This window comes from Dromiciops gliroides, chromosome 4, assembly GCF_019393635.1.
Source record: "Dromiciops gliroides isolate mDroGli1 chromosome 4, mDroGli1.pri, whole genome shotgun sequence".
NCBI lineage: Eukaryota > Metazoa > Chordata > Mammalia > Microbiotheria > Microbiotheriidae > Dromiciops > Dromiciops gliroides.
In genome coordinates, this window is record NC_057864.1 from 165,615,235 (window position 1) to 165,687,028 (window position 71,794).

A 71,794-nucleotide genomic window follows, 5' to 3' on the forward strand; every position below is an offset into this window, starting at 1 on the left:
TCAGAGGCAATTTAGACTATCTAAACAACTCCAAAATAACCGGAGAAAAAGGAGAAGTCCTTGGATCTGGACTGAAATCGGGAACTGGCAAAATCCTTTTCAAAACTCAGGTAGAAAGGAGGCACAGGGTCTGAGGGTGGTATTGAAAGTAAAGAGTCTTTCTCAGACAGGGAAGGAAAGGGGAGAAGGAAGCCTCCTCCTTTCTTAACCCCAACTCATTCCAGAAAATCAGGGAGCTCTTGTCCTTAGCACCTTCTCTTCCTGCCTTCAGTTCCTCCAATGCTGCTCCCCCTGCCAGATGTGGTGTGACCATGAAGGGCCCTACATAAACACACATTATTAAGTGAGTAGTCTCCTTGGCACAATGGAGCCAGAATTAGGACTTTGTCGGCAGAAATGACTGCCTAAGGCAGAAGTCTGGGCCCTCAAGGGGGAATCACTGAGGTGCCAAGCATAGCTGGACCTTCAGTTTTATTCAAATGGTTCAGATAATTGCTCTTCCCACGGGAAGGGACGGAGTCAGACTACCTTTTATTTAGGGATTGCAGAGCCCCAGAAGCCTCATAGATTCAGGGTACTTGCCTGAAATTTAAATAGGAAGCCTAGGCTTGGCTACTCTTCCTGATGATGCTGTCTGTGGCTCTCTACTCAGGACAGACTTCGGTGGATGTGTGTTTGTGTGTATGCATGTATATGTGCATGTGAGAGAGAGAGCCAGAGCCAGAGAGAGCACCTAAGTGTGTGGGTCAGCATAAATACATGTGTGAACCAGAAAATAAATAAACAGGTATGGCTTTAAATGTGTGTATGTGAACCGGTGCAAGTATAAATCTGTGTGGTTTGGGGGGTGTGAGTGTGGTTTGTGTTGTGTTCTTTAGTAAATGTGTATATCTGTGAGTGTGTCTTCATGCCAATTCCTTGGCTTCTCTAGGTGACTATCCCTGTGTTTAGATGTCTGTGGGTTTGAGGAGGTAAGAAGGCCTCTTTGCCCTGTGGCTGCCCAGGTTCAGGCTTGGCTAAGTCCCTACACGGTTCTCGTGCATCTTTCTGTCTGACAGTCAGTGCGTCCTGGCCGGTTTTTCCCTTCCCGCCTCCCTAATCTAAACCATGCGGATTCCTCAGTCCCTTGCTAACCCAGAGGGGCCGAGGGCCGGCCCAGCCCCAAGTGCTAGAGCGGGAGGCTGCTGGCCTCACTCAGCTTGGGGTATCGGGGTATCCGGGGAGTAGATAGGAGTGGGGTGCAAGGGGAACTTGTCCCCCACCCCCACCCCAGCAGGATGGCGGGAGCAGTTCTGATTGACAGTAGCAACGTCAGCGCCTGAGGGGGGGGCCGGGCCGGGCCTCCGCCGGGCTGGGGGTGGGAGGGAGTGAAGGAGGGAGGGAGGGAGTGAAGGAAGGAGGGAGGGAGAGAGGGAGGGGAGGCCCAGCCCCAAACCTCAGCTTGCAAAGGAGATCAAGGGCCGGGCTCCAGAACTGGGATGTGTCGGGCCCTGAGGGTGAGGCGGGAGGCTGGACACTGACCCAGTCGGCTCTGAGCCCCCAACCTCTGTAGCCTCCACCCCTAGAACCCGTGAGTCTTCTACTTCCCGGACCCCGGACCCCTAGGTCCCCCGGGCCGCAGGAGCCTCCGGATGCGGCAGCCCGGCTAGCCCGAGCCCAGCCAGGGTAAGTGTCTGAGGCCCAAGGGATGGGGGAGCACTAGAGGGATCCGATGACTGGGGCCCATAGAGGAAAGGGTCCCGGCTCCTCCGAACCAGTGCCGGCTCTGCGTGAGCGGGGAGGAAACGTAGACTGAGAGTGAAATTAAATCAGGGAACTGGGGATAGAAACCCGTGTCGATGACAGTAGCAGGAGGGGGAAGGCATACAAGGTGGGGAAATTGTGAATAACGGAACGGCTTAAGAAAAGATCGAAGCAGAACCGCAGTCCATGGAGGTGGAATAACGGATATGAAACGTGCCCCTGAACCTTCAGGGAAAACAGTAACGAAAAGACTAGCGTTCAAATAGTGAGCAAAAGTAACAATGTTAATTCTCCTCCAAATAGAGAGGGAAAAAATTCTGTAACAAGGGATCGGAAAGAATCAAAACGGTTAAAAAGGTAATACCATAGGAATGCGATTAGCCACCATTGCCCAAGCTATAGTGGCTATTTAAACGGGACTCCCCAGACCCAGGAACTTTTCAACGGGTTCCCAGACGGTCCAGAGCTCTGAGAGCCCGTGAGGTTCTAAACATCGGTACATTTTTGAAAGTGACTGGAAATCTGCAACTGACAAGGCGATAGTAGCCTAAATAAGCCAAGTCACTCCCCAACTGCTCTTTATACTAGTTTAATAACATTATAAATTATCCTAAAGTAACTAGAACTATCGAGGCAACGTGACTGATAGCAGCCCAGGTACTAAGAGCAACAGTAACATTATTCATGACTGAAGAAATAACTGGAACGTGGATTGTGGAGACATTGACAAAGACCAGCGAAGTAGTAGCGACAGAGTTGAAAATGGTAAAGTACCAGAAATTATCGACTTTGTGCTATACAATGATGATGAGAGGAGAAAGATACATTAAGGTCCCGGGAAGTATGTTTTAGATATCAAATTGCCCGAGATAACAAGACTAGCACAGCTCTAGTCATGACAAGCAAAGCATAAAAAAAAAAATTAAAACCCTATTCCGAATAACGGTACTCCATTGAAAAGGGGTAAGCCCAAGAGACAAATAGCACCTAAGAATTTTTTAAAAAGGGAAACAGCAAAATGTTAAGCGAATTCACCTTCTGAAATCAGGAAGGATAGTCACAGAGCGAACGGGCAGGGAAAAGGCGAATAATGCTATTGATTTGGGGTTGTGTGTATTGCAGTAATCGGAGCAACAAGAGAAATTTGCTAATTGCAGCAATCCAAACAATTATGGGTCTTCTAAATGACAGGAACAGCGAAGATCATTCTGTAACATGGCCCATGATCCAAAACTGACAATAACGGTATTAATAATATTTTAAGGAAGATGCCGGTTAAGGAGATTTTTAATTTAACCTATAAGGAAGGAGAGCAAAGGTCTCAATAATCAAATTAAGGAAGAGTCTGCAATGGTTATGACACCACAGAAGTAGATTTTTTAAAAAGAAAGAAGGAAAAAGAGAGAAAAGAAAACAAGAAAAGGGGGGAAAGAAAAGGAAAGAGAGAAGTAATAGCAGAAAAAGAGAGGTATGAGAAGAGAGCCCAAAGAGAGAACCAAGGGCCATATAACGGGAATACATTAATAACCGCAGAAACTGCAGGAATTGCTTGGGATTTTCCCATCCCAAACCAGGGCACTCATAACTGGATGGCTTCTGCGAGTTTTCCCGGGGCTGGGAGACCCTAGTCTAAGTTATCGCCTTGCAAAGGTGAGAGAAGTAACGGAAATGGAGGTTGGGATGCTGCGGAGGGAGGGTCACCTGCAATACCGGGCGGGAACAGCCGAATCTTTGACAGCAAGACCAGAAAAGGAAAACAGTCTTCAAGCCAGCCGAGAGAAGCCGAACACAAACCGGGAAGAGGAGAATCCTATGCTTCAAGGAACCGAGAAAGACTCGCGGACGTTAGTAACCCAAAGTTCGCCAGTGGCCACTGTGAGCGCAGTAACGGCAGGACGGGTGGGCTAGGATGGAGCTAGCTGTTGTGACTTGGGTCACATCAAGACTGGAACAGCGATGTTAACTGAAGGACATCTGGGATCGCCAGCCACGGGCTACAGGCAGCTCTTATAGCCGTAGTCCTTGGCAATTTGCACCCTTACTCCCCACTCCCTAAACACCCAGGACGGTGAGGTTTGGAAGGCTCAGCGGTCCCTGTCAGAGTACCTGGCTAAATCGAGCAGCCACACTACCCCTTAGGCAGGGTCCGCTTCCCAGGTGAAACGGACCGGCCACCTGCTTTACCCACCCCTCACCTCCAAGCCTCCTTGCCATAGACTGGAAGCCAGGCCTTTCTGGGCTCAGCCCTGAGCTGCCCTGGGCTACTTGGTCTCCAGTCTGGCTTCTGGAGCGGGAAAGGCAGCACTGAGGGCCAAAGTTGCTGCTTACTTAGGGGAGATAGAGAGAAAGGCGAGAAGCGGCTACCCCTAGGGGCCTAAAGACCCTGAAGAAGGCTTGAACCCGGCAGGCGCCCTGCGCTCTGAATGCGGGACGACTGCACTCCACACAGCTCCAGCGGAGTGGGCCTACTGGGGTTCCTCGGTTGTCAGGGAGCAGCCTGGCTTTGTACATCTCTGGGGGTATCTGGGGCTGTCTGGTATTGTGTTTTGGAGGAAGAGGTGTTTGGATTTTCGTCCCTGCATATATTTAGGGCCCCCGGGGAACGGAGGTTCCAACCTCTGCGGAGCGCAGCCTTTGGCCTTCCGTGGAGTTCTCTTTCAGTGCCCGGCGGAGGTCTCCCTGCTCCTTCTCTGCTGGCCAGAGCTAGGGCTAAGCTTATTCGGACCCACTGGGACTCTGGACCCCCCCCATTCCTGCCATTCTCAGGACTCCGAGACACGGAGAGGGGCAGCTGCTGGGAAGGGGCACCAGGGCCTCGCTCTCTGGCCTGGTCCTATAGCAGCGGGCCCTGCTGGAGAGAGGCCGGGGCAGCGGAGTAGGACGCGCTCTGGCCGGCCCAGGTTACTGGATGGAAAGGGGAAAATGATTCACTTTTAAAATTTGAAAAATTTAATTGTTATTTTAAATTTCAAGATTGAGATAAACCAAGGGGCAAGGGGGTCATGGAGTCCTCCGAAAGTCTAGGACATTCCTCTGTCTGTTTCCGCATCTCGGTCATCATTTCTCTATGGCCTGCGCCTGGGTGTCTGTCTGTGGGTCTGTCTGTCTGTCAGCGCTTATCTTTATGGGGTTTTCTCAGCCCCTGGCCTCGGCCCGCTTTTATCTCTTCGGTTGCACTTGGCTTGTTTATACTCTGAAGGCCCAGGGGCTGCGGGGTAGGGGGCGGGGAGCCGCCCGGAGCAAAGAGGACTCGAGACTAGAAGCGGTGTGGAGAAGAGATGCTAGCTAGGGGGGAGGGCAGGGAAGAAAGCAACAGAGGAGGACGGAGGGAAGAAACAGGATAACAGAGAAGAAAGAGAAAGAGGGGCAAAGATTAAGGAACAGGGGATAAGAGGGAAGAGCTAAGAGTGGAATAAAAACAAATAACGGGGAAATGGAGATTAGTCTAGGGCTGATGAAGGAAAAATTTCTAGGTTTCTTCGGCCCGTCGGTATTGGAGGGGTGAGGGTGGGGGATGAGGGCAGGTGGGGAAGTTGGGATGGACCTCAGGCCCCCAGGTCAATTAGCCCATGGGTGTCCGGATGGCAGTAGCACTGATGCTTTAAGAGCAGAAAAGTGGGTTTCTGAGACCTATGACCCTTGGTTACCCTTCTTTGTGGATGCTTTCAGGACCTAGTTATTGCATTGAAGTGGAATACTTTGACCCCTTAGCTGAAAACATAGAGAGCCCTCAGACTTGGGGAGGGGGAGTGCCTCTCCCCCAAACCTTATGCAAAGGTGTCTGTGTAGTGGTAATGTGTGTGTAGGAATTTGGAGTGAGTGGACACAGAAGACTGGCTCAGATTAAACTAAAATTAGAACATACAAATTTGAATTAAGAGGGCTGTAAAGAGAGCTAGGGCAGCATGGAAGGAGATATCTCTAAAATATTAGGTTCTTCTCAGGTCACCCAGTTATTGGGGGGGGGGGGAAACCTCCATCTCTACAATCCTAGCAAAAAGCCAGGAGAGGTGTTTAACTAGGTAATTTAGGTCAGACCACTGAGTATTGTTTGGTTAGGCCCAAGGATATGAAATGCTTTTATCTGAGCCTGGGTTGTGGAGGCCCAATTGAGCCCTGTCTGCTAAAGCTGTCTGTCAGTGGCTGGTTGTGGTGTTTTACTGGAAAATGAAATATAGGTTTCCCCTTTCTGTCTGTTTGCAAAGTGAACCCTTCAGTTTCTAGAGACATCTCTCCCCAGCCTTGAGGACTTGTCTCTGGTTAGAGTTGCTTGTCTGCCCCACGCTCCCTCTCAGGGCAGGCCACAGTACTCTCAGGATTTGTAGCCAGAGAAATCAGGGGTGCTGGTGGTAGTGCCTCAGCTCAGGGCAGGATCGAAATTGAGAAGCAATAGAAGAGGATGGAGCTGGGTACCAGAGATGGGACTAGGGCTGGAGAAGGACACAGAAACACTGAGAAAGATAAAGACATATGGGGATGAATGGAGCTAAGAGCTGACCAAAGCTAGGGATAGAGCTGGGGATGGAGACATCCAGATGCTGAACAGGGCGCATGCACACATATCTGGGGTGAGGTGGAACAGGAGAGGAGGGGCTCTGGGTAGTTAGTATTGCCACATGAGCTAAAGGGCAGCTCTCTGCAGGTGCTGCTGGCTCCTATACCACCAGCTTTGTCACAGGACCCCCGCTGTGACTCTACAGTCACATTCTGCTCTGAGTTTCTGTATGTGTCCCACAGGAGATGCTTCAGGACAAGGGCCTTTCTGAGAGCGAAGAGGGCTTCCGAGCCCCAGCCCCTGCACATGGCGAGCAGGCCTCAGCTCCAGAGCCAGCTTTGGGTGGACAGGGCCTTACTGGTACTCCCCTCAGCAGCCCCCAGGGCCAAGATGCTGAGCAGGTAGGAACTGGGGCCTTAACTGGGATGGGCCGCAGGGGATTGATGGGATGGAAACTGGGCCAAGGTTCACCAGAGTTTCTTTGAAGAGGCCTCTGTATGTCTGTCTGGGAGAGTACCTGGGATGGGCCCTGGTGTTTGTCTCTCTGTAGATACGACCTTCTCATAACTCTATCAGAGGACAAACGTGCCCTTACACAGACACACACACACACACACACACATCCAGGGCTGATCTGAGTTGGGTGCCCCATCTACCTCCAAATCCGGGCTCCAAACAGAGCGGGGCCCTTCTCTCCCGAGATGCCCATAAAAGTGAAGAATTTACTGTCCCAGACCCAGATGGCCGGGCTTTTAAATGTTTCTTACCCCCCCCCCCAAAGTGTCCCTGGGCCCCTTGCCTGGCGGGGCACTAGCTCTATCGGCTGGGTCTGGTTTGCTTTGTAACTTGCTTTTATGGGCAGCCCAGGCCCGGGGGCTGTTTGCAATCCTTCCCCCCAGGGTTTTGTCAGGGAGGGGGAAGGAGTGGCCATTGGTAATGCCCACTCCCTTTCCCTTTTTGGTGGTATATAATTCGTTCCCTGAAGCGGGATCCCTGCTTCGGCACAACGACGAAGGTGCCTGAATAGTTCAGCAAAAGAACCGCTTAAACTCTGGCCAAATTGTGTCAGATGGGGTCCCGCCATATTGACCCAGATCTTCAGGACTTTTTAGACTTTCTCGGGTATCCAGGCCCAGAGGCTAGAGACCAGAGATGGGGCGGGAGTCTGTGTCCTCTCAGTTTTCCACCCACTCCACTTCCCTCATCCCCAGCACTGCCCACTTGGGTCTCAACACCAACTAACCGGAAAAAAGGGGTGAGGACCACGGGGCGAGGAAGTGGCATCTCAGCGAGGAGCACCAGTCACAGGTTGAGGCTCCTTGGGCTTGGAAGAGAGGAAAATGCCAGCCTCTTGGGGATGGGAGGATGAGAGGGGAGTTGGGGAGAAAAGCAAAAACTGTCTCGGTTTTCGGGCTGACTAGTCCGGTGGAGGAATAGCTCTTGGCTTGACTTTCGAATCCCACCGACATTCGAATTTCGAATGTGTTAGAGACAGTCGAATTTCAAACCCCATAGACATTCGAATTTCGAATTTTCAATTGTGTCGAATTTCGATCGAACGCTGTAAATCGTTCTGAGAGTTTGGGGGGTCAACCCCACAAGCGTTTTGTGTTCCCTTTCCCTCTTTTCGAATTTCCTGGGTAACCCAATGCTTTGGTAGTAGCTGGAGGGGGGTGGAATTTAGAATTTTAGAGCCCATAAATTTAACGATTTAATTTCGCCAGGATGCGAAAAAAATCTGCGCAATTGCCGCGTTAAAAAGGGCAGAAGTTCGGAGGGAACCCTTGACTCTGACTTTCCTTTTCCAAAGGTCGGAGTCACCTGTCCCACGCGTTCGAACTATCCCCAGGTAGAATAAGGCGACGGTCGGGGACCGCTTCTCCCTTTTATTTCCAGACCTTCTTGGGGCTCATACAGTTTCGTGGGGTTCAAAAATGGCTTTAAATATGTGTTTATTTGTGTGCACGTAGGTACATACTACACATATGCATACATGTGTGAAGAGGGAGAAATCTTAATTTTCTAAAGTGACTCGTCCATTTATTATTATTTTTTAATCTGAAAGCGGGGGAATAAATCAGGGGAATCTATTCTCGAGGGTCAGGTTACCTGCTCCGAAATTTTGTTATATGCAACCGGCTTGGCCCCAGTTCCGAATCTTCTTTGGTGCAGAGCCAGACCGAACAATCTGCTGTGAGCAGAGTTGTGTTTTGAGAGGGGCGATCAGGTATTGAGAGCTCCAGAGAGGGGGACAAGAAGCCCGAAGGATGATTTAGGGGTATCCTCCTCCTCTTTCCTAGTCCCAGCTTTTCTGGGGAGAGTCGTGTGTGTCCCCACTGCAGGAAAAAAAGGGGGCGAGTCACCATCCGTTCCTCCCACTCTTCCCATAACTTTACTTTGGTGACCTCGTCCTTGCCCCACCCCCACCCCATCTACCTTTGTCGGATTCTTGAGTTTCAATCCCCCTTCCAGCTGGGTGTGGGGTGCCTCTTGCCTTTAAGCCTCTAAGACGCCCCCCCTTCCCTATCCGGGAGGCCAGACTGAAAATAGGAGTTTTGATTAGCTCAGAAAAGTGGAGGCCCCCTCTATCAACAGCTTTCCTACAGGAGGGAGCCCAGAGCAGGGGTTCGGTGTGATTGCTTGTCCTCTCCCCACTTCCCCCAGACAATCGAGAATATCAAGGTGACTCTGCACGAGAAGGAACTCTGGAAGAAATTTCACGAAGCCGGGACCGAGATGATCATTACCAAAGCCGGCAGGTCAGTTTTGTGGGATTATTGTTTGGAGACGTTGAGGGTAAGGTTGGGAGAGTTAGTTTTACGCAGGGAGGGGTCAGGTCTGTGAGGCCGAAGTTCCCTCATCCCAAGCCCTGAGCTGGTTTGGCCCTGGGTTGAGCGCCCAAACCGGAACTATATACTCAAACCTTCACCACCCTATCCCTCAATCACCCGCTTAGCACCCCCCCCACACACCCGGAGACCCGCTAGGGATTAAGCTACTGTAGCAGCTCAGGACCCTATAGACGCCAACCGTCTAGATCCAGGTTTCAGCCCCAGCCCTTCTAGGAAAAACTTTGGGCCTTCCTGAGAACTGGAAATCTCGGCACCGTCGGAGGCAGACAAAGCTATGTAAACTCTTGGGCCTCCAGTTCTGGAGTTATTTAGTCTCTGAAGAAAGTGGACCTTTCAACCTTGAGATCTCCCTCCAGCTGCTGCGGACAACATGGGAAGGAAGAGAAGGGGACTTTGAATTTCTTCTGCCACCCGCCTCCCCAAACCCTTCTCAGGGGTAGCCTAGCGGCTCCAAGTTCTCTGGATTTAAACGAGATGCTTCCAGGCAGAAGGAAGGGAACCCGGAATACGCCTGAGTTGGTTCAGTGTAGGCGGGGCAGGAGGGGAGAGATTTGGGGACTTTTCTCCGCTCTGATTTGTAAGGTTTTTGTCCAGTAGGCAGGTGCCGGGGAACGGGAAAGAAAGTAAAGTCAACTCAGCAGGCAGGTTAAGCAAGAGCGCCATCCTCCTCTCAGTGAAGGAACCCCGCTCCCGACCTACTTATGAGAGGCTTGGGGGGGGGCTGCCCTAGGGTGTTCCTTTCATTTCCCTCTCCCTTGGGGCAAAGGCGCCGATGGGGTGTGGGTGTGTGGTAGGGGATGGGGGTGGGGGCCAAGTAGCTCTCGGGGTGGCTGCCAGAAGGGTGATTTATAAAGTGGAAACATCTTTAAAATGCGATGGTGTCTGTGGGAGAGAACAGGGATGAAGGGGGAGAGATGGAGGGTGAGACAGCCAGGGAGATAGGGGGAGAGACACTCAGACTGCGTGTGTGCAGGACCAAAATGAAGGGGTGAGGGGAGTCATAGATACAATGAATTAGATTTGCATGCGCAGTCAATCTGCAAACACTGGTTCAGACCTCCCATACTTCCCCCTCCCCAACAGCAGGGTTTGTAGGAAACGATTTCTTTGCCAGGCAATTCCAACTCCCCCACTCTAAATGGAGGCATGGGTAGTTATACCAACAGTGATCTCGGCCACTTTAGCAAAAAGCTAATTCCGTTTCTTCTTCCCTTTTGTAAAAAACAAACAAACAAAAAACCTTTCCCCTAGCTGTGCAACCAAGTCTCAGCAATAATTCGGGAAAACAATTCCAAATCTTCACATCTCAAATGACATTATGTGTGTGTAAATTACTTTGTAAGTGTACTTTATCACTAAGAGTTACAATCATCACCATCGTTTATTATTAGTTAGTGCTGAGGTGAGAGTGTGTTTCCTTCAAGGGGAGTCAGACACTTTCTCGCTCCTAACCTATCTCAGTATTAGCCATAATTTTCCTCTTTATTTTAGCCTGGAAAGTAATAATGGGCAGAAGTGGGTATACTTATGACTCCCAACCCCCAAGCCCCACGCTCTCTCCATAGTGAGGCAACTCTTCCCAAATGCTTAATCTGGTGATTCGTTCTTAGAGGGATTCTCTGCAGGGACACAACTGGTTGCCTTTCTGGGGGTGGGGAAAGAGGAGGTTTTACCTTTGTGCCATGGCCTTGCAGAGCCTCTCTCCATGTTGTGCTGTGTCCCATTTCAGGGACAGGGCTTTGAGAACAGTCAGTGAAGAGAGCAACAAGAGGTCCGAGTCTAGATTTTAGGGGAGTAGCCATAGATATTTTCATGGGAAGATTGCTTGAGAAAGGGTGGAACATTCTCTGCATGCCTGCAGCTCTGGGTGTCAGGTAAAGCTCCAGACACCTTAACTTCAAGGAAGAAAGACCCTTGTGGCCCTTACAGGTGTTTGTTCTGTCTGCCAGTAGCCCCAGGGCTCAGAGAGGGGAGATCTTCCAGCTTTAGGCAGATGTTGGTGAGTGAGCCTGGCAAAAGTTCAGGGATGAGCAGCTGAGAATAATAACAATAGTAAATAGTGGTTGTGATGATAAAATTTTTCCTTCTTGCTGATGGGTCAGAGAAGGGGGTAGGGGTGGGGGAAACCCTTCCTTTCCCAACAGAAAGTTATCTATGCTGTAAATCTTCTCATTAAAAAAAAAACGTCATTTAACTGGACTCACTTCCTCTTCATTGTGCTCCCCATTAGCTCCTGTTTCCCAGAGGAGAATCTCACTTCCCTCATCCTGGTTCCTCCTTACTTACTCCCTCTTCTCATCACCTCTCCAGGACCACCACTCCCCACCTCCACCTTGCAGCCTTCTCAAGATAATAACTCACATTTATATAGAGCTTTGCAAATGTTCTCTAAATGAGATTTATTTTTTTTTAAAAATTTTCATTCTTGCCTTTTTAAAAATACACCAGTCATTTTATCTTAAGTCCCACCCCTAACCTTTTCTCCTAAAAAAGAAAAACATTTAAGAAAAGCTGACACAGCAACCTTCTCTGATACAATATACCAAATTGCATATCCTCAGTCCCCACCTCAGTACTGAAAGGTAGATGAGGTTTCTTGTTGATTATCCAAGCCCTAAACTGTTCATTATAATTCATTGCTTAGACAGCTTTTTATAGTTCTTAGTGTTTAAACTGTTGTAGTCATGGCATACATAGCATTCTCTTGGTTTTGCTGTTTTCACTCTGCATCAGTTCAATCAAGTCTTCCCATGTTTCTCGGAATTCTTCATATTTGTGTTTCTCAGCAGTGTAGTAATATTCTATTACATTCATATTGAATAATTTGTTCAGCCATTCCTCAACTAGTAGGTGCCCATTTTATTTCCAGTTTTGTTTTTGTTTTATTACTGAGGGCGCATTTTAAATCTTTGCAAACCCTTACAAAAAATCCTTATCAAAATCATAGTCTTTTATCACAAACCTTTCCTATTTTCCAGCAAAGAAACATCAGGAGTCCCCAAACCTGATATTCGCAAAACCTTTTTGCACTATCCTTACCTCTCTAGGACAACCACTAGGCAGGAAAAGTAATGATTGTTCCTGTCTATAGTAAAAGCAGAGTAGAGAGCTGACACAAATACATTTTAAATGATTTTTAAAAGCACTTTTTTTAAAGGGATTTTTTGGGTATAAATTATTGGAGTGTGATGGCCTAATTCAGTAGATTGGATAGTAGGCTTTGACTATGCAGGCAATGGTACAATGGCACTGAAACATTCTGAAATAAAAGTCATAATTTTAATAGCTCCTATTTCCCTGAGGCAGGAGTTTTTTGACCTGGAACCTCTGGATTTGTTTGTTGTTTGTTTGGATATGTTGATAGCTTTCAATATAATTGGCTTTCTTTTTAATCTTATTATTGATTTTCTTTTATGCATTTAAAAACATGATTCTGAGAAGTCCACAGGCTTCATCAGACTGCCAGAGGGGTCCATAACCTCACTCCCAAAGGTTAAAAACCTCTGTTCTTGGGTCTTAAAGTTGACAAAGTGATCTCCTCACAGCACTCATTAGAAATAGATAGTGCATGTCTTATTCTTCCCATATCATAGATGAGTAAGTGAAGGTCCATTGTTGGTGAAATGATCTTCCCTTGGTCATACAGCTAGGAAGTGGGGCTGGGCTCAAGTCTAGGTTTCCAATAGTTTCTTCTCTAGAGCGGTGAGAATGAAAGAAGTTTCTGTCTTCCCTGGAGGAGGAGGAAAAGGTTGCAGTGGAGACAGATGTGTGGACAAGGTGAGCTTGAATTATCTTCTTCCTAGTCTGAATTCTTTTCAGGCCCCGTTTCCTGCTCCTCGTGGCGGGAGACTAGAGGGGACCTTTTCCTACTTCATTCCTTTGGAGATTTAATGACTACTTTTCTCACTGTGGCTGTTTGGACAAAAATCTCGCTGATAAAAGTTGCAGTCGCAGCGTGAGCGGTCCAGGGCCAGGTCCGAAAGCGGGAAGGAATCCATCCCAGGCAGGTGTAGAAGGGATAAACAAATCATCTCAGCAAGACAAAACAAACCAAGTCCAACCAGACCCTTTTCCTCCTTACCTGCTCCGGAGAGAAGCAGATGACTCAGATCTGGGAAGATGGGGGGCCTCTCCCGCCCCGCCCCTGCCCCCATTTCCGCCCCCTCTTGTTTTCCCTGATGCTGGCCCTTCTTTCTATCTAGTCTTTTCGCTCTCCTATCCTCCTCCCCCGTCCCTTTACCCGCCCCACCCCCGTTCCTTCCCTTCTCTCCCTCCACTCCCCCAGAAAAGCAGTGTGTGTGAGAAACAGCGTTTTCTCCCAAACTCAGATAAAAGTGAGCTTCACAAAAATTTAAATATAAACGTCCCCAAATGAAAATTTCCTAACTGCCTGACCTCCCTGTCCTGGGGTCCTGGCTCTGCCACCAGATAAATCTTCCTTCTCCCATCCCCATAGCCTGAGTTCAATGTTGCTTGCGTTAGTGACAGTGAATTTGTGGCTGAAAAATGAACTACCGATGAGAACTCCCGTTGAACCTGCATTGTTTGTTATTCCGAGGCCTGGCTCTGGCTCAGACTAATCCCCCACTTCAAAGCTTCCTGCCCTTTCTCTGTATACACAGCGTCAGGGCCCAGTGGCGTGGGTGATAAGAGAAATCAGGGCTTGGACAAACTGGGAAAGTGGGACCCGGAGAGACAGCGCTTTGATCTCCGGCAAAGTATTTTTTGAAAGCCTGAGTCTATCTGAAGGAAATACCATTCCAACCCAAAGGTGGGGGAGCTAAGAAAACCAGCTGACTCTCTCCCTCCATCCCACACGCCCTCTCGTTCGCCCCGCCAACGGGCATGGGGAGGGGGACATATTTCCTTAAAATGACTTCAGGGAATTTTTCTCAAGGGAAAAAATAATGGACCCAGAAGTTCGTGAGCATTGCAATTGTTCTTAGACACAGTAGTGCTCTTCTCCTGTTGCACCTCTGTCCGCTTCCCCGTTGCCGGTTCTTCTGCCCTTCTATCTCCAGTCCTGCCATCCCTAGTCCTTCGGATCTCACCTAGCAGAGTCTGCCTGCCTGCAGGCATCGCAGTCAGAAACACTACCCTAGGAAACAGATTCTTGTGAGGACCCACGGAGAAAAGAAAAGACGTGATTTTCTTTGAACTCTAGCCTCGTTCCTCTGGGTTCAAGTCACTTACTAGCTGTATGACCTTAGTGAAATCAGTTCACTTTTCTGTCTCAGTTTCCTCAAATGTAAAATGAGGGGGACAGCAATAACCATAGTGCTTGTACCTCATAGTGTTTCGAGGCTGAAATGAGATCATGTAAAATGCTTTGCAAACTCTAAAATGCTATATAAATGTTACCTATTATATTATATAATATGAAACACCCCCTTCACCGATACATAAGCTCACCTCCTCCAAACCCCAGCCAGTCTGGTTTCTTTCAGGCTCTGGCACCCGGAGCAGTGGTTGTTTTCACAGCTGAGTTATTTCTGAAAGAAAAGGTTTAAAATGAAAGTTTGGTGGTTATTGGGGTCTCCCTGGGCACTTATATGGAGATATTAGTTGGTAGAATGAGGAGAAAGAAGAATCTAGGAAGGTTATGAGAGATGATTCTGATTCTAGGAGCTGAAAGCGGAGGAAAATGGATTTGTCAATAATAGCCTTTAGTGCAAGGTCAGTGAAAAGTGTTTTAGAGCGGGTTTATCCTGGCGTCTATGATGGATCTCATAGATTTCCCTCTGGGGAGCAGGGGGTGGATAGGGAAATTATACCTTTATTTTGTTTAACCCCCTGAAATTTAGCATTTCCTTCCATTTTAAGTTTAAAAAATTATTCTGAGAAGGGATCTATAAGCTTCACCAAATTTTCAAAGGGGTCCCCAAAGCAAAAAGGTTAAAAGCTCCTGTTTTAGATAATTTCCTTTCTCTTCTTTCTCTCTTGCTTTTTCTTCCTTCCTTTTCTCTCTCTCTCTCTCTCTCTCTCTCTCTCTCTCTCTCTCTCTCTCTCTCTCTCTCTCTCTCTCTCTCTCTGCCTCTCAAGCTTTCTCTTTCCAAATAGGAGTTATATCACATAATCTCTAAAGTTCTAGGCTTCTGGGCTTTTCTAAATCTGTGGATGGTCATGTTGTCTTCATTTTCCCCAACTCTGGCCTACAGGATGCCAAGAGAATCCTACCCCTCTTGCCTTTTGGCAGCCTCAGCATACAAAGTGGCCTTTTCTATTTGCAGCTGTGAAATGTATTGCCCAAATGCCCACCAAACCTCCTCTCCCCCCTCAGTGCCTGCTGTGGAGGCCTCTAGGAAGCTTATTTTAGCAGGTCATTCTAAAACCGTTTGTGAACATGAAATAGATAAAGGCCCCTGTGCTCATCAGCACTCCTCACTCATCTTAGGAGCCTGTTTGGTGATCAGAGGGGAGAGCCCAGCTTTCATCTCCTCCCTGAGCCTGGATTCGCTTGTTTATGCTCCTGACTGGGCCGTTTCGGTGACGGTGCAGAGGGAAGTACTCCATCTGCCCAAAAGGAAGGGGGCTTGGGAAACAGGAGGAGCTTTTTTCTTGAGACTGGGTCCACTGGAGAGAAAATCCCACCCGTTTTCTTCCTGTTAGAACATCTGCTGAATGATTTAACCTCCTTGCTCCTTTTCCTCACCCCTGAAACAGCCAGCTTCCTGTTCATCCCCTCTTGGGCTGGGGAGTTTGGGTGCACCTCATAAGACACAAGTAATAGGAGTACTTTGGGGGAAGTACCTTCACACATGATCTTTGGACCTCATGGAAGTCCGGTGAAACAGGTAGCATGAATATTCTCATCCCCATCTGACAGTTTAGAAAACTGAGGCTCAGGGGCAGCTAGGTGGCACAGTGGATAGAGCACCGGCCCTGGAGTCAGGAGTACCTGGGTTCAAATCCGGCCTCAGACACTTAACACTTACTAGCTGTGTGACCCTGGGCAAGTCACTTAACCCCAATTGCCTCACTAAAACAAAAAACAAACCAAACAAAAACAAACAAAAAAAGAAAACTGAGACTCAGAGCAGGAAAGTTTCTTGCTTGAGTTTGGTGGGAGGATGGAGGAGAACCCAGGGCTTCTGCTTCCCAGCTCTTTCTTCTATCTCTAAATGCCTTCCTCAGTATAGTCAGACTGTCCAGAAAATAAATATACCAGTCAGTGACTAATTCTCTCTCACTTAATGACCAGAAAGGAATTGTAAATTATAGCTCCTAGTTGTTGTTTAGTCATTTTTCTGTTGTTTCTGACTCTTTGGAAGCCCCTTGGAGGGGGTTCTCTTGGCAAAGGTGCCGAGTGGCTTGCCATGTCATTCTCTAGCTCATTTTACAGATGAGGAAACTGAAACAGTTTGTGGCATTAGCATCGGGGGATCGGGAAGACCCTGGAATGGTCTGAACCTCACTTTTCTTGCCTTCTGGTTCCAACTAAAGTATCCTCTCCATACTGAGGCCTTTTCCATGCTGTGCTCCACCAAGGGGCCACTTGTAGCTTGTGGGCCAAAGCAATTACTTTAACCAGCTACTGGGACAGGGAATGGTGAGAAGGAAATGGGAATCAGAAGCCAAGATATTGGGATCAAATGGAAATAAAGTCTTTTGCACCCTGGTAATTAGCTCTCCCTCACTGGAAGGAGGCTAATAGATTGTTCTAGATTATGGCATTTTAACACTTAAAAAGACCATGGAGATCATCTAGCCTAAATGATTCATTTTAGATCTGGAAACTGAGGTTCAGAAAAGTGAAGTGATTTGTCCAAGATAAAGTAAGAGTTGGGAGATCATCTAGTATAAATCCTACCTGGAGGAAGAAAGATTGAAAGAGACAAACAGAGGAAAAGACAGAGACAGAGACAGACAAAGATGAAAGAAGAAAGGAAGGAAAAAAGGAAGGAAGGAAGGGAAGGGAAGGAGGAGGAGGAAAAACCAGAGAGAAAGAAAGAGAAAAGAAAAGAAATTATCTAAGACAAGGGTTCTTAACCTTTTTATGTTCGGGATCTCTTTGGAAGTCCAGTGAAACCTATAGATCCTATTTGTAGGCCCAGAAAAGTGAGGTGATTTGTCCAAGATCAAGTAAGAGTTGGGATTCAAACTGAGGTCTTATAATATCAAGTCCAGGAGACTTTAACAATCATTTTCTCACTGAAGGTACATCAGACATCCTTAAATCTTTGCGGCCTTATGGCTAGGAAGTTCCCTCCAACTATAATCCCCTTCCAAAATAAAGTTGGTCCCAGCAAGGAGACTTAGAGGTGAACATGCCCAGGAACTATACCACTTTCTTCTTTTTTTTTTTTTTTTAGTGAGGCAATTGGGGTTAAGTGACTTGCCCAGGGTCACACAGCTAGTAAGTGTTAAGTGTCTGAGGCCGGATTTGAACCCAGGTACTCCTGACTCCAGGGCCGGTTCTCTATCCACTGCACCACCTAGCTGCCCCGGACCTATACCACTTTCAACAGCACCATTTCTCCCTCTCAGTCAAAACAAGAATAGGAGGGTACCTGGGAGAAGATTTGTCTGCTTCAGTTACCAAATCTAGATTAATGCAGTGTGTGTAGGTGTCTAAAATCATTTCTCCCCACAGAGACCCCATCGCTGACAGCTATCTATTTATTAGGAGTCACATTCATTCCCCAACCAGGAAAAAAAAAATTGGCAGAGGTTGAAGGGGAGAATCATGACCCTGACTGTGGTGCTGGGAAGGAAACTTTCTCCCATACTTTGCCTTCTTCCTTTGCCTCACCACCACATACATGTGTGATGGCATATAGAGTTATTTCCTTGGTTGGATTCTGCTGGGAGAATAAGAAATCTGTTTTTACTAGGGAAGCACTGTGCCCTATTGACTGACAGCCCCCACCCCAGCTCCACCCCTTCACTCCCCACCCCCACGCTACATGAGTATGACTTTTTAGATCTCTCATCAACCTCACTTACTCCTCCTTCTCCCGGATGTTCTAGAAGGGGACACCGAGATGGCTCCCCCACTAAGTCCTGGATAGTGCTGATGTAGAAAGAGGGGAGTTGAGGTAGACGGGAGAGGCTGGGGAACGCCTTCATTCTCCTAGCCCCAGAGTCCAGCAACACCTCCCAGGGGCTGTTATCAGTCAAGAATTTCATGTGTATACGTTATCGTCCTGTGGCTCCATGTATTTATTGAAGGGGCTAGTCATAGGACACTCTGGAGGCAGACACATCCAGCCCTGGTACACTGGCTGGGCTGGAGCCCCAGCTCTTTAAATGCCTTTTAAAAAGCACTTAGTGAAGTCAGCCTGGATGCTTTAGCAGCTGAGATGAGGTGTAGCAAGAAGGGAGGGAGGGAGGGAGGGACCCTGACAGATGCTGCTTCGGGCCTTTTCCAAAGAGTACCTTTGGGTTGGCTCATTTCCTTCCTCCTAGTTCAACAAACCCATTCCACAGGCCTCCTTGAAGCAAATCTTTCCAGGTCATTCCAAAGGCCCCCTTAGCAAAGGAGAGAATTCAGGAAACCTTGCCATTTCCCCCCTACTTCCCTCCTTTCCCTGCTCTAAGTTCCAGAAGTAGGAGCAGGTCCTGGATTGACTGAGGAGGTGCCCATGTTTGTACAGGTGCCTATTGGGGAATTGGAAAACTAAAGAGGGAAGGGGTGACTTCCCTCCCCTAGCCCAACTCAGGGTCTGAATGTACAGCGACTCAGCAACCCTCCCCCCCATCCCCACATATACACATATACATTGCTGCCGCCAAGGCTAATTACGTGGGAAACATCTGGAATGTGTGCAGGGCATTGGCTCGGGGCGGGGGCCTGAGCACAGCTGGATCCGACCCCATTTTGTGTGTCTCTCCCCAAGTAGATACAAAATGGTGGCCCAAAAGGCAGCAAGATCCCTTTTGTTTCCTTTCAGAGAATGGGTGCAGCTGCCCCTCCCCATTCAGCCACCTTTGTCCCTTCCATACCCCCCCCAACCTCGTACAGCTTCAGCTCCACATACCCAAAGCCCCTTTTCCTAGACCACCAGAGGAGGAGCTCAGAGCAGAGGGCAACACCAGGTTGTGCATCTGAGGACACCCCGAGGCAAGGGTGTATCTGAGATTGAAGCAAGAGTAGATGATAGGGATGTCCCAATACACTTCCTCTCACTCTAGGCATTGGGATGAGTGGGACTGAGAGCTTATGAATGTTAAAATGCTTTTGATGGACATCTGAGACAAATTCTTAGATGGCATTTTCAAAGTTCCTAGGTTTGCAATTGGAACTTTGTCTTTCTTCTCTCTCCACATCCATCAAAACTTACTTACTCTGTCTGCACTGGCAATGACATTGGTTATAGGGCCAGCATGATTATTCTTCCCCTGTCCAGTTTTCCCTCTAGCCTTCCCTGTGGCCTCCCCAAAGGCCATGTTTGGGCCATCCTTGCTTTCTATCCACACCAAGCAGCCTGCTCAGCCCTCTGTTGGTTTTGGAAGTCCAGGCAGCTGGACATACCAAAGTCAACAGCCTTGGTTACTCAGGGAAACAGGTGGTTCTTTTTGTACATCGATAGTAGAGTGTGCATGTGTGGGGGAGTGGAGGATGGGGTGAGTTTCTCCTGTCTGTATAACTAGGCCTGTTTCACAGGCATGAAACAGCAGATGGAACAAAAGACAAAATGTCAAAGAAGGAAATGGGTCCTTTAGAGCTCAGATAACTGCTCGGGGCGTCAGCTACATGATAACAATGTCCTGATCCCCCGGATCCACACAGCTTCTGTCTACATTCACTTCCAAGTATGATTCCCCATTCACTCCAGGGAGCAGGGAGTGCAGATGGAGGAGTGGGGTAAGAGGTGGCCAGATTCATTCAATCCAGCCCATTGCCTGTGCTTCGTATATCATTTCTGACAAGCTTAAAGTCTTGGGCAGACGTTCTCCTAATGACCCCTTCCTTCAAACTCTGTGGTCAGTAAAGCTGCTTTCCTTGTCTTTCCATATAGTCTTGCTGAGGGAAGGTATAACCATTTTTGTGTTTGAACAAAATATAATTGGGAATGTTAATCTACATTAAACATATGCATATACATATAAAACATACATATCTCTAGCATCTATTTATCATTCATTCATTATCTCTCTAGAATCCATTTATCCACCATCTATCATCTATTAATCATCTCTCTATCCATCCAGCTTCATCTACCTATTTATCCATGGCAGCCTGATATGGTGGCTAGAGAGTTGGTCTCAGAGTCCAGCACATCAGTCTCATCACGTAATGCCTGTGTGAATCAGTCATGCTTGGGTACTTCATTAAGACTATAAGTCGTTGAGAATATCCTGACCTGTATTGATGGAGGGCATTTCCTCACCCAGGAATTCCCTATACCATCAAAATTACAAGTCCAATCTTTATTCTTCCAGGTGTTTATGAGTGTAATTTCATGAAAAGCAGCATGGCATAAGGGATAGTAAGGCAGCTTAGTGGCGAAATGGTTAGAGGGCTGGACCTAGAATCTGCAAGACATGAATTGGAATCCTGCCTCTGTCACATACAAGCTGTGCTACCATGGGCAAGCCACAGGACCTCTCCTTGCCCCTGGCAATTTTCTAAGACTATAACTTATAGATCAATCACTGATTTGAATGTTCAGAGGGAGTTGACATGGGCTCAGTGTATGGGCTCTGTGTATGTTTAATATATTCTGAAACTGAATAGAATTTTTTTTCTTTCTTTCTTTCTTTTTTTTTTTTTTTGTGGGGCAATTGGGTTTAAGTGACTTGCCCAGGGTCACACAGCTAGTAAGTGTTAAGTGTCTGAGGCCAGATTTGAACTCAGGTCCTCCTGACTCCAGAGCTGGTGCTCTATCCACTGCGCCACCTAGCTGCCCCCAACTGAATAGAATTTTTTAAATGATTGCACACTGGTGTGTTAACTTAGCTGCTCTTCCTTCCTTCCTTCCTTCCTTCCTTCCTTCCTTCCTTCCTTCCTTCCTTCCTTCCTTCCTTCCTTCCTTCCTTCCTTCCTTCCTTCCTTCCTTCCTTCCTCCTCCTCCCTCCCTCCCTCCCTCCCTCCCTCCCTCCCTCCCTTCCTTCCTTCCTTCCTTCCTTCCTTCCTTCCTTCCTTCCTTCCTTCCTTCCTTCCTTCCTTCCTTCCTTCCCTCCTTCCTTCAGCAATTGGGGTTAAGTGACTTGCCCAGGGTCACATGGTTAGTTAGCTGCTGTTTCTCACATTCCTGTAAATAATTGAGTATTGTCTATAGGCACAAAATTAGTGTGATCTAAGAGTTTTCAAAGTGACCCTGAGACCAAAGATGAGCCTTAAAACTTTCCTGAGGGCTGGCAGAGATGTTCAAGATCATCTGCCTCACTCCACCCCTCCAGAATTCAGATAAGCCTGAGACCCATAAACTTCCTTCCCTCCTGGCCCCTACTCTGTGTTTCCCAACACTTGGCTGTTCCCAGCCATTGGAAGCTGTGTCTTTGGAAGGTGGGCACACAAGGGATCTTGGGGGATCATGTAATCATGTCTCCTTCAAAAACCTCCTGGTCCTATTCTCCCCTTCCTGTTTCATTCTTCCTAGAGCTCTGCCCTCATCGTCATTCTCCATTCCCCACTCTCTACCTGCCTCCTCACATGTCTCCCTTTGGCTTTCTCCTAGGAGAATGTTCCCCAGCTACAAGGTGAAGGTCACAGGCATGAACCCCAAGACCAAGTACATTTTGCTGATTGACATCGTCCCAGCAGACGACCATCGATATAAATTCTGTGATAACAAATGGTAAGAGGCCGGGGACCCTCTCTGTATTACCCAGTCCTAACCCCAGTTGTGTTACCTCCTCCCCCACACTGATAGGGAGTATCATGAATTCTGGAGTAGTCTGTCTAAATTACTCAGAGTCCTTTGCGCCTTCTTCTCTTTTGCTGACTCTTGGCCTCTTTACTCCCAGTCGGTCCCTGCTCACCAGAGATGGAGAGGGAGAGGCAGAGTGAGATAAACTCTATCCTTTTGGCTACTCTGGGAAAAGGCCTGGGGTTAGAATGGGGGGTGGGGATGATATTTGAACTAGCAGTGGGTTTCAAGTTCTACGATCATATACAATCCAGGGCTAAGTGAAAGGCACTTGGAGGGTGGGAGAGGCTTGGGAGGGAAAGGAAACTCAAGGATAGGACAGGAGATGCTGACACTAGTTACCTAAGACTGTGGGAGAAGGATGGAAATGACTTTCATTGGGAAATATCATAATTTACAGTTGAAATATACTTATTTTTGTCCACTTGATCTTCATTTCTTTATGTCCTTTGTTATTTCCTAAAACATAGCAAAATCTACTTGGATGGGAAAGAACCATACTTTTAGACCCGCTCCTTTGTTCTGACTTAGTTTCCCCACCTGTAAGTCTAGGCATGTAGATATTTATAGTATGATAGATTTTGAGCCAGAAAGGATCTTCAAAATCATGGAGATCGAGGGTCATAAATCTAGAGCTATCAGAGTTGGAGGCCAGAGCTCATCTAGTACAATTCTGCATTTTATAACTGAACAAGTTGGGGACCAAAGAGTTTGTGGCTTTCCCAAGGTCAGACAAATAGTAAATTGTAAACCTGGGTTTCAGATTTAAGTCCCATGTCTCCAAATTCAGTGCTCTTTGCAACACCTTCATTTTCACCTTCAACACCTTCATAGTCAGAGGAAACTGAGGCTCAAAGAGAGGTAGGGACTTGTCCAAAGAGTCACAGCAAAAGTGAATACAGTTCTTCTGACTTCAGTTCTATCCATCTAGATCTGGAAGTGACATCAGAGACTAATTAGTCCAACCTCTCAATTTTATGGAGTAGTTAGGTGGTTCAGTGGGTAGCATACTGGGCTTGGAGTCAGGAAGACTCATCTTCCTGAGCTCATATCTGGCCCCAGACATTTACTACCTGTGTGACCTGGGGCAAGTCACTTAACCTTATCTGCCTCATTTTCCTCACCTATAAAATGGGTTGGAGAAAGAAATGTCAAACTACTCCAGTATCTTTGCCAAGAAAACCCAACATGGGGTCACAAAGAGTCTGACATAACTGAAAAACAATTGAGCAATTCCATTTTACAGAGGAGGAAAACTGAGATCAATTGAGGAATATCTTTAAATTGATAGCATCCCATTCAGCCAGGATGAGTGAGGGTAGCTAGTAAAGAATTTTTACTTCACTACTAAGACTCTTGGGTAGAGCAGGTTGGGAAGGAAGGCTGAATTTGTAGAGTGGTTTCTCATCAGGATGTATGACTTAATGCCTCCTACATCCCTCCAGGCTCAGGACAAGGTTAGCAGCCTCTTTTCTCCAGGTCATACATCATTTATTCCATTCATTTTCTTTACTGGTCCTGTAGCCAATGTTGTTTTCATCTAGCTCTACAGCCTGAGTTTGAGGGAATTCCCAGTAGGGTCTGCCAAGGCAATAAATTGAATTTTTGAAGTGTGTATGCCTGAATATGCTTGTCTATGCATGCATGTCAAGTCGAATCAACAAGTCAAATCAACAAGAATTTATTAAACAGCTACTATGTGCCATGCACTGTGCTAAGCATTGAGGATACAAAGAAAGACAAAAACATGGTCCCTGTCCTCAAGAAGCTCACAGTCTAATGAAGGACACAACATGCAAACAGCTATGTACAAATGTGAGTGTATGTGTGCATGTGTTTGTGTGTGAAAACGGGTGGGTGGGTGGGTGAGGGCAAAAGAGTGTCGGACTCTTCTGTAGTGGGAGAAGATAGGATTGGTGATGGTGGCAGAGGGGATTTCTCTTTCTATTCTCTATGAGCACATAACATAGTGGAAAAAGCAAGCACTTAGCTTAAACAAGGAAGACCTGGGACCACTTTCCTCCTATGTAACCTTGGGAAAGAAACTTAACTTCTCTGAGCCTCAGTTTCCCCTTCCATAAAATAAAGGGATTGGATGAATGGATCTCTAAGGCCCCTTCCAGCTCTGTGACCATCAAGTCAGCTGATTCTGAGTTAATTCTTGGAGATGGACTTTAGGTTCAAGTGCCAAGCACTGACAAGCTTGGAGGACAAATCTCTGGAAACTTCTCTTGCCCCCCCCTGCAAGCTTGTAATCTGAATTATCACTAGCTTTGGGCATCAGTAACAATCATGTTTGTCAGTGAAGTAACACAATCTCATAGGCTTCCTCTTCTTCCCTACTTGGGGAGGGGCTGTAGTAAGGTAATAGAAGGGCAAAACCCCTGTACATCACCCCCTCTGATAGGACAAGCTTCTAGGAATCAGGCCAAGAACCTGGTTTATTAGATTGTGAGCTCTTCAAGGGCAGAGAATGGCTTATGCCTTTCTTTGTTTCCCTAGCCCTTAGCATGGTGCCCAGCACATAGTGTGTGCTTAATAAATGCTTGTTGACTGACTGGTTCTGTTCAAGGTGAGTTAGGAGCAGGGTCCCCTCTGGGGTTCCCTGGCACCCAATAGTTAACTCGGGGCAGGGGATCCCTAATGTGGGGACTGCTGTGTTGGCAGGATGGTGGCAGGAAAGGCAGAGCCTGCGATGCCAGGAAGATTGTACGTGCATCCAGACTCTCCAGCTACGGGGGCACACTGGATGCGGCAGCTGGTCTCCTTCCAGAAGCTGAAACTGACCAACAACCACCTGGACCCTTTTGGGCATGTAAGAGACAGGGTCTCTCCCTGACCGGTGGCAAGTTAACTCTGGGTACTGGGAGGTAGGGGTGGGAGTTCACTGGGCTGGGCATCAGCATGCCATTTTCTAGTCTTTTATTCTCTAAGTTTCATTATTAAAGAAGATGGTACCTCATTTTTTAAAAATTCATTTTCTTGATAGGTAATATATCCGCCCAACAAACAAGCTTGAGGATTTGTTGGCGTATCATCCAGGGTTTGTCAGGGAAATAAAATAACATTTTGAAGGGAGAAGAGGAGGGAGAGAGAGAGAGAGAGAGAGAGAGAGAGAGAGAGAGAGAGAGAGAGAGAGAGAGAGAGAGAGAGAGAGGAGAGAGAGAGGAGAGAGGTGGGGGCGGGGAGAGTCCACTAGATGCCTTTTCAAAGTTAATTTTGTTGTGACATCCCTAGAAGTCATTGAACCATTCAGTGCCTCAGTTTCCCCATTTGCAAGATGGGGGAGAATATTTGCTTTCTCCATTTCACAGGGATTTAGAAAGCAAGAAAGCACTGTTCAAATGTAGTGCTTAATTATTGTCCAGATACATAGCCTTCTTTCTTAGATTTTATTTGAATCAATCTCTCTTGTTTTTTCTATTGACTTTACTTCCTGAAATATCCCTCCCCCCTCTCCTATCTAGTAAGCCATTCCTTAGACTAGAAGGGGTGGAGGGAGCAGTTTAGCAAAACCAACCAACCTATTATAGTCTATACAATATTCCACATTCACAGAACCTCCACCTCACCTGACCTATAGTCTGCAAAGCAGGGAGGAAGATTCCTTTTCTCAATTCTTCCCTTAGGGGAGCTTGGTCACTAAAATCACAGTGCTGTCTTATTGTTAGTTGTAGTCTTATCTATTGTTTTCTACCCTACAACTTCACTTTGTATCAGTCCATAGAAACCTTCCTATGCATCTCTCTCTTCTGTACAAGTCATTTTTTTTTTGTGAGGCAATTGGGGTTAAGTGACTTGCCCAGGGTCACACAGCCAGTAAGTGTTAAGTGTCTGAAGACTCAGGTCTTCCTGACTCCCGGGCCAGTGCTCTATCCACTGCACCATCTAGCTGCCCCCAGTCATCATTTTTTATGGTACACATACCACAATTCCTTTAGCCATTCCCCAATAAATGAGCATTTGCTTTACTTCTTGTTTGCTAGCACAAAAAGTGTCCCTATGGGTATTTTGGCGTATATGAGAACCTCTTTTCTGTCTCTGAGCTCCTTTGGGGTATACGTGGCTCATGCTTCATATGGATTCTTTGAGACAGATTTCATCATGAAAACAGTTCTTGCATTTTCCCTCCCCACCCCCAGCCAGGGATTTCAGACTAGCTAGGTCAGTTAGACATTGCCAAATATAACTGGGCAAGTCATTCTGTATTATTAGTGGGAAAAATCAGCTAATAGGTGCCCAAGCCAGGGGGAGTGATTTTTGGATTATCCACCATTTGGGATTTTCTGCCCTACTGCTCTCCTATCCTTCTGATGCATAATCAAGAGTAGACTATAGTCTGGAAATGGATGATGGGGCATGTGGAGAGGAGAAGGGAGGGGATGTCATGCCTCCAGTTGAGTGCCTGGTATTTCCAGGGCCCTGGGTTCTATGGGGTGGAGCTCTTTGGCCCCAGAGATGCTGCCTCTGGGCCCCCTTCAATCCAGGGATCCGCCCCTCACAGGTTGCATAAGCTCATTATTTTCCAATCTGGCTCTGGCAGGCCCATTAAAAAAAAGGGAGCATTTTATTTGGAAAATCTTAATTCATGTGTATTGCAGATGTAGGCCTGGGGAGTACGCAGTTATCTGCCACGGCACGGAGGGCCCCTACTCTGCCCTGACAGTTTTGTGGCTATTGAGGACAGAAGGTCTAATTGTATCTGCTGTGCACACACCATACAGAGAGGAACAAACCTAGTGTTGGTGCTGATGTGTGTGTGTTTGTGTGTGTATGAGAGAGAAAGGGGGGCAGGGAGAGAGAAGGGAGAGGCAATGCAGGTGTGCCTTGCTTTATGCAACAGATGTGTTCCTGGAACGTTGTGTATACGCCAAATTGTTATATATCTCAAATTTCCCCACAAGAGACATCGGAGAGGCTTTATCTTAATTTAGAATGAATCTTCAGTTGACTGGCTGTCACTGGCTCTTCCAAGTATTGCATTTCTCTGTGTGGGCTGCCGGCATGCTCTCCCCGGGGAGGTAATATTCTGTAAACATCCAGCAGGACTCGGGGAACCGGCATTTAAAGGAATGGGAGAGATCCTCCTGCAGTGGAACGATCAGATCCCGTATGCAGCCGGTTTTTTGTGTGAATTTAATCTCTTGGGCTTTGCTAGAGTGGGGCCCATGTGTACAAGGGCATATCTGACAAACGGGATCCAACTTGATCTTCCAGACATTTATCTGGCCTCTACTGTGTGTGTGTGTGGAGGGGGCGGGTTTACAAAGAGAAATAAAAGCAGGGTCCCTGTTCTCTAGGAAGGTGGCCTTTCCTGATCCCTGATCACACAGTTCCTAATGAAGGATAGGGTTTAGCCATGTGATTTCATTGGTGTAGGGAGGTGGAAGCAAAGAACTCAATCTACCTTCTCTGAGATGTGTACTTTTAGGGAGGTGCCTATGGCTTTAAGAGGTTAAGCTCCCAGGTTTTTCTGACTCGGGGGCCACATCATTCCTCTATTATTTCATGTCGTATCTATTTTGTATGAGAAACAGTAAGGCAATGAGGCTATAGAACATCTGTCGGGAAGTCCTGGGTTCAAATCCTGTCTATATGATCCCAGGGCAGGCCATTGAACCTCATAGCACCCCAGACAAATCTCTAAGACCAGAAGGTGCAAATATGCACTGGGTACAGAGTTTCCTCATCTTGAGTTCTTTATAACAACTGAGTTAAAGGGCCGTGCCCATCCCATTTGTTTTGTATATACTTATATATGAACTTGCTTTTCTAATATAAGCTTCCTGAGGGCAGGATCTTTGTATCCCCAGCACATAGGATACAGTGCCCAGCATATAGTAGATACTTAGAAATGTTTGTTGGTTGATTTAGAGTCAAGTGGGGAGATAGAATATGATGTTCTAAGTATACTCAAATGTATAAGCTTAATTACAGCTTGACACCATCTCTTCCCTTTGCTTCCATGATCTTGGTTCCTTTTCTGTCCAGTAACATTTTCTCATTCTCCGATGATTCATCTCCCTTCTCCTACTCCTGAAGGGTGGATGTCCCTGTAGATTCTGTCCTTGGTTATCTTCTGTTCTCTCTCCAGACTGGCTCTCTCCATTGGAGACTCAGTGCCCTTCCATAGCTTCAATGACATCTCTGGATGACCATGTCTCCAGCCCCAATCTTTTTTCTTGAGTTCTGGTCCTTGATACATATAGTGTCAAGCTACCTGCCAGACATTTCCACCTAGATGTCTTGTTGGCATTTTAAGCAAAACACATCCCAGAATGAGTTCGCACTTCCCCTTTTAACAACTTCCTTTTTTTTCTATTGATAGCACCAGAATTCTTCCTGATATTGAGTCAAAATCTCTGAATCATCTCTGACTCCTTCCTTCTCCCCACTCCCCCAAAATCATTGTGGCTAGTGATGTGGCTGAGTTCTGTTGATTCTTTTGGTTCATACCTCTCTTTATTCCCACTGCTATCACCCCAGGACCTCTACAATTGGCTTGGACTACTACATGTTCTTGTTCTCCAGTATTTTTTTCCAATTCATCTTTTGTATAAGATATGGATAGGGACTAGATCTGTGATTTCAGTGGGATAGGGAAGAGATAGAGAACTTTCTATTGATGCAGGGTGACATCTTCTCTGCAGCTGAAATCTGTACTCCTTCACACAGCTGCCAAAATAATCTTCCTAAGGCAAAGATGTGAACATGTCATTCCTCTGCTCAAAACCCCTTCAGTGGCCTCCTGACCCTTAGCCTGGCATTTGAAGCCATCTAGCCTGGTTCCAACCTACTTTACCAACATTACTTCACACTGTTCCTTTACTTAACTTGCATTTGAGCCAAACTGGCCTCCTAGCTATAGTCTCCATTTCACCCTGCCTTCTTTGTTGGCTTCAGGACATGGAAGCAGGCCTTTGCCCTAGCTGGGAACATCTTCTTCCTCGAAATTCTCCTTTCTTCATGGGCCATGTCTGTTGTCTGTCGATTGAAGGAGGAGAACTAGGTACTCTGTAAGGTCTCTTGCAGCTCAAAGGCCTTTGATCCTCCATGACAACCCAGATAGAATCCATTTCTCTTTCGGGGTGTATTTTGTCCTTCTAGCACACTGTCTTTGATCCTTTCCTTATCTGTATCCCCTTATGCTCTCTTTTGTTTTATTTTTTGTAAATATTTTGTTGTATATGGGCCCTTTCTTGTTTTGGGTTTTTTGTTTTTTTTTTTTTTAGAGTGAGGCAATTGGGGTTAAGTGACTTGCCCAGGGTCACACAGCTAGTAAGTGTTAAGTGTCTGAGGCCAGATTTGAACTCAGGTCCTCCTGAATCCAGGGCCAGTGCTCTATCCACTGTGCCACCTAGCTGCCCCACTCTTTTGTTTTATTTTTAAATTATATTACTTTTAGTGGAATGAGAGCTCCCCAAAGGCATGAGGTTGGATCATTTCTCATTCTACAGAATAGACAACATTAATAAATGCTCTTTGACTATGAATTTAACCATTATTGGGTGTGAGTCAGAATGGGAATAGGCTGTTGATGTACATGAAGATTTTCCTCATTAAGAGTTCTTATTCTTAATTTTTTGTGTGCCGTGATCCTCTTTGGTGGCCTGCACCAACCTACAGACCCCTCCTGATAATAATGTTCTTAGGGGGCTAGGTGGCACAGTGGATTAAGCACTGGCCCTGGATTCATGAGGACCTGAGTTCAAATCCTACATCAGACACTTGACACTAGCTGTGTGACCCTGGGCAAGTCGCTTAACCCCCATTGTCCCGCACAAAAAATAATAATAATGTTCTTAAACAGTTAGAGGAAATGTTAAATTTAATTTAGTGGTTAATGAATGTAAAGATGTAAGTTTTTCTCCGAGGTGAGAGACCGTCAGAAATCTTTCCATGGACGCATTGTGGGGTAGGGTCTGTAAACTCTAAGTTAAGAACCCTTGATCTCAGGGGCAGCTAGGTGGTGCAGTGGATAAAGCACTGGCCCTGAGTTCAGGAGGACCTGAGTTCAAATCTGCCTTCAGATACTTGACACTTACTATGTGACCAGTTGACCCTCATCCCCCCCTCCCAAAAAAAAGAACCCTTGATCTCATCAGACTTGGACTTTCTGCCAAATCCTGTTGACCTTCGGTTCCAAGGCTTTTTTATCCAAAGGGACTAGAGTTTCTGGTTTTTTAGGGAGGAGTTGACCTAGTTGGAAGCCTTTCCTTCTCTGGGTCCTTTTCATTCCCTGTCTTGAGCCTTCCCTGTCGTTTCCTGCACCTTAGGCTGAACAACTACAAAAAACTGTACTGGTGAACCAATGCTACTTCACGGCTGTTTAGTGGAAAAGGGTGGAGGAAGGATTCGATTAGTTTTGTTTGGCCCCAGTGGACAGAACCAGGAAGAAGCACTGAGTAGAAGTTGCAGAGAGGGAAATTTAGGCTCAATGTTAGGAAAAACTCCCTTCCCTTTAGAGATATCCCAAAGTGGGAATCTGCTGCCTCTTGAGCCAGGCTCCATTTCTCCTCCCTGGAAATCTGCAAGTAGAGACTAACTTTTAAAGCACGCTATGATATCACGATTCCTTTCATGTATGAGTTGGCTTAGAGGACCATTGAGGTCCCCTTCAACTCTTAAATTCTGTGATTCCGAGAGAAGGATTTGGATTTCGAGGGCTTGGGTTCAAACACCATCTCTTCCATTTGCTTACATGTGTGACCTCAGGCAACTCAATTAACCTCTCTAGGGTCTCATTTCCTCATCTGTAAAAGGGAAGGGCGGGACTAGATTCTAGGTCTCTGGGATGCGGCTCTGGGATGTCTCTACTTTGGGTGCTTCTTTCTCAGGGTCTGCCTCTCACACACATGTATATACACACAGGCGCCTCAGTAATCCACAAACCCCCGGAGGGGAGGGTACCATTTGGGTAAGAGCTCAAAAGGCAGGGTGGGAGGAGTCTGGTCCTGCCAAAACTGAGAAGGGAACAAAACTCTAATAAGGTTTAAAAATGGACCTAGAGGCTCCAGAGAGGGATTTGTCTGCAGCAGCTTTTAATCATGTTTCCCAGTAAAACCGTCAAGCCGGCTGGAATTTTTCTTCTCTTCTCTTCTTTTATTTTCCTTCCTTTTCTTTTTTCCTTTCTTTTCTTTTTTCCTTTCTTTTCTTCTCTCTCTCTCTCTCTGCAGGGAAAGAGGTGAGGGGAACTTTTCCCCACCTTTCCTACACCCCCCCCAATAAGGAGTAGTGGAACAGTCCAAGTCGGGGCATTTGGACTCTGGGGAGGCTCTGAGAATTGCGGTGGGTGGAAGATTACGCCTTCGATAGGGGAGGGGAGGGAGGTTGATCTTCACTCCAGAAATACAGGTTTTTACCACTGCCGTCCCGCTCCCCATCCCCCAGCTTGCCTTCCGCCCTCAGTCTCTTCTCCCGGACATTTTTAATGGTAGTTTTGCCAATAACCGCTTACTTGGGGCTAGTAAGGAAGTTCTCTGGGCCATCCTTTGGGAATACCATTCATAATAATAACAATAATAATAGCTAGCATTTATATAGCACTTTAAAGGTTGCGACATGTGTTTTCTTGTTTGATACGCACAACCTTGTGAGGTAGGCGCTATTATTATCCCCATATTACCAATGAGGAAACAGGCAAGAAAAGGTAACGGAACTCCTAACTCGCCCGGGGTCACAGCCGGTGTCTGAGGCGGGATTCAAATTCAGGTGTTAACGCTAAAGCACTCTATCCATTATGTCACCTAGCTGCCACCAGCAGTTTAATCCATTCATTAAGCAAGCATTTATTAAGTTCCTGCTGGGTGTTAGGCACAGTGCTTGGTCTGGAGGATACAAAGACAGAAGCAAAAAGACCCAACAACAATGCTACATTCATTCATTCATTCATTCATTCATTCATTCAATAAACATTTATTAAGCACCTCCTACCACCAGGCGCTGTGCTATTCAATGGGAAAAGACATTCGTGAGGGAAAAGACAGTTCCTGCCCTCAAGGAGCTTAGAATCTAAATGACTCTGGAAGAGAGAGTGAGACTGGCAACTTTACAGGACTCTGCCACACTTCAATCTAATTTATTCATGAGCCAACACGTCACCTGTGATGTCATTGACCTTCAAAAATGAAGGACAAACAACAGCAACAACAATCTAAATAACTTAATGAATCTAAATCCTGACTGGGAAGACAGGCAGGCCTAGGTAGGCTAATGCACAAGGACAGATAGACCCAAAGGGGACACTACTAAATACTTGGGTTTCTCATCAGAAAATCACTTCTTTAGGTTCTGGCTTCTTCTATGGCTCTGACATCTCTTTGGTGATAGAATTTGCCTTGCCAGTGGGACATACCAGGTATATTCTCCTAGTAGTACATTGGAAAACTCAACCGGCTTTGGAGTCAGTGTGAAGGCTCTGTTACCTAGTGTTACTTTAAAAGGCAATAATAGGGGACAGCTAGGTGGCACAGTGGATAAAGCACTGACTCTGGATTCAGGAGGATTTGAGTTCAAATCCAGCTTCAGACACTTGACACTAGCTGTGTGAACCCTGGGCAAGTCACTTAACCCTCACTTGCCCGGCTCCCCACCAAAACCCCGCAATAATAATACATTTTCCCAGATTGTTTAGGATTTGCAAAGAGTTTTCTTCACAGCCCAGTGAGGTAGGTAGAGCAAGGGCAACTTCCCCATTAAGTGAGCCAGGAGAGCCTCCTTCTGGAGCTGGCCATCCAGTAATGAATCTCCATATGTCTAAGCACTGAGCAGCTGCACCCCTCCCCACCTCCACCTTCTAAGCTGACATGCCTGGAAAGTAAAACAAGTCAACCATGCAAAAAGACCCAAAGAATCTAAAGATGGAAGAGACCTTAGAGGCTATCTGGTCCAACTCCTTCATTTGCTAGATGGGGAAACTGAGGCCCAAGATCACCTGAGTAGTACGCATCAGAAGGCAGAATTTGAGCTCACAGTGCCCTCTGACGCCAGAATCAATGCTCTCTGCACTGTCTCCATGCTTTAGAGTTGGAAGAGATCTTTGGAGCTACTCTGTCCGACTCCCTTCATTTTATAGAAGGAAAATGAGGCTCAGAGAACAAAAGCTTTTCACTTCTTAGTGAACATTTCTTTAATTCCAGGACAAATTAGAGAGAGTTGGGATCCAGCCAGCCAGAGATAGCTGGCAAAATAACTGGGTTGTTTGACACTTTTTTTTTTTAACTTACACACATCTTGGCCCATTCACTTAATATGTCTCTTCTTGTCTTTAAAATGGAGACTATGGTCTCTTCCAGGGCTACCTAGGAAGGGTGTTGCGGATAGATTGTGGAAGCAGGTGATAAAGACTTGGAAAGAAAAATTTAAAAATATGAAACGGAATCTCTTAAATACAACTTATTTTAAGTATATATGAAATTTTGCAGTTGTCCCGACATTGCCCTGCTTATCAATATCTCCTTCTTAACTTTCTTCTGCTGTCTTCTATGTATAATTTAAACTTTTATTGACATTCTTCCCTTTTTCTTTCTCTTTTCATCACTCATTCCCCACAGTAGCCATCCCATCTCTTCCATAAAAGCCTTCTCTTCTTGTTGTTGTTCTTGTTGTTGTTGTTTTGTGGGGCAATGAGGGTTAAGTGACTTGCCCAGGGTCACACAGCTAGTATCAAGTGTCAGAGATCAGATTTGAACTCAGGTCCTCCTGAATCCAGGGTTAGTGCTTTTTTTAGAGTTTACAGTGGACTGTGCCACCTAGCTGCCCCCAAAGCCCTCTCTTGTAACAAAAAAGTTACAGTCAAGCAAATCAAATTCATACATTAGTTGAGTCTGAACATAATAATAACAGTTAATATTTACATAGAGCTTTAGGGTTTGCCAAGTGATATATATATGTATATATATATATACATATACACACACACACATATGCATATATATGTTATCTCATTTGATCCTCACAATAACCCTGAGAGGTAGGAGGTATTATTATTCCCATTTTACAGATGTGGGAACTGAAGCTAAGAACAGTTAAATGACTTGCCTAGGGTCACATAACAAATGCCTGAGGTGACTTGAATTTAAGTCTTTCTGACTCCAAGTCTTACACTCTATCTGCTTTGCCACTTAGCTGATATACATGAACATGTATGTTTCATTCTGCACCATCTCTCTGGAATTACGGCAGGTCATAGAATTGATCAAAATTCTTTAGTCTGTTAAAGTTGTTTTACTTTACAATACTGCAGTCATTGCATGAGTAGTTCTGCTAATTTCCCTTCATATAATTCTTCCCAGGTTTCTCCGGATCTATTCCTCCCATCATTTTTTAGGGCAAAATAATATTCCATCACATTCATATACCATAATTGTTCATCTTCTCCCCAAATTGCTGGGAACTGCCTTAGTTTTCATTTCTTTACTACAAAAAAAGTGCTGTTATAAGTGTTTTTGTAAATATGGGTCCTTTTACTTCTGTCTTCTATCTCTTTGAAGTATACCTTAGTATTTATATCACTGGGTTAAGGGTATGCACAGTTTAGTTTCAGAGAAATTGTTTTCTAGGATAGTTGGACCATCACCTACAGTACATTAGTGTATCTGTCTTCCCTTAACCTTTCCAATATTTGTCATTTTCCTTTTTTTTTTTTTTTTGCCACCTTTGCTAATCTGATGCCTGTGAGCTGGAACCTCAGTTGTTTTAGTTTGAATTTATTTTATTATTAGTGATTTGGTACTTCCCTTCCACCCTCACTTTCTGCTTTTTTTGTACATTATCTTCCCCAAATAGATTAAAAGCTTGTTGGGGGAGGGGGGACTGCTATTCTTTTTTCCTATTTGTATCCCCAGGGCTTTGCATAGTGCCCAGCACATTGTAGACACTTAATAAATGTTTCTTGACTATGACTGACTATTTGGAAGACTTTTAAATATGATTAGTTTCATAGTTTGCATCTCTTCTTTTGAGAACTGCCTGCTCATAACCTTTTACATTGATCTATTGGGGAATGCTCTTGCTATGTATTTGTATCAATTTCCTATATCTCTTGGATATCAGACCTTTGTCAGAGAAATTTGTTGCAGTTTTCCCAATTAACTCTTTCCCTTCTAATTCTAGCTACATTGATTTTGTTTGTGGGAAAATGTTTCAACTTTACATAATCAACATTGTTGTTTATGTTGGGAAGCCTTTTATCCTGCCTCCTATGAAGCAGGACTGCCTCATATGGATTAAGAGGGGCTCTCATCTGAGACTGGAACTTAACTGGGCAGAAATCTTGTAGGTACCCCCTCCTGGTCTTCCTGTCACTCTTCTGGACCTGTTCCGGCTGGGTTAGTCTGGTAGGTTTTTTCTGGTTTGTGCCTGTCTTTCCTTAGCCTCTCCGAAATTTTCATTTTCCCTCTTTTTTAGGGGGGCATCTTTGCTAATCTGATGCATGAGTTAGAACCTCAGTTGTTTTCAGGTGAATTCATTGTATTTTTTAATCATAAAAGTATTTTATTATTTTCCAGTTACATTTAAAGATAGTTTTCAAAATAAGATTTTAGGTTCCAAATTTTTCTCCCTCCCTCCCTTCCCTCCCCCTCCCCAAGATAGAAAGCAATCTGATATATATACATATATATATACATATATATATAATCACATTAAACATATTTCTGCATTAGTCATATGTTGAAAGAAGAATCAGAACACAAGGGGAAAATCCCAAAAAAGAAAAAAAAAACCCAAAAAGTAGAAACGGTGTGGTTCAATTTGCATTCAGATTTCACAGTTCTTTTTTCTGGATGTGGAGAGCATTTTCCATCATGATTCCTTTGGAATTGTCCTGGATCATTGTATTGCTGAGAAGAGTTAAGTCGATTACAGTTGATCATCGCATAATGTTGCTGTTTCATTCAGCATCAATCCACTTAAATCTTTGCAGTTTTTTCTGAAATCTGCCTTCTCATTATTTCTTATAGCACAATAGTATTCCATTACATTCATATACCACAACTTATTCAGCCATTACCCAATTGATGGACATTCCTTCAATTTCCAATTCTTTGCCACCACAAAGAGAACTGCTATAAATATTTTTATGCATGTGTGTCCCTTTCCCTTTTTAATGATCTCTTTGTGACACAGACTTAGTAGTGTTATTACTGGGTCAAAGGGTATGCACAGCCCCAATGCACTTTGGGCATAGTTCCACATTGCTCTCCAGAATGGTTGGATCAGTTCACAACTCTACCGACAGTGCAACATTAATAGTGTTTCAATTTTTCCACAGCTTCGCCAACATTTATTATTTTCCTTTTCTGTCATATTAGCCAATCCTATAGATATGAGGTGGTACCTCAGAGTTGTTTGAATTTGCATTTCTCTAATCAATAGTGATTTAGGGCATTTTTTCATATGGCAATATATAGCTTTGATTTCTTCATCTGAAAACTGCCTATTAATATCTTTTGACCATTTCTCAATTGGGAAATGACTTGCATTCTTATAAATTTGATTTAGTTCCCTATTATTTTAGTGAATTAATTTTATTGTTAGTGATTTGATACCTTCCCCTCCTCCATCCCCTTTCAGCTTTCTATTGTGTCTTGTCTTCCCTAATTAGGTTGTAAGGGCCTTGGGGCAGGGACTGTTTTGCTTTTTTCCTATTTGTATCTTTGGTCTACTGAGCCTCCCTCTTAGCTGAGTTAGATTGGTATACTGGGTCAGTGGGTGGCTATCTAGCTCTGGCCTTTGTATATTGGGCTGATTGCTGTGCAGGCGATCTTGTGGAAGCATCGTCTTCTTAACTGGATGAGAGAGATCACATGATTGCTATTGGGGTGGCATCCACAGCTTCATTGCTCTCCACATCCGGGGTTGCTCTGATTACTGGTTACTTCATCTGCCTATGCCCTAGACATTTGTGTGACTGATTCCAAGCTCAATGCTGTTAAGGAACTAGTCTAACTTTCTACCTCTCAAAAATAGGTGGGTGCTTTGTGTTTTTATATAAATACTTTCCAGATAGGTTCTGATCCTCGTTCAAAGAATACAATATAAAGAAAACCAATTATGCAAACCCATCCAATACAGTGACTGCCTTTGGCAGTGTATGCAGTATTCTGTACCCATAGCCCCCCACCTCCCACTCTCTAATGAAAGGAGTGAAGTACATTTCCTCTTCCTTCTCTAGATCTCATGTTGGTCATTGCACAGCATTGGTTTCTCATGTAAATGATCATAATTATTGTGGATATTGTTTTTAGAATTTATTTTCCCATTAAAAAGAATATTAAAAATAAATAAAAGGAAAAAATGAATTTTTCCCTTTCATGAGTTATTGAGGCTTTAAACTTTTACTGTAATATATGTAACATCACAAAATAGATAACTCACATTCCTATCTCACTTCACCATTTATTAAGCATTTTTCTTAACAATAACCCTGTAAGGTCTGTTGTATAAGTATTATCATACCCATTTTTTTTTTGGTGGGACAATGAGGGTTAAGTGACTTGCCCAGGATCACACAGCTAGTGTCAAGTGTCTGAGACTGGATTTGAACTCAGGTCCTCCTGAATCCAGGGCTGGTGCTTTATCCACTGCGCCACCTAGCTGCCCCCATCATACCCATTTTACAGATGAGGACACTGTAGTCACTAGAGTAAGGAGGGATAGGAGGCCTGTATCTGGAAAACCTTTCTGGGCTGTGGTTTGAGACTCTGGGAAAAATCACTATTCTCTAGGTTTCTGTTTCTTCTCACTTTCAATACAGCCTCTGTGGACCATGTTCTCTATGGCAGCTGGGAAAGAGAACTGGCAATTCCTATGATGGGAAAAGTGAGTGTCCTTATTCTAAACCAAGTAGGAATGGTTCATTCAATCTTGACCAAGTATGGAACAAATTTATCAGCCCCCATCAGCTTTTTCAGGGCTTTTCATTTACCTGGTATTAGCAGTGATCCTCCCAGGTGGAAATGATCTTTCTTTTCTCCAGCCTCACAGAGCAAGCGCTTTGTACCTCTGGTTTTAAAAGAAAAAAGATTTATTGATGCCTTTGGTTGTTACACCAGTTTTTTTCCAGATATTGCCCTCTCCATAGGGAGCCTTTCCTGGTAATAAAGAAAATAACTTCTGACAGTATATGTAAAATTCCACGCTTACCTGTTCAATGAAAAGTGGGAATAGACTTCTCTTTTGTTTCTATGGAATTCTTTGTTGTTGTTGTTGTTGTTCAGTCATTTTAGTTGAGTTTGACACTTCATGACCCCATTTGGGGTTTTCTTGGCAAAGATACTGGAGTGGTTCACCATTTCCTACTCCAACTCATTTTACAAAGGGGGAAACTGAGGCAAGCAGGGGTTAAGTGATTTGCCCAGGGTCTCGCAGCTAGTAAGTATCTGAAGCGAAATTTGAACCCAGAAAGATGTCTTCCTGACTCCAGGCCCAGCAATCTATTTACTAAGCCACCCAGCTGCTTTTCCATTCTATTCTATTCTATCCTAAACACTATTCTATTCTATTCTAATTCTTCATGATAATTATTGGATGGTTATTGTATAGTATTTCACATTTGTGTGTCGGTGTAACTTCTCTGTGGGATTATACCTCCAATGAGACAGTGATCATGGCCCGTTTTAAAATCATTTCTTTCACTGTGCTTTGCATTTAAACACATTAATAAATAATTTAAATGAAATATTAAAAAGCCTGACACCAAGCACAAAAACCTTACATATTTTATCCTATTGGATGGAATTCTTTCTAAAGTAGATGACACTCAGGGGCAGCTAAGTGGATAAAGCACCGGCTCTGGATTCAGGAGGACCCGAGTTCAAGTCTGACCTGAGACACTAGACACTAGCTATGTGACCCTCGACATAACCCTCATTGCCCCACAAAAAAAAATAATAAAAATAAAGTAGATGACACTCTTCCCTGTTGTTTTAATTAGAGTAAGTTTGTGCTGAAGAACATACCTTTGACCCTGCTTTAGGGTTCTAGATCATCATTACTTTGATATTTTGAGGATCTGATTTTGTCATTGGGTCCCCTTTGACACAAATTATGACTGTACCTCAGTGAACCTTCTTAGTATACCTTCTATACCTTAGTTAAAACTTTTCACAATTTGCTATGGGGAAAAAAATCTGATGATGAGCTGGGCTGGTCATTGTATGATATACAAGCAATATCACTAATCCTGGATTTTGGGTCATTATGAATACTTGTTATTTTATAGTGGTAGTTGCAGAGTCTATGGGCAGCTTAGTGGCACAGTGGATAGAGCATGGAGCCTGGAATCAGGAAAACTCATCTTTCTGAGTTCAAATCAGGCCTCAGACACTTACTAGCTATGTGACCCTGGGCAAATCACTTAACTCTATTTACCTTTGTTTCCTCATCTGTAAAATGAGTTGGAGAAGGAACTGGTAAATCACTCCAGTATCTTTGCCAAAGAAATCCCCAAATAGGATCACAAAGAGTCTGACATGATTAAAATGATTCAACAGTTGAGTCTGTAGAAGTGTGGAGGGCTTTTTGCCCCTGCACTAAATGGCCCCAGGGGTTTTTTTTTAACTTTTTTAAATTCTTCTGACTATTTTTTATAGTTTTTCTGTCTCATTCATCTAAGTCAGAATCTCATATCACTTCTTGATATTTTCAGCTTCCTTGTCCAAAGTAGCACCTTGCCCTGCCTTCTCTAATTTTTCTGCATTTAATGTTCTGAGGGTAAAGAAATCATATAAAAAAGTTATTAGAACCACATAATAAGTTAAGAGTAAGCCAGTGCTGAATATGGGTAATTTGTTTTTTCACCTATTTTTTTCTTTTTTGACTACATGAGCATAGACTTTTTGATATTCTAGTTTTTAACTTCCTAGAGTTTTTTCTTAATAATGAGTTCATAGTTTGAGTTTAGAGAGTTGAACAGCATGAAATAAAAATTTTTTAGAAAACACAAGAATTATTTTAATAAAATATTTTAGTTTATTTAAATTTGTCTCTTTGCCTCTCCTTTTATTTCCCTTTGAAACCATTTGTCTTTCTTCTGTCCTTTTTTTCGTTTTTGGCGGGGGAAGGGGGGATAAGTGACTTGCCCGGGTCACACAGCTACTAAGTGTCAAGTGTCTGAGGCCAGATCTGAACTCAGGTCTGAACTCAGGTCCTCCTGAATACAGGGCCAGTGCTTTATCCACTGCACCACCTAGCTGCCCCCTCTTCTGTTCTTCTAATAGGTATTTAATAAATGTCTATTGACTGACTAGCTGTTTGGTAGTCTCTGTGTTTCTATATCTTTCTCAGTCTCTCTGCCTATCTTTCAGAGCTTTAACTACATTGTCCCAGTGAATCTAAGGCTTGTTCTTTCACTATTTAACAAGTAACTGACTTTCCTCCATTCCTACCCTCCTCCCTCAACCCCCTGTTTGGAAAATGAATTTTAGTTTCAAATTATTTGTTGAAAATTTCTACTTCATAATCCTCCTGATCTGGTCTGGTCCTTTTCCCCCAGAAATTCAGGGTCTCCTTCATTAGGATGGGTAGCCATCCTGTATTCAGGATCAACATTATGAATATTAGTTATTGTATAATGATAGCCTGCATTAGGACAGACAGCTAGTTAACCAGAGAGTACAGGAATATACAAGGGGCTGCAATGCTAAGCATTAGACACTTGGGAAACAATAAAGATTGTCCACATCTGCAAAAAAGGCAGATGTGTAATCAGTAAAAATGGCCAAATAGAGTCATTACTTAAGTATACTGAGGAGGCCCTGACTAGCTGGAGGTTGTAAGCAAGGGTTATTCACAGAAACAGTCCAGGAGAAGGGAGCCTTAAAGCAGAAGTGGGACTAGCAGAGATAGCTGGTCTAGAGGCTCCAAAGTGTGCCCCCATTTTCCCTCTGGAAGAGCTGTCCCCAAGGAAAATACCAGCCCTTGGTCTTCTGGTGTCTATTACCACCAAGCAGTCAATTCATTGCCCCTAGGCCACCTTTCTCCACAGCAGGTTTTAGTCACCTGGGCATGCTTTTCAAAGGGCTGGCCTTTCCCTCCAACTCCCCACTGGGACAAGGATTAGACTGCCCCACCCCCAGGTTTACTCTGCCCAGTGTCAAACTACCCCTGCTACCTCTTCCCACAGGGACTGGACTCCTCATTGCTAGGCTCCTTTCTCCTTGCTTTTGTCCAGACCTGTGACATCACAGGTGCTGAGAACTCGCAGTGAGGAAACATCTCAAGCAATGCAAACCAGTAGCTAGCTGGCCTATAGTCTTAGAGAGTTGCTTAGAGCATCGAGAGGTTAAATGATTGGTCCGGGGCCACTCAGTCTATATCAGAGATGAGGGACACTTGAACCTGGTATTCTTCTGACTTGGGAGGGCTGGTTCTCTGTCCACTCTGCCATGCTGCCTGTCGCCTTTCTTTTGATCCGCTGTTTCTCTAGTAAAGTCCTCTTCTGATGTCTCATGGTGTTGTAGAGTCACAAAGGACTTCAGTAGCCATCTTTGACAGGAGTACTTTGACAAAATACCTGACAACGTGGGTCATCCAGCCTTTGGTGGAAAATACCCACTACCTTCCAAGACAGCCAGTCCTTCCTTGACATAGCTAGAATTGATGAGGTTTTCTTCAGTCTCTGGCCTAAATCTGGTTTTACAGCCATTGTTGCTTGTTCTGCCCTGAAGGGTCCAGCAGGACAAGTTTGCTCCCTCTCTGTTGAGAAGTCTCTTCAAACACTTTGACCCAAGTTTCCCAGGAAAGGTTCTTGTCTCTTTCTATGACTGGTCCTGAGCGGGAGTACTTCCTTTTTTCCTTGGTGCCAGCTAGGTTCTCAGTTGGAGGTGGGGGTAGTGCGGTTAATCTCTTTAAGAGGCCTCAGCATTTAGCCCGTGTCCTCAGTGGACCTGTCCTCCCATCTGGAGGGGGTCAGGAGCCAGAGGGAAAAAAAGATCTAGAAAGGGGCACTCAGTTAAAGGAGAAGGAACTTTAAAAAGGAAGAGATTCTGGCAGGCCTAGCCCAATAGAGCTCAGCCATGACCAGCAGCTAAATGGTTACAGACGTGCTGATAAAATGCCCCAAATTCCTGGTCAAGCCTCCGGCTGGGAGGGTGTCTGGCAAATGTCAACAATAAAAAATGCATCTTAATGGCACATAATGCAGCCGCTACCGTAGGGAGGGTCCGGGGCGGCCAGATGAAGCGGGTCTGGGCAGTGGTAACTACTGAAGGACACTCCTGGGGGCTCAGGCACTCTCTACTTGAAGCAAGCTTTGCTGTGCTGGGACCCAAGGGATTCAAGTCCTCCTCCTCCCCCAAGTCCCAGGGAAACCGAAGAGGGGCCTAGGAACAAGAGGCCTGGGGCATCCTTCTGGTTCACTTGGGTTGAGACAGTGGAGAAGCAAGTGATGTGATAGGGTCAGTAAGTGAGCTGAGTTGGCCTCATCTGTCTCCCTCTACCTTAGGCTCAGTTAATTCTGCCCCATGCCCTGAGCTGATGGAGTTCTCTTCAACGAAACCCTGAGTGTTTGGAGGAAGCAAGACTCTTTGGCTCAGAAAGTTCTCTTTCCTTTTCAGAAAGAGGGACTCAACTGGGGTGAGCGGCACTTAGGGTTATAGGTTTAGAGCTGGAAGGCACTTTAGGGATCACCCAATCCAACCCTAACAGCCCCCCCCCATTTTTTTTTTAGTGAGGCAATTGGGGTTAAGTGACTTGCCCAGGGTCACACAGCTAGCAAGTGTCAAGTGTCTGAGGTCAAATTTGAACTCAGGTCCTCCTGAATCTTGGGTTGGTGCTCTATCCACTGTGCCACCTACCTGCCCCAGCCCTGGTGCATTTTAAGCTCTGCTGAGGATTTGCTTTTAGATCTCAGTTGCCTTTCTTTGCACCCCCAGCTCTTAACACAGTACTTTGCTCCTAGTAAAGTGCTTAAGGAGTATTTTTGACTAACTGCAGAGCAAAATATACACACTACTGCCAGTATTTAAAGCTCTCCCCAATGACTCCAGTCTCATTTCCCATTACTCCCCTTCTCATGACCACAAGTTCCAGCCAAACAGGACTTGTTCCCTGAACTCAACAATCCATCTCCTTGCCCAGGTCATCCCCCATGTTTTCTCTCTGTCTCTGTCTGTCTCTGTCTGTCTCTCTGTATCTCTTTCTGTATCTATCTCTCTGTCTTTCCTCATCTTCAGTTACCTTTATTCAAGCCTTAGCTCCTCTATGAGGCCTTAGGATCACTTTACAGCTGAGGAAACTGAGGCACTAAATTCATATTTGTAATTATTTTCCAGCATAATAATATTCCATTATGTTCCCATACAACATTTTTTTCAGCCATTTCCCAAAGATTGGGCACCTACCCCCCCCCTCCAATTTTTGCCACAACAAAAAGTGATGGAATAATTTTTTCTTTTGGTATATTTATTACCTTTTTCTGTCTTTGACCTCTTTGGGGTACATGACTAACAAGTGTACTGGATCAAAGTGTATGCTCAGATTGGTGACTTTTATGGGTACAGTTCCAGATTGCTTTCCATGATAATTGAACCAATTCACAGTTACATCAACAATGCATTAGTGTGCCTGCCTTCCAAAGCCCCTCCAATAGTTTTCAGTTTCATCTTTGCCAACTTGACAGGAGTAGAGTGGAACCTCACACCTGTTTTGATGTGCATTTCTTGATTATAAGTGATTTGGAACATGTTGCCATTTCTCTTCAGGATCACTCTGTGTGTCCTTTCTTTTCTTTTTTTTTTTTTTTTTGAGGTGACAAAGGCTTTATTTTCTTCTCATGAGGAGGCACCCTAGTGTGTAGCTAGTGGGTGCCCAAAAAAGGGGGCTCGCAGGCCCTGTTTTATACCCTAGTCCCTAACGCGAATGGACCTTCCCCTTTTTCATCACTGGTCGGGGTTACAATCTACGCGCAAAAACTAGCTAATCAGAACGCAGTATTCCCTGTGTGTCCTTTCTTGATCTCCCTCAGTCATTACCTTCCTTCCTACTCAAACATCCCTGGATCCTCTGGTCTGATCTCTTTCCTTTGCTTCCATCACAGTCTACCTTGACATATTTATTGGTGTACATATTCTTTTCCTCCCGGAGAAAATAAGTTCCTCAAGGACTTAAGGACTGCTCTATTGGTCTTTTCTTTTATATAACAAGCATTTATTTCTTCTCTATACCTTTCCTTCTCCCCAGTGGAAAAAGAAAAATAAAAACAAAGCCCTTATAATAGATATCCATTATCAAACAAGATAAATTCTCACATTGACCATGTCCAAAGACATATTTTTCAGGGGCAGCTAGATGGCACAGTGGACAAAGCACTGTCCCTGGGATTCAGGAGGACCTGAGTTCAAATCCAGCCTCATACACTTGACACTTACTAGCTGTGTGACCCTGGGCAAGTCACTTAACCCTCATTGCCCCACAAAAAAACCCAAACAAGACATATTTTTCATTGTACATCTTGAGTCCATCACCTGGAGGTGGCTCCATTGTCAGTCCTCTGAAATTGTAGATGGTCATTGAATTGATCAGAGTTCTTAAGTCTTTCAAAGTTGTTTGTCTTTATCATACTGTCCTCATTGTGTAAATTGTTCTCTCGGTTCTAGTGACCACATTCAGAATCAGTTCGTTGTCTTTGTGTCCCCAGCACTGTTGAATGGAGGTATTTGCGTCAGGTCTACAAGAGTGACCCAAGCCTGCTCGCAGTTAGGGAGACAAGAGGCGGCCTGTGAAGGTGGACCTGAGGCTACAAAATGTTCACGGGATCTTTTTTCCTTTGCAGATCATTCTCAACTCCATGCACAAGTACCAGCCACGGCTGCACATTGTGAAGGCCGATGAGAACAACGCCTTTGGTTCCAAGAACACAGCTTTCTGCACGCATGTGTTCCCAGAAACGTCCTTCATTTCAGTGACTTCCTACCAGAACCACAAGGTATATAGCGAGTATTCTTCCTGCTTGATTTGATTACCACCCCTCATCCCGCCTTTCCCTGAACGGGGAGGGAGGCCGGGAGACCAAATACATCACCCACTCTGTTAATAGGGAACAGGCCGAGCAATGCCATTGGCATGGAACAATTGGAAGCCAAGCTCTTAGCACGACATAGCCCAAAACAGGCATAGCTGAGGACACTGTATTCTCATTGAAGCCTCCGAGGGGTACCTTGCTCTGTTGCTGGTTCCCTATGTGACCTTGGACAAGTCTATTTCCTTCCCTGGGTTTCAGTTTCCCCACTCTAGATCAGCCCTAAGGTCCTGTCCATCCTAAGTCTATATCCCATGAGACTGCTATACATGGTGGAAAGAGCTGCCTAGGCAGGTACCCACAGTCATGGGACCTCATTCATAAACCCTGAGATGTCACTCAGAGCAGCAAGCAAGTCTCATAATGACCTGGAAAGGAGTCAGAAATCTGAAGCAAAATATGACTACTCTATAGGTCCTTAGGGAGAGAGACAAGGAATATGTTGATAAACATTGGGGCATGAATCAAGGGAGGACACTTCTTTTTTTCTTTACTTTTTCTCTTTTCTTGGCATATGACTGGTGATCCCATAAATTGTTCTCCGGATTCTGCCACTGAGTGAAGTGATTCTAGTCTAGTTTTGGCTCCAGCTCACTGGGAGGAGGTGGACTGGGGAAAAAGATGTCCAAGAACTGGGGTATCTGCCCACTTGAGAGATGACTGGAGAGAGAGAGAGCCTTCCCCCCAGGGGCTGGCAGCGCCACCCTTTCCAATTAGTCAGAATGGGCAAGCTGAGCTCCCTCTCTCTGTGCCAATCTCTCTTATAGTTTGTCCTGCCCTTCCCATCTCTCCTGCTCTTGTTCTAGATGCCAACTTTGGTGTTCTGACCCCACTGGTCCCCCTGCTAGGTCTGTAGAGCTAAACTAGTTCCTTTTGATTTGAACCACGGGGCTTTGAATAGCTCCCATATGGCAATGGAGCTGCAGTCAGATAAACTTGGGGCAGCAGAATACTCTATAAAAGAGGCTTTGGATGATTTAGGCACTAGGGAGAAGCTGTAAGTGGCTTGTGGCAAGGAGAAAGGGGATGGCATCACTTTTATCTGGTTACTTTGAGATGGCCAGTCCCTGAGCAACCTCACTAGGTTGGAACCCTTGAGATTTGTTCACTTGTGACCAGAGAGGCCATCTCCATCCCAGACCTCCAAGAGTGGTGGGTTTACTGATTGAAGCTGAGCACTGTGATCTAGTGAGGGCAGCTAGGTTTGATATTGTCAGGAAGATCTGAGTTCAAATCTGACCTCAAACACCTAGCTGTGTAACACCCTCACTAGATCACTCACTTCCTGTGTGAACCTGGGTAAGTCACTTAACCTTGTTTGCCTCAGTTTCCTCATCTATAAAATGAGTTGGAGAAGGAAATGGCAAATAACTCCAGTATCTTTGCCAAGAAAACCCCAAAAGGAGTCATAAAGAATTGGATATGACCGAAAAATGATTGAACAACAAATTTGATCTAGCACCATCTCTCTCCATGACTTCATAAAAATGGGTAAGCTGATCTTGCCCAGGGTAGAATCTTTGTTTGTTCTTCTCTCCATCTTTTCCCTATTACCTTTGGGTTCTCTTGTACTCATCATGGCTCCCATTGCTTCTTTAAAAAGGACAGGTAGCATGAATTTCTACTTTCACTCAAATACTCCTCCAAGATGGGATCCCTGGCTCTTTTCCAGAATTGTACCCCATCCTTTCATCAAAATGGTAATGTAGGGGGCAGCTAGGTGGCACAGTGCATAGAGCACCAGCCCTGGAGTCAGGAGGACCTGAGTTCAAATCCGGCCTCAGACACTTAACACTTACTAGCTGTGTGACCCTGGGCAAGTCACTTAACCCCAATTGCCTCGCCAAAAATAAAACATTTTTTTAAAATGGTAATGTAGGGCCAGGTTATTTGTGTGAGAGAGAGAGAGAGAGAGAGCTAGATTGGCACTGGAAATAGCAAATGGACAAGTCAGGTCATTTTTGAATATTACTCTCCACAAAAGGGGGTCAAATGGAGAAAGATGGAGTTAGGGGACACTGAGGTAAGGGAAAGTTAGCTAGGGCCTTCCAAGGCTGGGCCAAAGAAGTATGGTCTGCACAACTCCTGCCCTAGAATCCATATTCATCCAAGTGCAGGACATTTTATGGAATGGGGCAAGAGAAGAAAACAGAAGGAAGTCTAGAAAGAAACACTGATAAGCAGGACAGCTTTGAAAGTTACAGGCTGACTGGTCAGGGCACATTACTCCAGCATTAGTCCTTTTGGACAAAAGTAATGAAAAGTTTTCTTGTTTCAAGATACAAGATTAGGGGCAGGTAGGTGGCACAGTCGATAGAGCACCAGCTCTGGAGTCAGGAGTACCTGAGTTCAAATCTGGCCTCAGCCACTTAACACTTACTAGCTGTGTGACCCTGGGCAAGTCATTTAACCCCAATTGCCTCACTTAAAAAAAAAAAAAGATACAAGGTTAACCACAAAGGGAGTGGTTTGTATGGGAGAAGTGGCTAAAATCTTTCAAGTTCCTTGGCCCCAGTCATATGTCTCTATCTCTGTTGTTAGCAATTGGCATTTTGAATCAGTGTCAGAGTTAGAGAATAGAAAATTTGAAAGATTCATCAAAAGGACCTGGACTACTTAAGGAAAAATAATACTTTGCTGGAATGATGTATGATTTCACTGAAAGGAGAACCCAGTTAAGCCTTCTCATCCTAAACCATTTTTTCTTTCTTTCTTTCTTTCTTTCTTTCTTTCTTTCTTTCTTTCTTTCTTTCTTTCTTTCTTTCTTTCTTTCTTTCTTTCTTTCTTTCTCTCTTTCTTCTTCTCTCTCTCTTTCTTCTTCTTCTTCTTCTTCTTCTTCTTCTTCTTCTTCTTCTTCTTCTTCTTCTTCTTCTTCTTCTTCTGGCAGGGCAGTGAGGGTTAAATGACATGCCCAGGGTCACACAGCTCAAAAGTGTCAAGTGTCTGAGGCCAGATTTGAGCTCAGGTCCTCCTGAATCCAGGGTCAGTGCTTTATCCACAGCGTGCATCATTCTTTTCTATACTCTTCCACAAATATTTGATGAGGATATACTAGAGCAGCCGTTCTCAAACTTTTTTGTCTCAAAACCCCCACTATTCTCTTTAAAATGATTAAGGACTCCGCGGAGCATTTGGTTGTCTGGGTTACATATATTTATATTTACTCTATTATAAATTAAAATTGATAATTTTTTCTTTTTTTTTTTTGCGGGGCAATGGGGGTTAAGTGACTTGCCCAGGGTCACACAGCTAGTGTCAAGTGTCTGAGGCCAGATTTGAACTCAGGTCCTCCTGAATCCAGGGCCGGTGCTTTATCCACTGTGCCACCTAGCTGCCCCCAAATTGATAATTTTTTTAAAAATCGTTTAAAATGTTGATAATAAACCCATTACTTGGTAACAACATAACATGAAAAATAACTATATTTTCCAAAATGAAAAGATTTGGTGAGAAAAAAGTTACAGGTTGGATTTATTAGACATTTAACAGGAAAAGCAAACTATTTATAGTAGAGATCCACAGTTTCATGTATAAAAATTCAGATAAGAAATAAGTTTAAAAAGAGGACAGGAGGCAGGTGCCTTGACTTTAAATCCTTACAGGAAGGAGCTATGACAATGACTTTCATGTTTTCTTCTTGGACAGATTACTCAACTGAAAATCGAGAATAACCCATTTGCCAAAGGATTCCGGGGCAGTGATGACAGTGACCTGCGTGTGGCTCGCTTACAGAGGTGTGAGAGGAAGGAAGCCCCATCTTGTTGGCTCATAGTCAGCACTGAAGCTTCTACATATCCCTCATGGGGGATTGGGGTGGAGGATAATTTTTGGGGGGGGGGTCCAGGAGTCTCAGTTTAGCCACTTGTGAATTGTATGACCCAGGACACATTATTTAAGCTCTATGAGCCTCAGTTTCCTTGTTTGTAAAATAACACCTGCCCTAACTGTCTCTGAGTTGTAAGGATGAAATGACACAATGTGAACATGCTTTGGGAACAAGTATATCCTCTATGAGTGGAGTAAGTTTTTATTTCTCTTTTTCTCCCTTCTCCCTTCCCCTACCTAGCAAAGAATATCCAGTGATTTCCAAAAGCATCATGAGGCAGAGACTTGTCTCCACTCAGCTTTCTGCTAAGCCCGATGTAAGCCCCCTGCATGGAGCCCACCAGGCTCTCCAGCACTATCAGTATGAGAATGGGGCACATATGCAATTTGCTGCAGCCGAAGGGCAAGACCTACCCCTTAACACCTTCCCAGGGCAGAGAGACTCCGGACTGTTCTATCATTGCCTGAAGAGGCGAGGTAAGTAACCACCTCTCAGGTCTGAAAATGCTGGGAAGGCTGGAGGAAAGGAAGAAAGGAAGGGAAGAAAAGAAAGGAAGAAAGGAAGAGAAAAAAAGAAGGAAGGAGAGAAGGAGGGAGGGATATAGACAGAGCATGTAAGCTCCTTGTGGGTAGGGATTATTTCAGTCTTTATCTATATCCCCAATGTCTGGCATATCCTTTATATCTTTATTCTATATCCCCAGTGGCTGGCATATAGTAGATGCTTAATATATGCTTATTGGCTGATTGACTAGATCAGGTTTTTTTTTAACTTTTTTGTGTCATGGACCCCTCTGGCCAACTGTTGAAGACTATGGGTCCTTCCTCAGAATCATGTTTTTAAAGTCATAGAAAAAAATTACAAACAAAACCAATTATATTGAAATAACATTATCGAAAATTATCAAAGTATTTTAAAAATACATCAGTTCACAGACCCCACATTAAGAATGATTCTATTAGGGGGCGGCTAGGTGGAGCAGTGGATAAAGCACCGGCCCTGGATTCAGGAGTACCTGAGTTCAAATCTGACCTCACACACTTGACACTTACTACCTGTGTGACCCTGGGCAAGTCACTTAACCCCAATAGTCTCACCAGAAAAAAGAAAAGAAAAGAATGCTTCTATTAGCTAGAGTTTTCTCTACATGGGTCTATTCAGGTTACTAACTCTTTGTTACTTGAAGGAAGGGGATAGAGAGAGGAAGGGTCCCCTGGTCCCAGCTTAGACTCCTTATTCTCAGTTGCTGTTTCTCTCTTTTCATCTTGCCTCTGGGACCTCATCAGATATTGGTCATTGTCTCCTTGCTTTCTCTGACTTCCTGTCTTTGGGACTCAGGTCAGTTTTTTCCTATGTTGAAGGCTCTTGGCAAAGGTTTGATATGGGAGCAGGCCAACACATTTGATTAGCATGAGGTCCTTGGAAAACTTCAGTCAGTGGCTGAATAATAATAATCACAATTACTGATATTTATAGCACTGGGCAAGTCACTTAACACTGTTTGCCTCAGTTTCCTCATCTGTAAAAAATGAGCCGGGGAAGGAACTGGCAAATCACTCCAGGATCTCTGCCAAGAAAACCCTACATAGGGTCATGAAGAGTTGGAAATGAGTGAAACCACTAAACGACAACAACAAAATCGAGCACTTTAAAGTTTGCCCAGCCCTTTACATATTTGATCTCATTTGATGCTTATTTTATAGCTCTGGGAAGTAGGGTCTATTATTATCTCCATTAAACCTGAGAGAGGTTAAGCTACTTGTCTGGGGTCACAACAGCTGCTTAGTGTTTAAGGTTGGATCTGAACTCAAGTCTTTCCAGTGCTCTATCCACCGAGTCCCTGCATGATACAATGGAAGACCACCAGCTCTTATGTCAGAGGACCTGGGTTCAAATTTTGACTCGACGCTTATTAGCTTTGTGAGCTTAAGCAAGTCCCTCTCTGGGCCTCAGTTCCTTTATCTGCAAAGTGAGAGGGTTGGACTGATTGGCCTCTGAAGCCCTTTCCTACCAGAAATCCTTGACCCCATGCTTCTCATGATATACTACTACCCCTCAGGGGAGCTAGATTTGTCCTCTTTAGCTCATTTGATCACAAATTGACCTATCAGGGATGTCACCCAAACCCAGAAGGACCCAGGGTGGGTGTCCAGGAAGGTAAGTTAAAAAGTCATTCTTCTAGAGGCTGTTCTATGACTTTCTGGATCTTTTTTTCTTTCTTTCTTTCTTTTGCGGGTCAATGGGAGTTAAGTGCCCAGGGTCACACAGCTAGTAAGTGTCAAATGTCTGAGGCTAAGATTTGAACTCAGGCACTCCTGAATCCAGGGCCGGTGCTTTATCCACTGCGCCACCCAGCTGCCCCCTGGATCTTTCACTTACATGAAAAAGACGAGACCTTTTTTTCTGTGGTCCTCAAGGCAAAGTGGTCTAGTACAAAGGGAGTCAAATGACTTGACTTAAATTCCAGCCCAACTATTAATCAATCAGTCAATCAACAAACATTTATTATGTGTTAGGTGCAGTGTTTAGTGCTGGGCATGCCTCTGTGATCTTTGGCGAATACCATATAAAATGAGGAGGTCAGAGGAGAGGGCGTCTTAGGTCCTTTCCAGTTTGGGATGGATAATCCTGTCATTTATGGTTTGGTTACAGCCTCAGGGCATAGCCCTAATCCTTTCTAGACCTCAGTTCTTCCATCTATAGAATGGGGATGGTGGTATTGCCTATTTCTAATCATCTCACAAGGCCAGTGAAGTGCTCTCTGTGAAAATGCTACCCGTGTCTCAAGGACAGACATCTAGGCTGTTCTCTCAGCAAAACTCTCAGGCTGCTTTTGAGTACCCTTTCCATGAGCCTGCAACGTAACTCAATTGCTGATCATCACATGGGTAGCCAAACAGCTCTCTGTAATACTGAGGAGGTTTTTACGGATAATAAATCTGAGGAGACAGGAATGAGAGGTACTGACAAGAAATTCTTGGGGAAAAAAAAGTACACTGCTAGTAAAGGCTGAGAACTGTAGGTGTAGAGGTAGTGTAGTACACTTGGGAGTCAGAGGATCCAGACCGAATCCCATGATGCCATCTCCGACTATCCCAGACTATGTGAACTGGGTCTCAGTTTCTTTATCTGTAAAATGAGGGGGGTTGGAATATAAAATGAACAGCCATAACAGTGTAGCTGATGGAATGCTGGACTTGCAGTCATATAAAGATCTGAGTTCAAATCCTGGTTCATGTACTCAGGGTGAGTAACCCTGAGCAAATCTTTTTATTTATTTGTTTATGGAAGCAATTTGGGGGGGGGGGGTGTCACACAGCTAGTATGTGTCAGAAGCCAGATTTGAACGTTGGTTCTGCCTGACTCCAGGGCTGGTGCTCTATCCACCGAGCCACCTAGCTGCCCCACCCTGAACAAGTCTTAACTTCTCTGAGACTCCTATAAAACGAGGGGGTTGGATTCAATGACCTTTAGGGTTCCTTCTGGTTAAATCTATCATCCCTTTACTAAATGGTTTCTGAGGTCCCTTCCAGCTCTAGCTTTCTCCCTATCATGCCAGGCGGGTAGCACGGAAAGCAAGAGTATATTAAAATAGTTTTCCTTTTTCCTCCTTCCATTCCCATAGCCCACTGGGGCCTGATTTCTCATCCTGAAGCACCCTGACCCATACTGCTCAGATGAAAGAAAAGTCCTTTCTGGTGTCATGGGAGTAGAGTGGTCACTTTGGACTGGGAAGGGTGAGCCCACATGCTTGAGGGAGGACCCAGAGAATCCAGCAAGGATTGTGTTTATCGATGCAATGTAGCATAAATATAACCAAGCTGTTCTCTCAAAACACACTTTGGGTCAGGGGCAGCCCGGTTTTTAAGTAGCCTGTCCACAAGTCCTCATTAAGCACAATTTTACAACTATCTAGAGTTACAGGGGATGCTCTGACGTGGGGTCAGAAACCCTGAGTTCAAGTCTCGATCCAGCCATGTCCCAGTTGAGTGATTATCACCTGGAAAATGGAGGAGAGAGGAGGATACCATGCAGGAGCTCTCTTCTTCCCAGGGTTTGTGTATGTATATCCACATATATGATATTATACAATATAAAATTATATATTATATATACACATACACATATACATATACAGACACAAATTATATGTATACAAACATCTATAAACAAATATAAATATATACACACGCACACATATATGTATGTGTGTATATATATGTATATATATGTGTGTATATATATATAAAATTGGTATATAAACATGTTATCTTTCAATACCTTCCCCCAAGTTGGAACTGGATTCATCCTGAAAGTATGGCACAGCTGGAAGAGGATTGGAGTGAGGAGATCTGGGCTGGAGTCCCAGATTTGCCACCAGCTAGCTCTGTGTGACTTTGGACAAGTCACGTTAGGTAGATGATCATGAAGCTCCTCCCCCTTTCCTCCTCCGCTCTGCCCACTGCCCAGCTCCAGCAGTCCTTGAAATCTGAGCACAAATCGTCCCTCTGACTGTGCACGGAAACAGCAGCTAAGAGCAGATCTAAAAAGGCGAGTGCAGGTGTGGTTCTGGTACCTCGGACGCGGCCTTCCCAGGGGGCCATCGCTGGCCTGGGGGGTGGTTCTTGCCTAAAGGCTTGTTTGTCTCCCCGCAGACAGCAGCAGGCACCTGGACTTACCGTGCAAGCGCTCCTATCTAGAAGCGTCATCCTCGGTGGGAGACGATCACTATTTCCGCTCCCCTCCCCCTTACGAGCAGCAGATGCTAAGTCCCTCCTACTGCAGCGAGGTGACTCCGCGGGAAGCCTGCATGTACTCAGGTTCTGGGGCTGAGATCGCCGGAGTGTCAGCGGTGGATGACCTGCCCCCACCGCCGCTGAGCTGTAACATGTGGACGTCGGTGGCGCCGTACACCGGCTACAGCGTTCAGACAATGGAGACTGTGCCCTACCAGCCTTTCCCTGCTCACTTTACTGCCACTACTATGATGCCCCGGCTCCCCTCCGTGTCCACGCAGAGCTCCCAGCCTCCAGGGAACACCCACTTCAGCATCTACAACCAGCTCTCACAGGCCCAGGCCCGGGAACGAGGGCCGTCCACCTCATTTCCTAGAGAGCGTGGGCTACCCCCGGTGTGTGAGAGGAAGCCCCCGTCCCCGCACCTGAACCCCGCCAACGAATTCCTCTACTCCCAAAGCTTCTCCCTGTCCCGTGAGTCTTCCTTACAGTATCATTCGGGAATGGGGACAGTGGAGAACTGGACTGACGGGTGACTCTGAGGTTTCATCACAAGACAGTGTTACTGATTCAGGACCATGTTAATCCAGTGTTAATCCGGGGGAGCAACCTGCACTATACAGAAACCTACACTGTTGTGTATTTCCAAGGGGGTGGGGGGGAGGAGGGTGCCTTTGGAGAGCACCTACTTTCTGACCTACAACCAAGCCCATGTCATGAAGAAAGAACAATGACCCCCAAAGTACCTTTAGTCCACACAAGTCTGGTAGACCTCTGGCGGTGCCCAAAGTGGGGGAGCTGGAGTGGGAGGGTTGGTCGAGCTAGGGTTTCTTTGGGAGGTGAGTAGTGAGACCTCATCCAGAGGGAAATGTGCATGACATTCCAGGGATGGATCGCCTCGGTTTGGGGAGATTGTAGGCACAGCCTGGAATCTGACTCCGGTCTAGTTTTGGGAAAGGGCCATCCACAGCTTTGGCTTTTGGCTCCTCCCGAACCCCTTGGAGATCCGGGAAAGGAAAACCCACAGGGAAGTCAAACAGGGTCAGGGAGATACCTTAACTTTTTATTTTCTAGTCCCCCCCCCCTCCCCCAACACACACACACACACAATCTAGAGGTAAGCCAGGAGGGAAAATGTGATCAAGAACATCTCCTATCTCTGTTCAGTTTTTGGCACGGCATCCCTGGCCCTTGCCCCCATACACATGGGAGAACCTCATCTCCCAGACTTCATCTTTATCTCAGAATTAGCACTCCTGAAATATAAGCTTCACCTGCCTTGTGCCCGCAGGAGGCTTTTGTGGAGCCAAAGTTAGGCAGCGCTTGGAGAGAGTTCTGCCTCCTGGAGAATCCCCGCCTTGGAGGGAAGAAGCCCAACAGAAATAAAATGGGAGTTGAGAAAACATTCACTTCTTCCAGAGAAACCAGCCCATGAGCTCAGCCAGAGGCACGAGAAAGATTCTCTAACCAAGCTAAGCCCAGGCCAGTGATCTGGATGTTTTCAACCGATCCACTGGTATGGGACATCACCAGACTATATGTGGCTGGTGTGGACTCTGTAATCCAATTTGGGAAATCACTACACTCTTTGCATGCTGAATAGCTATTTATATATTATATAAATATATATATATTATATATATATCACCAAGGCAGGCCACATGTCCATTGCAGCTTTGCTTTTACAATCAAAATACCTAATTAAAAACAAAATGAATGTTTCGAGGGTTTTTGGAAAGACATCTATTTAAGATTTTTTAATTACACATTTTGATGTAAAAACTAAGAACTGGTTAGATAAAACCTATATATACTACAGATAAATCTCTATTAGAAGCCACATTAGATACAGGTGGTGAGGAACATTAAGTGTTTTATTACATAGCATGGACGTTTTATTTTACATATCAGAACATAAAGCCATTTTTTCAACAACAAACTGTCTGGGTGCATTTCAGTAATGACTTTCTCTCTCTTGGCACACATATGGTTTCTGCTGCCCTCTGACCCCACCCCTTTTCCCATGCAGCCTTTGCTCAGGAGCACACTTGAACTTCTGTCTATTTACTCAGACCATCGACACCTCCAATGATACATCAAATGTCATTTCCAAGCAAACAAAAATTCACCCTGAGATCCATCTTGTTGGGCTCCAGATGGAGAGGTCAAAGATGGACTTGGCACTGAAACAGGCCGGGGCCTTCAGATGGGACAGAAGTCAGGCTCCAGGAAGGGACTTCTTGGGTCCACAGCTCCCCCTCTCTCCTTCATGCTGTCTTCACAGAGTCTAAGCAGGGGGGTGGAAGTGGGAGGAGGCCAGGCTATTTTCCTGAGGCTGACTAGTAAAGCAGGAGTGACTTATGGGGCACCCTCGTCCCTGAGGGGCCACCTTTCACATGTCAGGGTGACCCAAAGTGAACACCAGGAGGCCTGGGGGCTGTAACAGATGAGGGTGATGAGGAAGGGAATAGGAGTGGTGGCCTTGGTCTTTTTAGGCACCAGGATGACATCCCTTGTTCTATAAGAAGTTACTGAACTAAACAGGTTCCAGCGTTTATACCAGGAGGCCTCTAGGGTCAGAACAAGGGATTGGGAAGAAAGGAAAGGCTTCAGTGCCAGTAAGAAGGAACTTGGAATCCTCTTTCCACTCTGACCTACCTGGAGACCTGTACCCCTTTCCCAATAGCTGTGGGCTTCTGTGGGGGTAGACATCTCTAAGGACTACCAAGCCTTGCCACTAGTAGTTCCCTTAGGTATTTTTCCATCTACCCTACAAAGGAGTTCTCTCTCCTATTGCTATTTGAATCTCTAGTGCTTAACATAGTGCTTGGTGCAAAGTAAGGGCTTAATATTTTTCATTCATTCATTCATGTGGCTATCCTCAAGCTTTGGATCCAACTTGCAGGGCCTGCCCACTGACATTCCTAAGGAGAGAATAGGATGTGAGAATGGTCTCCACCTGACTGGCCCTCCTTCAGCAGGCAATGTGCAGTCTGGCAGCTTGCAAAGGGACCAGGGGGTGGGTCTGGTGCTCTCTGGGAATTCTTGGTGAAGTTAGTGCAGTTGCTTGTTGGACCGCACAGTAGAGAGGGTTCAGAGCCAGAGGCCGTGGACAGGGAGAGATGTATGATCTCACCCCGACAGAATCAGTCATGACCTGACAAAGACCCTGCTAAATCCCTGGAGATAGGACACAAAATGAATAGAGGCTCAAACCATTTTGGGCACTGCCCAGTGATGAGGGGAGTGGGCCCGGGATGGGAAAGTCCATTTTTCCACTGTCTTCATCTCATTGTTTTTCCTCTTTCTTTTTTTCTCTGTTCACATGCTTCTGCTACACACCCTCTCCTCTGATCTTGTCATCCCCACCTCCAAGGCAACCATTCTTCAGTGTAATCACCTTCAGTGTATTCACCTGAGTGAGTGGCCTCTCCCAGGAGCCCAGACAAGTTGGCTAAAATGGGCATTTGAATCTGGACAAAGAGCAAACTTTCTGTCTCCTTTCCTTTCAACCATCTTCTGTCATAACTTTGGTGACCAGGGGATTTGGGGGATGGTTCTGATTTCAAGAAAAGCAAATGAAGTTTAACGAAACATTGTCACATCATTTGGCTCCCCTTATCTACCTAACCAAGCCAAGACCTTTCCCTGTCAATAATTACATACCCTTCAGGCTGTGGGGCAGGCATATCAGGATGCTCAGCATTTACAGAAATCCAAGGGGTGGTGGGGTGTGCTGGGGGAGAGAAACGAGGGAAAACAGAGAAAGAAGGAATGACTCTACATAGTCTAAGACAACCCCATGGGAGAAGAAGGTACATATTTTCTCTCTGGGTGATGGTAGAGGCAGTATGACAGTGAAGGGGGAAAAAGCCTCTGAACCGGGAGTGAGGACTGTGTTCAAATCCAGACTATGCCAACTAATGCATCTGTAATTTGGGGGGACAAATCACTTAACCATTTTCCTCTGCCTCAGTTTCCTCACCTGCAAAATGAGGACTTGATGATCTTGGAGGTCCCTTACAGCTCTGAATCTGTGATCCTGTATCTCTACTTTGGGACATGGGGGTTAGGGAGGGATGAGAGTAGGTTTTATTTTGAACAGTTTCCAGTATTTCCAAACGGGATGGGAAGCTTTAAAGACTTTCAGTAGGCCAGCAAGCTCACTGGACTCACTGAGGGCAAATCAACTGTTTCCCCTGAGATCCTGGGGCCTTATCTTCAGGCAAGTTAGCCCAGCCTAACCAGGTTCCTGGTTTCTCACATGACTAAGCTCAGAGAGCCCCACAGTTCTCCAGTGGGATTTACCAAGCTTCCCTCGTCTCTGAAGCCAAAGTTTCAATAAAGAAGGGGGCTCATGGGGAATCCTAGAACAAAGGGCACTATTCAAAGCAGCAAATAAGCCCATCCATCACTGGGCCAGAAACCTGCCACATGCAACTGTCTGTTTCTTGTGTGCCCAGCTTGAAGAAGGTGGGGGAAAAGGAGCCCAGATTAAAATGGAAGCCCATAGGTCCATGAACAGGCAGGCAGCAGGCAACCCATAGTGCTATTTCTCCTTTTTGCCCATGGGGGTAACTTGGCCAGGGCCAAGCCCATGTCTCTGGGGACTGGTCAATGCTATGCAGTCCCAGAGACACCTTGAACATCAGAAGGGGCCCCCAAGGGGGGAAAAACAAACAAAAGGGAGAAGAGAAGCCAGGTCAGACCGACAAATTGTTAAAAGAAAAAAAAAACATTTACCCCCCAGCCTAGGCTGGGCCTCAGGGGGGTGGGTCAAAAGGCCCTGCCCCTCTCTTCTAATGGAGCCCACTGGAGGAGCAGCAGGCCCAGCCCTGTGGTGTCTTATCTTACAACATAAAATTAAAACCCACTTAAAAGGCCGGAGGGCATGTTAACATTCCCCCAGTCATCTAATTGAAGCAGTTTCTAGCTTGAAGGATTTCACTTGAAAGCAGGCAAAAGCCAAAGTCCTGCTCTCAATTTGGAGGGCGGGGGTGGGGTAGATTTTGGATGAGAGGAAGAGGCTCAGTGATATAGGACTCAGTTTCTATTTAATGTCTTAGCTCAGGGAACCCACAGGAGCTCCATCACAGGCTAGGGAGGTTTGGGGGGTATGTGTGTTTTTAACATTTACAAATTCATTAGCAGCTATGTCAGCAGAGGCCAGCATCCCAACCAGGGGCCCCAAGTAATCAGTCAAACATGGGGAACCTCCCCCTGAGTCAAACCTGGCAAGCCGTCAGGCATGATTATTTTATTTTCCACCCCCATCCCTAAAAAAAAGAAAAATGAAAATATATTACAGGTCTCCAAAGACATAAGGAATCAATCAGGAGACATCCTGCAAAGGTGATGAACTCGCACTAGCCATCACAGCTAATGTGAACCAGTCAGCGGGAAGCAGCCACGGGAGACTGGAAGCCAAGGTGACAGCTATTAAGGACAAAATGGGAACGGGGCTGGCCAATCAATTCCATTTCCACAGGGGACCAAAGGCAGTGTAACGGCTGTCTCAGCTGATTAGGCAACTCTCCTAAAGGCCTCTGGGAGAGAGACCTGTCACAGATCAGAAACAGGCAGTGGTGCCCTCCTCCTGGGGCCCAGGGTGAAGGGAGCCTCTTGTTTATGTGGCTAAGGTCTCTTCTTCAGAGACAAATTCGGGGGACAGACAGTGACACAGGGAGAGAGAGAGAGAGAGAGAGAGAGAGAGAGAGAGAGAGAGAGAGAGAGAGAGAAGGGAGAAAGAGAGAGATTGAGTGAGAGACAGACAGAGAAAATCACCACCAGTTTGGAGATTAGATAGTTTTCCTTTTCAGCCATTTATCATTATGAAAGAAAGTAGACAGGGTAGGGGCAAAAAAATCTCCAGTGGGATTTCTGGGAAGTCTCACACTGAAGGGCCAGGTTTCCGTCTCAGCCCAAACTAAGCGCCAGCTCATTACCATAGGCCTGCTTCACTCTGCATATCTCCCTGGTCCAGGCTCCTTCCCTAATGTCAAACGAGGTCAGGCAGCCCCCAGTGCCCTGAATTTTTTTTTAAGGATGGCAAAAATTTCTTAAATAAAACTCAAACTATCAAACTATACCATTTGTGAATATTTAAGAATAGGCAGGAACTGGGAGGGGAAGGAACTAGAGGCAAGATTAGGAAAAATAGGTGAATACTAGGCTAGGAGCAGGGCAATTGATCAATCAAAAAACATTTATTAAACTCTTACTGTGCTGTTAGTCAATAAATCAATTCATTTATTAAGCTCTTCCTATATATCAGGCTCAGTGGATAGATTGCTGGGCCTGGAGTCAGGAAGATCTCAGTTCAAAAGCAGGCTCAGACACTTACAAGCTGCATGATCCTGGGCAAGTCATTTAACCTCTGTTTGCCTTAATCCACTGGAGAAGAAATGGGCAAACGTCCCCAGTATCTTTGCCAAGAAGCTCCACGGTCAGTATTGGTGAGCTATGGTCCATGGGGTCATAAAGAGTCAGGCATGCTTAAATGATTGAATAGCATTGTATTATAAGAGGAAACCGAGTCCCACCAATTTAGAGTCCCTCAGGCAGCAAGTGCCAGAGCTGGGACTCACCCCAAGACTTCTTCCTCCAAGACCCACTGTGTCGTGGTGCATGTTTTCATGATTGATCTTACAGTGAGAATTGTAAGCACCCGCTAGCAATTTGGATAATCTTGAAAACATAACCTTTTGATGGAGAGAATGATAATAATGAGAAGAAACTGAAAGACATGTAATTATAATGACCAAACTTGGCCCCAGAGAAGAGAAGAGAAAATTCAATCTTTGTAGTTTCCTGTTTTTGCAGAGGTGGGGAACAACAGGTAGAGAACACTGCATACAGGGTCAGGCTCATTTGATGTCTTGGTTAGTTTCGTTGAACTGTCTTTTTCTTTTCTTTCTCTCTTTAATTTTGTGTTTAAAAGGACAGCTCTCTGGGTAGAGGAAGAAGGATTGTAAAAGAATGAGATGCAAAATAAGAAAGTAATACAATTTTAAAAATGTTTTAAATTTAAAAAAATTTTAAAGTAGAATTTGTTTTATTACACTCTGTGACTTGGCTTTTCTTTGCTCTGGTATGGAGTGAGATGGGGAGAGGCAGCAAAGCAAAGTGTAGAGAAAAGGGTACTAGATTTAGAGTCGGGGGATGGGGGAGGTAGGTGGCACAGTGGTTAAAGCACCAGCCCTGGATTCAGGAGGACCTGCGTCCAAATCTGGCCCCAGACACTTGACACTTACTAGCTGTATGACCCTGGGCAAGTCACTTAACCCTCATTGCCCCCCGCCAAAAAAAAAAAAAAAGAGTCAGGGGATGGAGTTCAAAATTGGGATCTGCTATGTGACCTGTGTGACTTTGAGCAAGTCAATTCTCTTCCCTGGGTCTCAGTTTCCTCTTCTGTAAAATGGGGGGAGCGGGGTTTGAACCAGCTGGCTTCTGAGGTCCTTCCCAGCTGTAAATCTATCAACCTATCATTAGGTACAGGATCAGTGAGAGAAGCAAGATACCTTAATGTAGTGGAAGAGGGAGAGGAGAGGACAGGAGGGATGTATTCAGACAGCTGCTATAGGGAGTCAAGAGGCATCTGGGAAGGGAGAAAAGTCAGGGACAGACACAGTGAGAAAAACAGGTCCAACTGGGAGAAATCAACTTGAGGCTTGATGATGTGGTTGAAAACTTAGCAACACATAGAAGTCGGGCTCTTAATTTACAAAGGAAAATATGAATTCTTTAAGCAGAGAAAGATCTCCTTCATTTTGGGCTTTTGCCAGCCTTCTAAGAAGGGCAGCTAAAGTGACACAGGGGAAACAGTGCCAGGCCTGGAGTGAGGAAGCTTCATCTTCCCCAGTTCAAATCCAGCCTCAGCCACTTACTAGCGGTGTGGTCCTGGGCAAGTCACTTAACACTGTTTGCCTCAGTTTCCTCATCTGTCAAATGATCTGGAGAAGGAAATGGCAACCACTCTAGTATCTTTGCCAAGACAACCCCAAAGGGCAGCTAGGTGGCACAGTAGGCAGAGCACAGGCCCTTGATTCAGGAGGACCTGAGTTCACACCCAGCCTTGAATACTTACTAGCCGTGTGACCCTAGGCAAAACACTTAATCCTGTCTGTCTCAAAAACCCAAACCGAACCCAAATGGGGTCATAAAGAGTCAGACATGACTGAAACAACACAACAAAACCAGACTAAGAAGGTTCCTAATTTTTGTAAACATCCTCTCCTAGAGGCCTGGTTCACAGGTTTATGATAGAGGGCAGTATTTGGCTAGACCACTATGTGTGAAGGTTAGGATGGATGGAGCCTTCTCTGGGTGCTATCTGGAATATGGCCTGAATTTCTTTGTTGTTGTTTTTTGTTGGGGCAATGAGGGTTAAGGGCAAGTCAGCCCAGGGTCACACAGCTAGTAAGTGTTAAATGTCTGAATTCGGATTTGAACTCAGGTCCTCCCGAATCCAGGTCTGGTACTTTATCCACTGCACCACCATGCTGCCCCTGAAATGTTTTTAATCTAAACAAATTACTTTTCTAAAATTAAAAAAGAAGCTGACAAAAGCTTGTTGGAGCCTTACATCAATGTACAAATAGAATGCAGTGGCTGAGACCCCAGAAGCCCTCAGTCATTAGTCTTGGTGCTGGAAAAAGAGCTGGCTTAATGACCATATAGCAAAGATATCAATTTAAAATGGCATATGAGGGGGAGAGGGGCTGCGATTGGGGTAGAGGAGGGAGTGTAGACAGTGGAACGGAGAAGAGCCATATTTTCCTTCTTTTTTCCACAAGGAATTGATTAGCTTCTCAAATAACCAGATGGCAATCAATTCCTTGATTGGGAGTATTCCAGTGAGACTGTGACACGATAATAACTTGTAATATTGGTAGGGGACACTGGAACTACCTGAACAAGGACCTCAATCTAGAAGGGAGGAGCTGAGACAAAGGGTCCAATTTGTGGATGTCTCTAGCCTACTGGATTGGCTTCACATCCATTCCCTCATTCAAAGGTCAAGAAAGTGGTCATTGGGACCACTGGCATTTTTTTTTTATTAGAAAAGTGAACATCCACTAAGCTCCTTATTCTGATACTTCATCAAAACATGGCAGCAACACTGGGTCCTTGAAAGCTTTGTCAGGGAAGGCCGACTGGCAGATCCTATCGAATTGGATAAGGTCTGAATGTGGCCCTGGATCGTACAATATGTTTTCCTTCTTTTTTGGTAAAAAGGTGGGGGACCACAGGTATGGAATGTTGAATACACTGTCAGAATCACTGCATCAGTTGGTTTTGTTCCCTGTTTTTCCTTTTTCTTTGTTGTAAGGGAAGGCTCATTTGGTCATAGCAGAACAGGGGTAGGTTATAGCTGGAAACAACTCTGATTTCAAACATAAAAGGTAATACTAAAATTTACTTTTTAAAAATGCCATATTTCTATTGTCCCAGGAAAAGCCTAGCTAAGTTCTAAGAGATTCATCACCAAGGAGACTGTCTACTAAGGTGTGGAAGGGTTGTATTCTACATTAGTAGAAGGGGTACAAATACCTACCAAATCATAGATCTTTGGAAGTAATAAAATTAAATTAAAAACAGACAATTTTACAGAAAAAAGAACCAACTTACCATAGAATTCCATCTATTTACATGCTTTCAAGTCCTTTTCCCATTCTTGTTAATGTACACAGCACATTTTTACAAAGCTGCAATCATCTAGATGTGCTATCTTGGGCTCTGCTCTTTTTCCAGTGAATGCTATTTTATGTACATGTTGCCACACATCAACACAGTTCACAAACTTGTCATTACACCTACTGGTTTTCAGACCACACATTTGGCATTTGCAAGCCTAAGATTCTTCCTTCAGAGATAGGCAGTACCATGTGGTCCAGACCAGGTGCCTGCAGCAAATGTGGGGGCAGCATGCTCACGTACATGTATGCATGTGTATTCATACATTCCTAACCATGCAAAGGGGCAGGAGTACATCATTAGTTACCAAGTTAAATAATAGGTCTTCGAGCTGGAATGAAGGGAAAGGAAGGAAGGAAAGAAGAAAGAGGGAGGGACGGAGGAAGGGAGGAAGGGAGGAAGGAAGGAGAGGAAAGGAGAAAGGGAGGGATGGAGAAAAAGAGGGAAGGAGGAAGAGAGGGAGGGATATAAGAGAAGTAGAGAGAAGGGTAGAAAGGAAAAAAGGAAGGAGAGAGGAAAGGGGAGAAAACGCTATCCTGCTTGTTTGTGATTAATTTTGTTCTTCTGTTCTTTGTTTTTTTTGGGGGGGCACTACCCCTAGTTCCTCTTCCTACTTTCTCCCCAAATTGAAAAAGAAAACTATTACTCTTGTAACAAATATGTATAGTTAAACGAATCAAATTTCCACATTGGCTATATCCAAAAAACGTGCATCTCATTCTGCATCTTGAGTCCATCACCTCTTTGTTAGGTGCATAGCATGCTTCATTATCAGGAATCCAGAAACAGAGTCGTCCTTTTATTAATCACAGTTCTTAAATCTTTCAAAATTGTTTTTCTTCACTGATGTTATTTTTAAAATTGTTCTCTTGGTTCTACTCACTTCACTATGCATCAGTTCATGTAATTCTTCCTACATTGCTCTGACACCTTTTTTTCATTTGTTTTATTGCTATTGTTAACATTTCTGAAACTATATCAAATAAAAATGAGGAAAGGGAGTATCTTTGTTTTACTATTGTATTATTAGGAACACTTCTAGTATTTCCCCTCTCTATATGATACTTACTTTTGGTTTTAGGTAGATACTTTGTATCATATTTTTTAAAAGATCCTCTAAGTCTATTCTTTGTATGGTTTGCATCAATATATTTTTGGTGATGTCACATTACTTCAAGTCATAGGGTACCACAGTTTCTGAAGAGCAAAAGCTGTGTATCACCCAAAGGGCAATGGAGAGCATGAGTAGGTTGCAACAAATTGCTAAGAAAGAATTGCAAAGAAGCAGTGCTGCAAAGATCATCATATGGGAGATGCATGATTGTCCATGTAGTGAGAGAAAGGGATAACTGTTAGGCAGCCTGAGAGTCCCACTGGTAGCCGTGAAGGCTCTCGATATGGTCAGTAGAACTTCTGTGAAGGATTTAAGAGACCCCATAGGGAACTGCACAAGATGAGAGGGTGTGTATGGGTCCCAACCTATACCACTGGAGAGAGAATGTGACATTTTCAAGTAAGGATAGAACAACTGAATGTTATTCATCTGTTGTTCCGACAGTAAATAAACTATTAAACTGAAGGAAATCCAGAAAAAATCAATAATCTTGTAGGATTTTAGAGATAGAAGGGATCTTATTTTACAGAAGAGAATAGGGGCAGTTAGGTGGTGCAGTGGATAAATCACCGGCCCTAGATTCGGGAGTACCTCAGTTCAAATTCGGCCTCAGACACTTAACACTTACTGGCTGTGTGACCCTGGGCAAGTCACTTAACCCCAATTACCTCACCAAAAAACCAAAACAAAACAGAAGAGGATATTGAGGCCTAGGGAGGAGAAATGACTTGTCTAAAGTCACATGGTTAGATAGTGCCAGATCCAAGATTAGAACCTGGGCTGGCTTCCTGTCTCCTAGTACCAGGCTCTTTTTCATCACACCATATCTTTTAGATTTTGGTCTCAAGGTTTACAAAGTGTTGGGGACATTTTGAGGAATATGATGTCTTTACTGGTATGTGGCATTCACAAAATGACAGTTTGATTTAGAAGAAGGCTCTATGTCTGCCAGCTAAATAGATTTACAAGCATCCTGGTGTATCAGGGCCCTTTTCCTCCTAAACTACTGACTTTGTTTATCATCTTTTAAAAGGGTTTTTAAATGGGTCTTTAATGTTTACATAGGGGCTTCTGTGCTGGCAAAAGGCAAGAGGTCACGTGTTTAAGAACCATCCAATGGCGTTTGACATTTGCTCTATCCTCAGAGGAAGAGATGGCTCTTCTCCTTGCGAAGGCCAATCCTTATACTTTTCTCCTTAATCCCATTCCTTCCCTTTTCCTCCAGGAATTTACCTGTTTAATTATCCACCTTATCTCTCTAATAACCAATCTCTTCCTATCTAATGGCCCAGGTCTCTCTCAAGCTTAATTGACTTTTCCCTGACCCTCTCATGCCCGCAGAGTATTATTTGTTATCTCCCTTCCTTTTCACAGTTAAATTCCTAAAAAACAAAACCAAAAGCAAGCCTGCCCCTCCCCCAATTATCTCAATTCACTGCTTTCCCTTCACTCTGGAATAACTCTTCTCTACCAAACCAGCTCTATCCAGCTCAAGATGAGAGGGTGCGTATGGGTCCCAACCTATACCACTGGAGAGAGAATGTGACATTTTCAAATAAGGATAGAACAACTGAATATTAGAACATCTCTTAATGGCTAAATTGAGTGGCCTTTTCTCAGTCCCCTCCTTATTGAACTCACTTTCCTGGACACTTTCTCTTGAGTTTTCATGACCCTGCTTTTTCCTAGGTCTTTCCCCATTTGTCTAATTAATTCCTCTTCATTTTCTGATATGGATCATCATTCATGTCCCAGCCCATAACTGTCCTGGGCTTTCTTATTTTTCTGTACCCTTGTCTTGGTGATTTTCCCATTTACATTGTTGTAGTCATTTTGTATATTCTTCTTTTGGTTCTTATTTCCCTCTGCATGTATTTGTACATCTTCCCATAGTTCTCTGAGCTCTTCATTATTCATTAATTCTTTTATTTTCTTTTTTCCCCATTAATTATTTTTTTTTTAAGTGAGGCAATTGGGGTTAAGTGACTTGCCCAGGGTCACACAGCCAGTAAGTGTTAAGTGTCTGAGGCTGAATTTGAACTCAGGTCCTCCTGACTCCAGGGCCCATGCTCTATTCACTGTACCACCTAGCTGCCCCCCCCCATTAATTCTTACTACACAATAACATATCACAGTTTTTTCAACTACTCTCTAATTAATTACTGCCTACTCCTTTTTCTCATCTGTAAAATGAGCTGAAGAAGGAAAAGGCAAACCATTCTGGAATCTTTGCCAAGAAAACCCCAAATGGGTTCCCAAAGATTTGGGTATAACTGAAACGACTGAACAACAACGACTCCTTTTCCACATCTTTTACCAGAAAGAGTGTTACTATAAATATTTTATTATATGTAACCCAGGAATGTCTGGGCATGCCCAGTTCACCCAACATGGAGGTACCCTTAAGGGGCCTTTGGAGCAGGTCCAGACTGCCTAACATGGAGGCCTCTTTGTGCCTCACCACGTGGTGGGGATGGTCTCCTTTGATTGGCTGCCTGTGTCTTTAAAATCGGCAAGACTGAGCTAATTTTCTGTTAAGCTGTGTTCTTTTCTACCATGCCTCTCTGCTGTGTCCAGAGGGTGAAGATCACAGTTCACCCACAGCTCCATGGACTAAACCAGTGAGAGGGGAAGGGCCTTCCCTTCTCTGCTCCTTCTCTTTTAACTTGTTTCCACTTGTCCTCCCTCTGTTTTAGGTGCTGGAGGTGATCCTCACAGGACTCTGGAATTGGAGTCACAGTGGCCTTGGATCCAGGATTGCATGTGGGATGGCACAACCAGCCAGCCTGGAACACTGGAACAGAAGCCCTGAAATGCCAGCGAGCCCAGGACTCAGATCAAAGTGGGGTGGGGGGCGGGGTTGGCCTTGTAAGTAGGAATGTGCTCTATTAGGAACTGAGCTAAGCTATGGACTTAATTCTTTTCCCCTCCCCTGAGACTGAGTGGTGGTGGGGTAAGGTGGGGAGGAAGATTATGCCTCCCATATTCTGGGGGCAATGGGTTTGTATATTTGTGATTATATCTTTTTTTTTTTTTTTTTTGCGGGGCAATTGGGGTTAAGTGACTTGCCCAGGGTCACACAGCTAGTAAGTGTTAAGTGTCTGAGGCCGGATTTGAACTCAGGTCCTCCTGACTCCAGGGCCAGTGCTCTATCCACTGCGCCATCTAGCTGCCCCGTGATTATATCTTTTGAAGTAAATATTTCTGCGTAAAAGCTAACCTGACTGTTAGTGGCTAATGGAACTAGGATATCTCCTACAATTTAGGGAACACCATTGGTGGGGGCTGGAGTCATTGGCAGAGAGTCTGGAGACCCTTCAATCTCAAGGTCCCTGGAGGAAAAGAGAAGAGGGAAAATCTAACCTCCTTGGCCTTTCTGGTAGTAAAGGCCAGGGTAGCTTGTGATAGACAGATAGATAGATAGATAGATAGATAGATAGATAGATAGATAGATAGATAGATAGATAGATAGATAGATAGACAGACAGATAGACAGATAGACAAAATAGCAATGGATAGATAGACAAAATAGATAGATAGATATAGATAGATTGATAGATAAAATAGAGATGGATGGATAGATGGATAGATGGATACATACATACATACATAGGCATAGCTAGACAGATGGTAGAAATAGATTATATAGATATACACACATACATATATACATACATACACACATATATGTACTCAGTAATGGAATGATTGGATGAAGGGAAATAAAAGGGATATAAAAAGTTTTAGTCCCTTTTCTTGAATAGTTCCAAATTGACATCTAGAACGGCTGGACCAATTCACAGCTTCACCAACAGGGCATTAGGACAGCTATCTTCTTAATATCCCCTTCAGCATCATCTGTACCCATTTTTTTGGGGGGGGCGCATTATCCAGAGTAAAGGTTTTAATTTACACTTCTCTTATTACCATAATCAATTTGGAACACATTTCCATATGGTAATTTTTAGCATGGAATTTTTTTCTTTTGAAACTATTCATATTATTTGAACATTTATTACTGTAGAATAATTATTGGTCTTACCTCTTTGAATCAGGGTAAGATTTTCCCTATGATCCAGTGTTCAGCTTGTACATAATAATTACTTGATAAATGTTTGTTGCAATGAATTGATCCAAACCTATGGTTTCTTGCCTCTTCCTTGAGAAACCCTTCCACCTATACCTTAGACCTTTGGTTTGTCCAAGCAAAGCAAAACAAAACAACGAAACAACAAAAACAAAAACAGAAAGTTGCCTGGATGATTTGATGATAACCAAGTTTCCTACCTGAAGGATCTGGGTAATTGCTCTAAGCCTCCACTTTTTCTGAGTAGATAGAGGAAACAAGGATATGCTTTCCTGGTCCTCTGTAGGCTGATGTGTACAAGATACTTTCATGCCACAGGCCTAGAACACAATAGTTTGGGGAGATAATTCTAGAATGGCCAGGAGGCACAACTAAGCTATTTATTTTATGCAGAAGCAGGGTATAGTACAAAAACAAATAAAAACAAAAACAAACATTCAAAGCCAGGAATCAATGTACCTGAATAAGTCTCTCATTAGCAATGTGTTCTTGGATAAGTCATTTCTTTATTTTGGGCCTAAAGTTTTTCATCTGTAAAATGAAGTAATTGGATCAGGTTTTGTTTTTTTCCACCTCTTGCGCAGGGCAATGAGGGTTAAGTGACTTACCCAAGGTCACACAGCTAGTAAGTGTCAAGTGTCTGAGGTCGCATTTGAACTCAGGCCCTCCTGAATCCAGGGCTAGTGCTTTATCTACTGAGCCACCTAGCCGCCCCAGATGAAGTATTCTTAACATGAGGTCCATGGACTTGGTTTAATTTTTTTAAATAACTATTTCAATATAACTCGTTTCCTTGGTAATCCCATGTATATTATTTTATTCATTTTAAAACATTCTGAGATGAGGTCTGCGGGCTTCACTGGACACTGCCAAAGTGGATCATGACTAAAAAGTTAAGAAGCCTTGCACTAGATGTCCTAAAGTCCCCATCAACTCCAACATTTTCTGATTCTATGAAGGAACAATGTTTGACATGACTCAGGAATAACTGAGATCATACACAATGCTTTCCTGGCCAGTCTAAATACAAGGGCTCAGGACTTCCTATGCAGGTTAGTTAGCATTAGAAATATTTAATGACATCTACAATGAATACCATGACTGAATGAATGAGGAGGCATGTATTAAGGGCTTACATGCCAGGTATTTTGCTAAGTATTGGGGACACGAATACAGAAAGTGGGACAGTCCTTTTCCTCAAGGTGCTTATATTCTTTTTTTTTTTTTTTTTTGGCGGGGCAATGGGGGTTAAGTGACTTGCCCAGGGTCACACAGCTAGTAAGTGTCAAGTGTCTGAGGCTGGATTTGAACTCAGGTACTCCTGAATCCAGGGCCGGTGCTTTATTCACTGTGTCACCTAGCTGCCCCTAGGTGCTTATATTCTAATGGAAGAGAGAAAACAAAGGGGAATGTGCAGGGAAGGGAATTTTGGTCTGGAATGGCAAGCTTGGCTGTAGGGTAGTCTGCTGTCATGCCCTTTTAAGAAGCAGTGCTATTGATTTACTTGCTCTTCCTAGGACAAGAGGTAGAAAGGTTGCTTGAAGGGGGTGCATGGAGGTGGTGGTAGGCTGATAGCAAGATACCCTGAGGAGATGGCTGGATGGGATGTGAAGCAGTATGATCTGATCTGATGCTGGCAAGATGTTGTAGCCTACGAAAGTTTGCTTCACCTGGTCACTAGTCAGGAGGGGTTCAGCTTCAGGATTGTAGTTCCAAAGATGAGGAGATTAACTTTCCCAGAAGCCCCCAAGCCATGGCTTGGGCTTGAGCCCATCAGCTGCTGAATTCTCTTCAATAGTTTCATGTGCAATTATCTTTTTTATTATGCTATGTTCTGGAGATGCTTTTTTTATTCCATAAGTTAAAAATAAAGTACATTTTTTAAAATTAAAAAAAAAAAGAATTCTGGCAGGGATGCTTTTTTTTCTCCAAGAAATACTGCAGTTGCTGGAATCATCTCCTGATGCTAGTCAGCTTCCAGGAATTTTGACCTCTTAAACTCATGAGATAGATAGCTGCCAGGACTGGAAATGTCTGGTCAGCCTTCAGATCTCTGCTCAGTCACCTGTGCTCAAGGAAGAAACACAAAGCAAAAGAGGCAGCCAGGGAATGGAGGTGCAGGAGGTATGTATGTGTTCTTGCTTCCTCTATTGATGCTGCTTGGGAGGGGAAAGGAGAAAATCTTTCTACCCCTTGTGAAGTCTAAATGAGGCCTAACGGATTCCCAAGAGAAAGACAGGAAGACACGAGAAAGGTTCTAATTTAATCTAATCCCAAAGTACTTATTAATGGTCTACCATGTGTTAAAGCACTGTGTTAGGTACTTGGAGATACAAAAAATTAGAAAAAAATAGACCCTGCCCTCAAGGAGTTTACACTTTACTTAGGGAACAGAACCTTTACACACTTTAAGTATATAGCCTAGGTCCAGGACCTCCTGGGATGACCTCTCAGGAATCAGAGACTGAATAAGCTAAGAAATGTGTGTGGGTATACATTACCTAGGATCTGAGTGTTTCTGTTTGAAAATAAAATCCAACTCCTTTGGAAATACTTTCTACCCCAACGTCTTGCCTTCTGATTGCCTAGTTCCTTCCAGAACCTCCAATTTAAAGAGGATGCCCACGACAAAGATGTTTTCATCCCTCTCCAGGCTGTACTGTTGTCTCACGTCCAAAGGATTTTGTCTATCATGCCGTAGAAATCTCTTTACCCTGGTAGCTCATTCCACCCCTGGACCACTCACACTGATGTATCCTCCATCCCTGAGGCCTCACCTTCTGATTGGCTGGCTCCTCTCAGAACCTCCAGGGAGAAAGCCCAGGCCAAAGATGTTTTCATCCCTCTTCAGGCTGCAGAGCTATCTCGTCTCTGCAGGACCTTCTCTACCTTGCTCCGTTCTCTTTTCCTTCACTTTTCATCTCCCTTTATGTGATCACTTAAACCATTAGAGTGAGCTCCTTGAGGACAGGACTGTTTCTATTTACATTTCTATTTGTATACGCAGTGCTTGGCACATAGTAAAAGCTTAAGAAGTGCCTGACGACTGACTGACTGTTTCCTTTGGCCTTAACATCTTCTGACCAGACTTTTCCATGGGCTGGGGCTGAGACCATGGAGAATAAGGAAGGAGAAGCCATGTTGTATCCTCAAGGCATTTCCTGAGACATGGAAAAGAGCAGAGCATGAGTGCGCAGTCCTGTACAACCAATAGGGAAATGTGAACAGAAATCTCTTACTGGAGCTGTTAATGGAGACAGGCAAATACGGTGGAACAGAGGTGGCCAGACGGGACAGAGAAGGTTGGAATGAAGCTAACAGCTGCTAGAGGTGAGAGGAAGAGAAATCCCATTCCACTGCCTCTTTTTCCCTCCTCTTCCTCCAAGGCATGTTGATGGGAAAATTTCCAC

At 44.7% G+C, this 71,794-nt stretch overlaps 1 protein-coding gene across 1 annotated transcript; it reads left to right on the top strand.

Annotated features, from left to right (window-relative positions):
* The first annotated feature begins 6,483 nt into the window (after positions 1–6,483).
* Positions 6,484–54,023, top strand: TBX4 (T-box transcription factor 4). The gene is made up of 8 exons (XM_043962867.1): positions 6,484–6,622; positions 8,862–8,997; positions 21,714–21,833; positions 24,573–24,720; positions 44,680–44,832; positions 48,571–48,659; positions 48,992–49,227; positions 53,407–54,023. The coding sequence occupies exons 1-8, from the start codon at positions 6,484–6,486 to the stop codon at positions 54,021–54,023; spliced, it is 1,638 nt and encodes a 545-aa protein (XP_043818802.1).
* Positions 54,024–71,794: the final 17,771 nt, after the last annotated feature.

Coding starts and splice junctions, on each gene's coding strand:
- TBX4 (XM_043962867.1), top strand. CDS start 6,484: ATGCTTCAGGACAAGGGCCTTTCTGAGAGCGAAGAGGGCTTCCGAGCC. Junction 8,998..21,713: donor ATCATTACCAAAGCCGGCAG/GTCAGTTTTGTG, acceptor GCTTTCTCCTAG/GAGAATGTTCCCCAGCTACA. Junction 44,833..48,570: donor CTTCCTACCAGAACCACAAG/GTATATAGCGAG, acceptor CTTCTTGGACAG/ATTACTCAACTGAAAATCGA.